This window comes from Ptychodera flava, chromosome 9 (assembly GCF_041260155.1).
Source record: "Ptychodera flava strain L36383 chromosome 9, AS_Pfla_20210202, whole genome shotgun sequence".
NCBI lineage: Eukaryota > Metazoa > Hemichordata > Enteropneusta > Ptychoderidae > Ptychodera > Ptychodera flava.
Genome location: NC_091936.1, coordinates 33,187,878 through 33,259,966, shown reverse-complemented (window position 1 = coordinate 33,259,966; position 72,089 = coordinate 33,187,878). Strand labels below are relative to the sequence as shown.

Genomic DNA, 72,089 nt, shown 5'->3' with positions numbered 1-72,089 from the left:
CCATGTGAATACCTACAAATGATGTCACTTCAACCTCATTGATAACTGTATTATTGATGTGTAGAGTACCATTCAAGAAAATATGTTTGTTATGATTTCTGAAGACAATGTAATTTGTTTTGAGGTAGTTTACAGTAAGTTTGTTAGCCCTGCACCAGTCCACTACAGTATTGAGGTGAATGTCGACAGTATTTAAATTTATATTAACTTGGTTAGCAGGGAAAGTATGAAATAGATTGGTATCGTCAGCAAACAATCTAAAATTGAAGTATGTGGAGGAACGGGCAATGTCATTGATAAATAGTAAGAATAGGGTAGGTCCAAGGACAGATCCTTGTGGTACTCCACATGTAACATTAAGGAATGATGAGGCATTATTATTGACAGAGACTAGTTGGGATCTATTGTGTAAGTAATTTCTGAACCAAAGTAAAGGAAGACCTCGAATACCATAGTGAGAAAGTTTAGAAAGAAGAATTTCATGATTGATTGTATCAAAAGCTTTAGAGAAGTCAAGGAAAATACCGAGTGTTACTTTGCCATTATCAAGTTGTTTGATAAGATAATTGATTAGATTTACAATTGAAAGTTTTGTGCTGTATTTATGACGAAATCCATATTGATGCTCATATAAAATATTGTTTTTTTCTATGTACTGAATTAAGCGTGCATTGACAATTTTTTCTAGAATCTTACTTAACAGGGGCAATACTGATATAGGTCTATAATTTCCTGGATCATCTTTTGTGCCTTTTTTAAAGATTGGTGTGACTTTGGCTATTTTAGAGATTGGGGGAAAATTCCAGTCTGAAATGAAAGATTAAATATATATGCCAAGGGTGTTTTGATATTATAGCTGCCCCATCAATTATAAGTCTGGCTGGCATTTTGTCATGGCCACATGCCTTTTTTGGATTCAGGGTGCAGATGATGTTATGAACTTCAGATTGTGTAGTGGAGGACATAAAAAAGGAATGTGTTTTGGGTTCAGTGAGGTAACTATTAAAGTTTTTATGAGGAGAATCGATGTTGTTGGCAAGGTCAGGTCCAATGTTGACGAAATAATTATTGAATGCATTTACTATGTCAGGTTTTGCTGACAATGTATTATGCACTCCATTTGTCAGTACTCGTAGGCTGTCTGGCAAGGTATTTTTAGCCTTTTCCTCATGACTTCCGAGGACTTGCTTGATAGTTTTCCAAATTACATTGGTATTACCCTTGTTTTCCATAAAAATGCTGTTGTAATACATTTGTTTAGCTTTCCTGAGAACAGTAGACAACACATTTCTAAATTTCTTATATCTATCAACAACAATGACATCAAAGTTTGATTTGAGCACTTTACTATACAATTTGTGTTTTGTATTAATTGATTTTTTAATTGCATTAGTGACCCATGGTTTCCGGTTTTCTTTGTACTGCGAATTTGTACATTAATGGGAGCATGTCTATTGCACAACTCATCGAAAACACTCTGAAAATCATTATATGCTTCATTTGCATCCTTACAGTTATAAACTCGATCCCACGGAGCATGAGTTAGATCTTCACAGAAGCGAGTAGAATTGTAGAATTTGTAATTTCTATATGAGACTTTATACTGTTTGAGAGATTGTTGTCATATTTTCTATGACAATAAAAACTGGAAAATGATCAGAAATATCTGTAATTAAAGTACCGGCATGAATTGGATACTGTATAATATTAGTGTAGATATGGTCAATTAATGTTTCAGATGAGCTGGTCACTCTGGTAGGTGTAGAAATCAACTGGTGAAAACCAAGGCATTCAAGAGATGTAAAATAGGAATTAACATTAGTTGTATGTGTTCTGGCATCTATATTAAAATCTCCCATTAAAATACATTTAGTTTTATCAAGTTTGAACGTATTTAGCACATCAAGCAGACTAATCTGAAACTCAGAGATATCGGTATTTGGCTTTCTATAGATGATTCCTATTATTATTTTAGTATTATTGACTGATACCTCCAACCAAAGAGACTCTGAATGTATCACATTCTTTTAATCAATTTATAAACTAATGATGAGTGAATGTACGCCCCAACCCCACCACCCCTACCTGATTCTCGTGAACTGACTTCTAGTGTGTAGCCTTGTATACTATATAGGCTTAGATTATCTGTGTCCCAAACCTCTGAAATGCCTGTTATTGCAAATTGAGAGTGAATGATGTCTTCATACAGTAGCTTTAAGCTGTCAACATTTTTTTGTAGAGATCTGATATTGACATGGGATAAGCAGAATGACTTTTGAAATATTGAATTAAAACAATCATCAAAATCATGCGGTGGCATGGAGTAGTGGCTTACATTTACTATTTCACTGTCATTTACATCAATATCTTCAAACATGGTTTAAAAAAGTAGTAGTTAGATGTTAGCCATACCAAATAGAGAAAAGGAGTAGATTTTTTGAATGGCTGTCTCTTAAGTGTCTTACTTGTACTAAATAATGCGGCTGAGGTCAGCTTCTCTTGATATGATGAGTGGTCTTGAATTGATGTCTTTCTTGATATAGATTTTCTCATTGTAAGTCCACATGAACTGGTATCTGGCTTCCTTTCTGGATATGTTTACTTTGTATAGTAGTTGACGTGTGTTGCTGGTAGTAGATTTTCATTGATGAAAATTTTTGACGTACTATCAAGTCCGAAATCTCTGGCAGTGGTACCCTTTAATTTTCTTCTGTTGTCGTATATGGAGTTTCTGGCTTTCCTGGTTGTGAATCTAACGATGATAGGTCTAGGTCGAGCGCGGGAAGACGTGGCACTGGATTGGTCAGCAGCTTTCGTACGGTGGGCTATGTCAATGTCGCTATCAGAAATTGACGGGTTTATCTTCTTAAAATTGACAGCACTTTGGCGGTAACGTCCTCGTTGTCACTTTCTGGGACACAAGAGACTTCCGCTGCCCTTATTCGACGAACGTAGAGGTCAGCAGCATAGTAACGAATTCGTTGCAGGACTTTAATCAGAGAATTTGACAAAGCAATAAAAAGAAGGAAATGAGAAAATTATAATGCATAAGTGGATCAATTACATTTAATCATGACTAGTTATAAATAAGTATAAGGGATTTAATACTGCTTTGATCAAAACCATACTACTATTGTAAGAAAAGAGCAAACTTTAGTTGACTGGCTCGATATGTGTCGGTGACAAGGCTAGACTTATCCTTTACAATATTCGTTGAAGCAATGTGTTATATTCAATGCGACATCTCACAACAAAGATGTTCACTGCTTTAAGAGTATTGATTTGAGCATAGACCCTCGAGAATGATTTGAGTCATATCTGAGTTGTCAGTGTTTATTAGAAACGATAACTCATTACACTAATTTGATGGGCACTTTTCAATCAGCTATACCGACAAAGTAGAACGATATGTTTGATCGGAGCTTTAAAACACATCTATTTTAAAGAATGTGAAGTTAATAGTCGCGCCAGCGGCTTACTGACTACGCATACACATATTCATTATATACTATGCGAGTAACCGGAAGTGTACCCTACTTTCATGCGCGCAGCCATGTTTTTTTGAGTGCTCGTAAATAAACAAGTACGAAACGTGCAAATTATTATTTTATAACATACCATTTATAAAATATATCTCTCTTATTAGCTAGTAAGTATTATTATCCACCTTGTCGCTGATACAAAATATCGTTAATATCACGCATAAAAAGTAGAAAAAGGGAGAAAACTTGTGCGTATGAACGGGGCATACACAAAGAATGCTGGGATTGAATTTTAGAAAAGCGCCCCCTGAGTCAATAACTAGATTCAAAAATTGCCAGTTTTTAGACGGAACGCTATAGATTTCAGCTTGCAAGTGGAAGGTGGGCAGTGAAGGTGGTGTACGTGAACTGCTTTCATCAGAGGGAAACTGGGCATAGTTGTCATACAAACGTAAATGGAGTAACAATTAATCTATTTTGTCATGAATCAATACAATAACATTGCCAATATTAACCCCTTGCGCGACACCAAGGGCTGAGCCCTATATAATATTAAGTGATAAGTGGACCGAACTCAAATATCAGGGAGAGTGGCCTTGGGGAGGTGGTAGCATTAATGTGATAAATTGACCGAACACAATATCGGGGTGGTTAGCATCTCTAATCTTAAATATGAAACTTTCGCCAAATTTCCTCAAGGAAACGTTTTAGTTGAAATCATTCCCTTTAGAAATCAGGAATAAAGACATTGGGTCACCTTGCAAATTTTGATGCCAAAGAAACAAATTCCCCAATATTTACTGACACTCAAAAATCAAAATGGCCGCCATTCCTGTGTTAACTCCATGGGGCAAATTAAATTTTCAAGGGTTGTCCGCAGCTCACGATCACGACATTGTACGATTTTAGTACCCGTCTATCTTCCGTTTCTATATTAGTGAATATATGTGACGCAGAGTTTACTTTTTGCACATACGAACCCTGTCTAATATCTGCTGTCGTATTGGCATTTTAAATCTAACATCATACTTGTATGGTGCTGAAATGAAACACAATGGAATTAAACACATGTATCTCAAGAATGAATTGTAGTCACTTATTATTCGTTCTGATGTGGCTATTTGTCTTGAGAGTGATAACTCATGGCGCGAAACTGACTGACAGTTTCCACTTTTGGCATCAAATTCAGTTCGAAAACTGCATTAATTCATTTGACCTTCTCGGAATGAGAACTGAAAATATTTGAATATATGGTTGGTTTGTTTATCACCATGAAAAGTAGTAGTACACTTCACAAGTCATAACTGGCAAATACAAAATTTACATTTCAGTGGTAATGTGGAGCCAGATAATATAGCTGTTCGCTAGTCGAGCCTGGCCCATTTACAAAATTTAAATTAGTTAGGTTAACACGTACGCTGTTATACAAAGTTCTACAAGCATTATTTTATATTTATATGATACAAGTTCGGTATCAGAGCGAGGTATTCCTGAAAATTCTTACTCAGACATTTGACATTTTATGCCAATGTTGATATTACAAAGTAGAAGAGCCAAAGAATGGAAATCGGACATAAACGACATATGAATTTTAACTTTCCATCATCAATGATAAAGAACAATAATGCCAGAACATTTATTTCCTTGAGTGAGCACCGAGCCCTCTTCTTTGACACTGTTTGTCGAATGTCGCCCTCTGCGACGAAAACGGAAACGATACTTACCTGTCCGATATAGTTGCGCTGATATTGTAAGAGTTTCCGAAAGCGCAATAACAAAATATAACGACATGAATGTTCACTAAGATTCTCGAGGCTTCTCCATCGTCGCTGTGCGCAGCAGTATGAAGTGGAAAGGAGCAGTCCTTTTGAGCTCAATATCAGACAACTTGCTGCAAAAATGTTATCTTAGTGGATGCTTCGATATACGTCTTTCAAAGACGCCTGCCGAAAACCCCTTGATATGATTTTCAAAACCTTTATCATTTGATATTTCCCATTCCAATATAAGCTTATTATCGATAAAATCATTGACGAGATACACAAATACTCAAGCATGTCTAGACACATCAAGGCGACATTGGTACAATAGAAGTAATAGAATAGAAGAGGGGGCACTGATTCTTCTTCTGGTATCGTTTCACATATACGTGTATCTAAACTATGCTAATTTAGAAATTTACAAAGAAATTAAAAATTGTATTAATTCAACTTTACCTGAAACGTTACAAGCTGTAAAGATATTAACTCATAAACATATTCAATGAAAGATTACGAAATTGACGATGATGCTTAATAATATCAACAATCCAACACTACCTGAGTTGATTTACAGGCTGAAATAGCTGAAAATGTGACAATAAACGGGCGAAGAACAAGATTAAGAATATTGCATAATGTTAGCAAAGGAGAAATCATAACATTTGTCCTCATATTAAACGCTCAGTGTAAAAGTCGCATTAAGAATTCTTGGTTAAATCATCTCTGTGAATAATCATATTCGTGCTACAGACACACATCATAAGTTAATTGATAGCTTGCGCGTCCGCATACGAACATACACCTAAGGGAGATCATGGCAGCTTCTAATTAACTGATGATGTGTTACTGATACGTTTTTGCGATGATCCTCTTTGAATACCGTAAATAAAAAAGTGACATCCCGTCGACGGCAATGAAATTCTCAAAAGGAGGGACTGAAAGCAGAAGAGCCTTAAAAGAATATTCAGAAGTGAATAAATGCATGCTAGAACGAGAATTAAATACTAAAGCTAATTTACGCCAAACCAAATCATTTTCACACGGTTTCACACCGGAAAAACGTAGTAACTTATTGTTTATGAAATCGACTTTTTTTTAAAAAAACCATCACAAACAGGATACATTGATTCGGCAATTATACGTTACGGATAAACAGAGATGTATGGGCGAAAAGATTTTAAGTGAATCTGCCTGTCGATATACATCCCGCCTCTTCACAGCTACTAAAATTTCAGTGCGCTATATACGGCGGAAAATTGAGAAGCAGGTGACCCCTTTCTTGTATTACGCGAACAAAAACGAACAAAAGGTGAACTAAACAGTTTCCTTTTAAAATGGAATTTATTACGAAAATCAAAACAAATCACTAAGTCAAGGGATAGAATACAAACTGTAAAAGTGTACAGACTACTTATCTCAGCTGAGACGGTAAAGCTCCAGTTTCAGAGTTGTATCAGTCAGTCGGATGAATGAACAGCCCTTCGGCTTGCAGGCTTGAAGCTGCACATAGTCCACAGTATAAACCCAGCGTTGCAGTGAAAGTCTTGAAAAGTCTTGGAATTAATTCTGCTGGAGTTTCCAAAAACTTGAAGTAACACGCAAGAGTCATGATCCCAAAAGTGTGACTGCAAGCAGTGCCGTCCCCTATTTATACTCAAGTGGTTATATAAGAGCATATAAGAAGAATCTAGAACTTCTATTGATATGCTAATTGCTGCACTTAAATTATCCCCCTTACACGACTTATTAAATTTCAAGAACATTCCAAATGACTATTTGAATTCAAGGTCGTGAGGTCGTGAAGGACAGTGATCTTGAGAATGTTCTAGACTAATTAAACTCAGGTAATAAATCTGGGGGAAACTGACCAATATAACACTTGTGACTATTGAAATGTGCGTTCGACTCTTCCGCACTTCGGACTTGGCTATCAATGTCATGGTTGGGCTGCCTGGGAGTTTAGACGATGCGAGTAACAAAGTCAATACCATAATAGTGTGCATCGGAAGATTCAGAGTCGTCTCCACTTTTAATCAATGTAAACTTTTTGGCATTTGTTGTATGGTGATGAGCATTTGTGATATTGTGATGCACATTTGTTGTATGGCGATGGGCATTTATTATATAGTGATGGGCATTTGATATATAGTGATGGGCATTTGTTATATGGTGATGGGTATTTGTTATGATAGTGATGGTCATTTTTATTGGTGATGCATATTGTTATATGGTGATGCATATTTGTTGCTGATATGTTATGTTATGTTATGTTGTGATGGGCATTTGCTTTATAGTGATGGCCATTTGTTATGCAGTGATGAGCATTTGTTATATAGTGATGGGCATTTGTCATATGGTGATGTGCATTTTTCATATGGTGATGAGCATTTGTTATATGGTGATGAGCATTTGTTATATAGTGATGGGCATTTGTCATATGGTGATGTGCATTTGTCATACGGTGATGGCCATTTGTTATGTAGTGATGAGCATTTGTTATATAGTGATGGGCATTTGTCATATGGTGATGAGCATTTATAGTGATGGGCATTTTTTATACAGTGATGATGTGCATTTGTCATATGGTGATGAGCATTTGTTGTATAGTGATGGGCATTTGTTATATAGTGATGTGCATTTGTCATATGGTGATGAGCATTTGTTATATGGTGATGAGCATTTGTTATATAGTGATGGGCATTTGTTATATAGTGATGTGCATTTGTTATATGGTGATGAGCATTTGTTATATGGTGATGGGCATTTGTTATATAGTGATGTGCATTTGTCATATGGTGATGAGCATTTGTTATATGGTGATGAGCATTTGTTATATAGTGATGGGCATTTGCTTTACTGAGATGTTAATTCATCATCTTATGATGTAGATTTTTATATGGTGATTTGCCATCGTTATATTGAGATGTGGATATGTTATGTTGTGATGTGAGATTGTCATTTTCCCATGTTGGTTCTTTATATTGTGTTATGGAATCTTCGTGATAATGGTAACTGTAAACTTTCGATTCATAAGTTTCAAAGTATTTAGTTGCATTTTTATGGTAAGTTTTTAATCATGACACCTTATTTTCAAATGTCAAACTAAGAACTTGGTTTTTCAGCACTTAGTACGTTTATTGGTTGAAAATACCAGCATTCTATAGTACTGTAGGCCTAGTATACATATTTTGCAGTATCTTCTGTGAGGCCATTGGTCTATTAATCCCGAGGAATGAATGACTGTCTAGGGAAGTTGTGTGTCGGATTTCCTGCCTGATCAGCGATAATTACCTAAGAATTTGAACCATTGGAACTGGGCAGACATGGACTCTGAACTGTGAAAAACCCTGGACGATTGCTGTCGACGCCAGTTCAATGATATGAACTTGGAGAGAGAGTGAGAGACGTGTTTGGAGTTTTCTTTTTCCATCGTTAGAATTGCCGGGTGGTCATTGTAACCCCTTTTACTTAATTAGTCACCTCCCCTCTCACACTATTTAAAACAAGTCATGCCATTCTAAGAACATGAACAAATTATAGAAAAGCTCGCAGCGTGACTGAATATCTTTGTCGGACGAATTATCTCCCCTCTCAACCAGAGTCTAACAGTTTAGCCCGCCCTGTTGCCATAGTGACTATTGTCTTTCCATTCAGAAAATCCGTATAAAACAAAGACTGACACTTCACAGAAAATTTGCACTGGAACATTGACGACTTTGTGTGGGGTTCGTCCACCCATGAGCCAAAAACTGCATTTGTTTTTTTCTCGGCCAAACCACTGTCTTGGCGGCGAAAAACTTTGGCCTAAATTATCGTAAATATATTGATGTCAATAGACCGGTGCAATGGTTACGCTACAAGTAACTTGATCTTCAGCGTAAACGTCGGCCAATGGAGCGAAATAGTGTGGCGGTTCAGTATACGTACACAGCAACAACTTCCAATTCTCTTCCGTCTGATCAAAAATTGAGAGCATTGTCGCATACCGTGAGATCCAAAACATTGATATAAAACACCTCACCGTGACTGCTACTACTCAAAATGATGATAATGATTGGGTTCACGATGATTTGCGGCAAGTCTGTTTAATGAAGACGCTGAATCTTCTGTGTTCTGAACCTTCTAATTCAAAGATGATGTTATAAATATCATTGACTAAATTTGAAGTTTTACTGAGTACAACTTACCTTTATATTAAATCACGCTACCATGTGCAATTCTGACCGGACGAGAGCTCATTCCACGATGCTAAAGTACTGTTTTAGCAGCGCTATAATAAGCCCCTAATCCAGCATAGAGGGTTAATGTGGAAACCAATAAAAGGGAGGGCATTTAGCTTGTAGGGAAATTTTGGAGTTAATAAATATATTAAAAATAAATAAAGAAATGGTCAATTTAATAATTATAATTTTGTGAACACAGGTAAAGTTTTTTTCATTCTCGTTTTAGAAATGCCTCGCTGTACTTTTGGAACTTTGCCATACTTGCTTTTTGTCGTCTGCATGTGTAACCGTTGGATGTTGCCGTCACGTTTACCGACTCAAGACAGCGGGAGGAAGCATGAAAACTCATTTGCGAGACGAATTCCAGTCTTAGCGATAGTTTGACTATATATCTGAAGACAGAGGTGGAAGGGTCTTTTCCAAAGTGGGAGTGGTCGATATATCTACAGATGTTAAGGTGGCTAAGTATTCGCCAGAAACAATTTCAATGTAATCACGCGTTAAAGCTTCACTTCTACGGGGGATAGTGCATGGACTAGACATCATCAGTCATTCCACATCGTTGAAAAATACATGAATTTCTTAGCAGTAAAATTTGCTATTAAGTTATTAAATGTGGAATATCAAATTTTATCAAATGTTAAATATAATGTGACTAAGATTTAAAACTTGTCAAATGCACATGTTAGCATAATTTTTCGATTCATTATTTGCTTTGATCATCGCTCATTTCCTCAATGGTTATAAGTGCTAGGCGCAAGGCGCCATTATCCAATTACATAAATAAAGTATAACACTAACAGTCTATTCTAGCTCGCAGTATAGGTATTTGAACTGTCTCGGGAACAAAATGTTACCTTTTTCATTGATATTTTCAACAGTTTTAATGATGGTCTTCACAGCGAACAATTTAATGAAACTCAATACTTAATCTCCCTTTCCTACATGCATGTTGATTCATAAAAAAACAAAATATGCCAGAAAGAACTGTAATGTTGATTAGTTCCAATATTGTCACAATGAAAAATATGTAATACTATGACTCTTGATCCTGAAATGTTACAATTTTGGTGCAGACAAATGGTTATTCGTCAGTGCAGACAATTGGTCATTCGTTCCTCATATTGCCAGAGATGTACTTACGTGCCGTACCCCCCTTTTGCGCCTATAGACAAATCCTATGAATCCTGAATTCACTTTAAGCAAGGAAAGTTTCCAAACCTCCCTTTGCAGAAAACAATACTATTCATGATCATGAGTACATCGCACCGTGTGCGTATTTTTGGTCCTGCATGCATCATCGACATGTTACGGTTAGGTATCCATGCTGCTTTTTTGTAAACGTAGGCATCCCTATACTGAATTACTCAAACCCAGATATGCTTTATGGCAACATGCCCCTTACCTGCACGAGGTGTCTGCAGCTAACTGAAATGGAAAACGATATCCCTGACAAGTTAACAAAGTCTCTCGCTAATTACAAAGGGAAATAGTGATATGCCTTGCAATACAGCTGGGTAATTTGCAAATTAGGTGTCCCATTTCCAGTCGTCACCGCTGTAAAGGTACAATGTAGTAGGTAAATTACCAAATAGTAAAACTTCCCCGTGAATACAGGAGCATATTTAGTTCATGTCTTGTTAAGTTATCGTATTGCTTGTGGTCATTTTGGGTGTACACTGAGAAGGAATATACAATTAAGTTAAGCTTGTTTGTACGTCCACCGTTCCTTTTAGGTCCATTATTCAGATATACCTCAGCCGGTTTTAAATCTAACTTTAAATTCACAACGATGAGAATAATTTCAATCAAACTTTCAATTTACCACGCTGAGGATTGGATCGTTATATTTTTCATGTTTCGTTCCCTTCCGCTGAATGTTGCAATATTACAAATTACTCATAAAACCAAGTGCATTGCTTACAGATCAAAAGTAGATGAACTTTACATTTGCTGATTAAACCGACATTAGTTCACCATCCAATAATCCCAACTAGTTCCAAGAGAGTTAATCTTAAAAGCTGCTACTTAAGCATTGCCTTTTCCACAGTAAAATATTCAAATCTTCCCTGTTTTTGATTTCATTTAATCACAACTAAGCCATATTACTTTCTTTTACATCCATATGTCTCCTATTCGCGACGGATTAGTCGAATAATGTTTTGGGATTTTCGCGGTATGTCAAGGCCGATTACACCCCGGTTGAAAAAATATATACATGTACACACAGCTAGATGACAGCCGTACCGTATGATATATCTGTTAATCGTTATTGTAGAAGCATTCTCTTTACTCTGATCAATCGCAGAAATGTTCTTAGACATTGCAACTAACATTCTCATCCAACTAGTGGTCAAAACTCAATGGACAAGCAACGCTGTTGTTCCCCTACACGTATATGTATCGTGCCATTGTGAACGCATCTCATTTCCCCCGTTTCAAATCCTTACGCGATATTGTTAAAAGTAGTTTGCTTTCAAGCAGATTTAAAATGGAAACTCTCGCGCCACAACATGATAATTGCCCCTCTAGTGTTTGACATTCCCTATGATCTTTCTCCCCTGTATGAAAAGCCCTTGCTCGCTTTCCCTCTCCCCATTACAATTTCCCCCCTCTCTTCCCCATCTGTAACGAGATTTGCGCTTCCAATCGATAAAAAACAGAATCATTTATGCCCACTAGGCTTTTCAAAGTTGTCCAGCGGCTGTTCATCAACATTGTTTGCCCGCTGTGCGAGAATAAAAAGCAAGTCATCTGCCCAGAAACCGCTTTTACACAAACACCTTTATTAGTGTTCCCATAGTTTTACTCTATGAAATTGGTTTGATGAAGTGTCAACTCAAGAGCGTCTGACTGTATTTTTCACATTCATTGCCGACTCCTCATGCCAAGACATGTCTTCCCTAAATCGACGTCCTCTTCATATAATTGATTTTATCACTTTAGGAGATTGATATTGGCTTCTGTTTGAATGATTTCCCCTCCATCCGATTGCTTATAGTGTGCTCTTGTAGGGCTATTCAGGAATAGTATAGAAAGTCTAAAACCCTATCTCACGCAGTCTGATCTAAGCTTATCGAGGTTAGACCCTTAACACTGAATCACATCATTTAGGTAAAGCATACCTTTATGTTGGAACAGTTTTATCTTCTCTTCAACTTGTAAAAATATCTCAGTTACATACCCAATTTAAGCAGAAGCAATATCACCAAACTTGCGAAGAGCTTTTATGATGATATGACAATGAATATGAACATCTCAAGATATGTAGATAAAAAGTCTAAGTTTAAAGTGGTATTACACGCTGACCTTCATTGAATAGTTCCAAGAATATCAACGGCATCCATACAGCCGCGGAGAACTTGAACTTTTGACTCTTTATTCGCACTGTTTCATCGGCATTTGTGCTGTCTCTCAAGATATTATTATGCCTGCTGTCGGGTTTTCTGGTTGGTTTTTGTACTATTCCGGGGTTTGAAGAAGACTGACTCGTGAATAACCGCTTTGCCTTTATCTTGAAGTTGATGGTGTCGATTTATATCTAAGAATTGAAACTTTTGTCCAGCTTTACCTCACTGCAATGTAAGAGGAACCATTAACAGTATCACTAGTACTAAGCTGCCATGTCTTCAAGCACTCTTGGGAGACGGGATTGATAGTATTTTTATGCAAGAATATCATCTTTTATTCACCCACTGTCATCCTATTTTTCACATAAAAAGAGAATATGACGTATGACGACCAAATATCGTTATCCGTGACTTAGTTCAAAAAGAAAATAATAAATTGCAAACAAATGTATCTCACATACTGGATATAGAAAGAGTTATCTCTTTAAGAGTGTGCTTAGTCGCCGCATGACATATATGTATTTGCGCTTATCAGGTGCCTGCTTTTTCATTTTTTGGTACATTTTTGCTAAATAGCAGCAAGATCCAATGTCTTGTTTTCCCAGCTGTTCCACAGCTGCCTCGACATGTCTGAAGTTTACCTATTTTACTTACCAATACTGCTTAGCGTGTTCGCCCCTTTACCACCTTCTTCCCGATAAATAAGTTGACACTCACCATAGACAACTATGGTAGTTTGTACAAAACCATGGTGAAGGGGTAAGCGGTCTGAGAGGGCGAAATATAGCGTATTCTCCTTGATACTTGTAGTAGTTGATTGTTTTGAAAACATATGTCGAAGAAATCCTTGTCCTGCCATAGCAAGGTTTTCTTTCTGAATATCGAATGTGCTCGCACGCTGTCAGGAAATATTCGGTTTAATACACCGGACCAGCAGATAAGCGTCCTCCCACAAGCTAGATGATTTATTATGGGACAAAGGTCTTTTTCGCTGATTTACGGAGCGCCAAATGTTTCAAAACAATTCATTATGCCATATAATGGCACACGTTCTCTGGCTAGTTTATGAGCAACACCAATTCAATCATAGGCCAATCATGAGAGGAACATTTTGACTGATTGACTTTCAAAGGGACGTAGGTGACCATTCACTTTCAAATGAGCTGTGTTTTTTTTCTACGGCGCTAAAAAGATTTCGAGGCCAGACGGTTTGTAGACAAAGGCCAAAATCAAAGAATGGGGTCCAGGCTAGCGTATAGAAGGCGCCGTTGAAGTCCTAATAGTGATTTATCGGTGTACATTATCGATAAAGTAAATCTGAGTGAAAATGCATCTGTTTCTAGCTTAAACTGCAGAACGTAACATGAATCGTAAATCGTGGCACGTGAATCGTGGCGCTTGAATTCGGCCTACCCAGAATTTTGCCTTCGCTACAGACTGAACCAATGTCCTTTATACCCAGCCTTGACATCTGCAAAACTGTATGGAGCTATCTCTTGGCACTGCCATGTTCAAAACTTAATACTGATATTTATTTTATTATGGTATGGTGAGTTAGATGATGTCTGAGGAACTGTGGGATTAGCCGTCAAATTCTACGATCACACAAATTTAATTCTGCTGCCACAGAAAATAAATTCGAGGTACAAGTAAAATTAATTCGAGGCTACATAAAATGATTTAAGCATTATTTTAGTTCAATAGAAATGATAAAATATTTTGATATACTGATAAAATCACATCTGGATTACGCAAAATTAATTCCAACGCATAAAATCAACTTTAACAGATTAAATTAGTCACAAGAAAATAGAAAAATAATTCAAGATAGCTATAAAAATTAATCCTTTGCTTCATAATATTATTTCCAGCATGTAAGATTAATTCAAATATGTTTAATTAATTTAAGGAATATACAAAATTAATTACCAGTATGAGTAAAATTAATTCAAGACTACACAAAATTAATTTCAACACATTAAAGCCACAATAGCTGCGAATGTGTTATAAAGTGATCTCAAAATATCCTCAGTTTTCCAAAAGTTTTCCTTAAATAAGACCCATTAAAGACTCAAAAAGTGTAAAACACTTTCATAACCGTCGAAAGTGGCATGTAAATTCAAATATTTTACAATCGTTTTAGATTTCCCGCCGTTTTCAAAAACTAATCATGTGACAGAGAAACAAAGATTACAACAACAAAATGCTGGCCATTGCATGTTGTCCATTCAGGTAAATGGCATCATGCTTGTTTCTGGTATGATCATGATGTGTATGAGTAGGAAATACTGTTTTTGTACGTTTCCGTGAGGGCCCCATTTTATGGGTGCGGCGCCCGTTTATTATAAAGCCTGTTAAAACATGTAGGCATGGTCCTAAACAGCGAGCACTGATACTTCTATACACATCCATCAGTCAGCACATCTACACAAACCAACTTTGGTTTGAAAACGAAATCATGAAAATAATACATAAAACTCACAGCAATTGGGGCTTTAAAATTAATGTAACATGATTTTGACCAGAACGAGCCTCCATGGCGAGGGGAACATTTGCCACCGGCACACCAACAGGAGTGTTAGGCGGCCCAATACTGTACATCGCGGTACGCTGTGAGCGAGGAGACCAGCGGCCGGTGGCCGACGAACCACCGCGAGTGTTTTGTTCACTTGTAAACTGTTTAATATGGAATCGGACGTCTATTCAACTTGGACGTACCTGAGATGATATCGAATTTCCACAAGTCGAAAATCATCGCTGTAATACTCCAAATATTTTTCTCCTACATCGGAGTATGATGATCCAATTCTCTTGCATCATGTTGTAAAGTATTCATCAACTGACAAACTACGTACGTGAACCTTGACATTGAGAATAATTTAATTTTGCATATTGGGCTTTTTCTGCGGGGTGTCCCACTCTGTTTTCTTTTCTCGCACGGGCCTCTTCTTTTTCTGTTCATGTTTTCTTTTTGTTTCTTCTACGTCTTCTTTTTTGAGTCATGGTCACATGTTTTAGTACATGATGCTCAGTGAAACTTTTATAGAGCGCCATCATCGTCGCCTTTTCAATTCTGATTTTCTCTCTTTTTCACTAACAGTGAAAACGCACGTGGTTTCACATTTGAATTATTTTTAGTATATTTTTCGAGTGGTAGTAGTGTTTGTTTTCATTTTTAATGGTGTTTACCGTGTTTTGTGTATGTAGTGTTGTTTTATAAAGATAATCTACTCTTTTGTAAAATAAGCACTCATCACATGTGTGTATGATTTTTTCCAAGTTTTCAAAGTTGTTGCAAACTTAGGCTTTATTTTTTTATGCTTTTCTATTTATTTCCTTAGTCACTTCAAAGAATGACCTACATTGTACTATATTATACCATTGTCTGTATTTTTGGATTAGATATTTATTTCTCTTTTTTTGCACGCAATCTTTATCTGTACCAATATTTAATTATACATTTCCGTATATTTAAAGATAAATGCTATTTTTATGAAAAGTTACATAAATGATATGTTATCTTATAGGCAAAATATACGCATTTAATAATTTATTTATTTAGAAAGAAAAACAGACAGTTTATATTTATACTTCAACCTTAAATATTTTGGAAACATTTGGCGCGCCGTAGATCAACACATTCAAAGGGCGTAGTCTACGAAAATGGAATTAATCGCGTTTATATCACCAACAGACATGCATCCTCTTCTCATGATTTTAATGGTTCGTCTTTGATAAGTAACACTCAATTTGTCCTTGTTTCTTTACGGCGCTGAAAGGGACGCCGACATGTAGTAACATCTTGACGTCGCTGACTTGCCAGACGCTTAGTAAAAGTGATGAAACTGATCTTAAAATCCGAATACAGAGGACGCGTAGTTGATTTCCTTAGAGGGAAAAGTCTAAGATGTTTTTTTTTCCAAAACGCGAGTGCGATGACCTTATACTTGGTCCTCACTCGACTTTGTTTTTCTTTGTTGAAACTCTGTCTGTGCCGTGCTTTTTAGATAGTGGAGTTAATGGAACGAAGCTTGCAGTGTTTAATAGTTTATGACATCAGTCACATGGGCATGCACAGGGATGAGTACTATTTAATCAGAGGACCGGGAGATGAAGTGCTTGGCTAGTGCACTCTATAAATGAATTAATCGTGAGATGAAACCAGGCAGGCATCCTTGAAGATGAGAAGAGTGAAATGCATGCACGGCTTTCGAAGTGAGCACGTGACTTTCAGTGAGAAGGTTTGTCACATCCGGTTGCGATTTCTAGCGATAGCTTATTCCTTGATACGGCACGCTGATTGCTCTATTGTGGTTTTCAATTAACTCCGTTGAAACTATTGGCGTTTGTTAAGTGTGATTGGGTTTGTTTGGCAAAATGTCATTTTTATTGAGATAAAGTAATGAGGTATTGTATACGATGAAGACATAAATTTAATGAGCATAAACGAATCGTTATGAATATTAGAATGTCACATTTGAAATCAATTAAAAAATAAATCAAGTTTGTTTTACCCACGAGATTTACACCTAGGTGTAATGACTTGTGATTAACAATTACAAAATAATTCAAACCAATAACATTTCGGACAAATATTTCCCCTCAGATATGGCCGATTGAAATTACATATCGCGTTCTGTGATTGGCTCGAGCAAATCATTGAATGACGACCCCTTTCTAGAGTAGCTATCGCTTACAAGAGTTAATTTACGGAAAATGGTATTTTAGGGACAACAAACAATACCTTTCAACCTCGTACGTTCGGCGTTTTTAAATCTTAATCGTTGTCCGCAAAGTTAATAAAAACAAGATTCATTGTTTACATGAAAAGTAACTAATTTCCCGATCGATTTCTACAGAAAATGACAATTTTCGAACCCATTGGCTGACTTTCGCTGAAGGGTGTTTATTATTTCCTCCTCACGTGGAGACGATGTAGATTTGATGAATCGACGAAGGTGTTCCTTTATCAATTAAATCGCTTCAAATCACAGCGGAAAATAACCTTAGATACGAGCTTCCTGTTTTTCACACACCGTCCCGTCTTCGTCCCTCGGGTATTTGCATACAATGCAAGGTCGCGGAAAAAATAACTCACAAATCTTGGTCTACGGATAAAAGAGGCATGTCGAAATTGTGACCACACTAATGGTGCATCCCTTATGAGCAACAGTCTTGATGATATAGGTACTACATGACCTAATGAAACCTGAAGTAAGGCTGCTAATCAAGGCTGTTGTATTTTGCCCCATACATGTAGATCATGTCTGAACAAGCCCTTTTACTCTAAATATTTGTTAAAATTCAAATCGATTAAATAGTGGAAACGACGCTGAATATTCCGATATACGCCAGTGTGGTATTGGCTCTAACCAAATGTTCCTCGTGTCAACTAAACTTCAAGGCAGCCCCACTGTTACATAGAAAGCCACATCCAAAACGTGGAAGAGTCGACCGCACACATCAATAGTCACAAGAAAGGATATTCACCTGCATGGTTCTATTAACTAAAAAATATTAATTTTCTATCGTTTATGGGGCACCGTGATTGATTTCGGTTGGAGCGGGGGGGGGGGGGGTTTGAATATCGACAGACGGCAGTATTTAAGCTGATTCACGTAAATATCTTTTCGCCATTATACATCTCTGTTCATCCGTAACGTATAATTACCGAATCGATATATCCTGTTTGTTAGGGTTTTAAAAACGTCATTTTCAGAAACAATAAGTTACTACGTTACGAAAGGGACCATGAAACAGTGTGAAAATGATTTGTGTTTGTGTATTAGATGTAGTATTCAATTATCGTTCTAGCAACTATTCACATCTTAAAATTCTATAAAGGCTCCTTTGCTTTAGTCCCTCCTTCTAAGAAATCCGTTGCCATAGACTTGACGTCACTTCTTTCATTTACGGCATTCAAAGAGGATTATCGCAAAAACGTCACAGTAACACACCATCATCACTTAATTTGCATCTTAGGTCTACCCAGGTGTATGTCAAAATGCCGACAATGCAAGCTATAAATTAACTTATGTGTGTCTGTAGCACAAATATAGTTATTCGAATTTTAATGTGAATTTTACACTGAGCGTTTAATATGAGGATGACTGCTTTGATTTCTGCTTTGCAAACGTTATGCAATATTCCTAACCTTGCTCTTCGCCCCATCGTTGTCACATTTTCATCTGTTTCAGCATGCAAAATCAACGTACCACGTACGAAATGTCGGATTTATTGACATTATCTGGCATCATCATGCAGTTTCGTGGTCTCTCATTGAATATGTTTGTGAGTTAATACCTTTTATAAACAGCTTATAACATTTCATTGACAGTTGAATATATTAATTTTTTTCAATTGCTTTCTCAAATTTCTAATTTTATTCAGACAAACGAATACGTCAAACAGTCCGAGAAAAGGAATCAGTCCTCCCTTCTTCAATGCTACTATTTCATACTATTTAAGCGTGAAATATCGTATAAGATATTGTATTCACGGTCGTCTTGATGTGTCTAGACATATTTGAGTAGTTGTGTATCTGATTACAATAATTCTATTGGTAATATATTGTCATCAAATGATACTGATTTTGAAAATCATATCAAGGGAATGTTGGAAGGTTTCTCTGCAAGACATGTCATCGACGCACCCACCAAGATGACATTTTTTGTAGCTAGTTATCTGATATTGAGCCTCAAAAGGACAGCTCCTTTTCATTCCATAATGCTGCGCACAGCAACGATGAAGAAGCCTCTAGCGAACTTTCATGTCGTTGTTGTTTGCTATTGCGACTTCGGAAACATATACAATATCAGCTCAACGATATTGGACAGGCACATTATCGTTTTCGTATTCATCGCAGAGGGCGACATTCAACAGACAGTGTCAAAGAAGAGGGCTCGGTGCTCCATAAAACATTGTTCTGGCATATTGTTATATTCCAATGATGATGAAACGTTAAAATTCAAAGTATTTAATATATATATATATATATATATATATATATATATATATTATTATATATATATAATATATATATATATATATATACATATACATATATATAGGGCACATTGTATACATTTTGCGTATATATTTTATATATATATATATATATATATATATATATATATATATATATAAGTATTAATATTTTAGTAGCTGTAACAGTTTACAATCGTTTCAGTGTTCCGTACAAAGTATTGCTCTACGTCATACAGAATGTTTTGAAATATTTAGCATTTGGTTCGTCAATGAGTAGTGTATGACGTGGATTGTTCATAACTCTAGGTTACTGTTCTTGTAATATTGAAGCACATATTTATTTCATAATCTCGTTGGTAACATAAAGTTGAGTTATTTTTGAATTGATTTCAAATCATCACAACTGAATGTTATGAACCATCTCATTGAAAGTCACGTGCTTACTTCGAAAGCCATGCACGTATGTCACCCTACTCCTCTTCAAGGATGCCTGCCCGGTTTCACCTCAAGATTAATTTACTGATAGCGTGCACTAGCCAAGCACTTCATCTCCGGGTTCTGTGATTAAATAGTAGTCATCCCTGTGCATGCCCATGAGACTGGTAATATTTACTATTAAATACTGCAAGCTTCATTCCATTAAATCCAATATCTGGAAAGCGCAGAGTTTTAACAAAGGAAAACATAATCGAGTAAGAACCAAATATAAGGTCATCACACTCGCGTTTTGGAACAAACATCTTAGATTTTTGCCCGCTGAGGAAATAAATGACGCGTGTATTACTAAGTTCAGTTTTCACAATCATTCCTTTTACTGAGCGACTGGCAAGTCAATGATGTCAAGATGTTACTACATGTCGGCGCTCCTTTTTCGAATCGGCGCCGTGTAAAGAAACAAGAACAAATTGAGAGTTATTTATCAAAGACGAACCATTAAAAATCACGAGAAGAGGATGCATTTCTGTTGGTGATATAGAGGTGATTAATTACACTTTTGAAGGCTACGCCATTTGAATTTGTGGCTGGTGATCAGCTCAAAAGGCATTTTTACGTGTCCCACAATAAATTATCTGGCTTCAGGGAGCAATCTTATCTGTTGGTCTGATGTATGGACGAATATTTCCTGACAGCGTGCACGCACGTTCAATACAGAGAAAGTAAAACTTGCTACAGCAGGACACGCATGACTTCGACATATGTTTTCAAAACAATTAACTACCACAAGTATAAAGGAAAATACGCTAATTTTCTCCCTTTCAGACCACTTACCTTTTCACCACAATTTTTTTACAAACCTATAGTTAAAACGGAGATTGTGGTCCCTTATATAAGGAATGGGGAGGGGAGGCGAACACGTAAAGCGATATGGGTCAAGAAGAATATTCTGAATAGGCAAACTAAGGGCATGTTGAGGCAGCTTTGGAAAATAGTTGGTAAAAAAGACATTGGATCTTGCCTGTATTTAGCAAAAATGTAGCAGAAATGAGACGCAGGCGCCAAATAAGTGCAAATAGTACTATGTCATGCGATGACTAAACACAAAATTGGGAGATAACGCTTTCGATATTCAGTAAGTAAGATAGATTAGTTTCCATTTCTTCCGTTATTTTCTTATTTGAACGAATCACGGTTGATGATACTTGCTCGTCATAAGTCATATTCCATTTTTGTATGTGGTTGAATAAAAGCTGATATTCTCGCATACAAATACCACAAGTCATGTCTCCCAACAGTATTAGAAGGAATGGCGGCGTAAGAGTAAGGAATACGCTTAATAAAAGGTCAGGCTGGACAAGGATCTTAATTTTGATAAAGACAAAGCAGTTATTTTACGGGTTATTCTTCTTTAAAAGGGAGCGGTAAAACACCGACCAGAAAACCCGACAGCAGATACAGTAATGTCTTGAGAGACAGAACAAAGGCCAATGAAACAGTGTGTATACCTTTGTGAATTTAGAGTCACAAGTTCAAGTTCTCCTTGGCTGTATGAAACGCTCTTCGAGCTATTCTCTAAGGGCTGCCGTGTAATACAACCTTAAGTTTTGTGCTTTATAATCTTAAAATGTTTATAGTCATCGTCATATCATCGTCAAAGAGCTTCTCAAGTTTAATGATATTGCTTCTGTGCTTCTGCTTAGATTGAGTGTGCAAATGAGATGTTTTTCACAAGTTGACGAGAGGATGATACTGTTCCAATATAAAGGAATGCTTTATCAAAATGATGTGAATCAATGTTAAGGGGCTGACCTCGATAAGCTTAGATCAGACCGCTTGAGATAGGGTTTTATTATGCCTATAATTTTTCTGAATAGCCCTACTACATATACAGTACACTACAAGTAATAAGCTTGAGGGGGAAACATGTGAATAAAAGCAAATATCAATCTCCTGAAGTGATAAAATCAATTATATGGAGAGGGGGTCAATTCAGGAAAGAGATGTCTTGGCATGAGGAATCGGGAATAAATGCGAAACATACATTCAGTGAGACGCTATTGAGTGAAAACGTCTTCAATCGAATGTCATAGAGTAGAACTATTGGAAAACGAATAAGGCTGTTCGTGTAAAAGATGTACACATGTAGTTTCTTATCTGATGGCTGGTTTTTATTCTCGCACAGAGGGCAGGCAATGTTGCCCATCAGCCGCCGGACAACTTTAAAAAGCCTAGCGGCCATCAATGATTTGTTTTTTGTCGATCGGAAGAGAAATTTCTTTTTACAGGGAGGGAGCAGTATGGAGCTATTGTAATGGCGAGAGGGGAAGCGAGCGAGGGCTTTTGATATAGAAGAGAAAGGTCAGGGGAAAAGAAGTACACTTGAGGGGCAATTGTCAAGTTGTGTCGAAAGTTATAGCTGTAATTCTAATTTTGATAAATAGCTGCGAGCAAATAACTTTTTGATAAATAGCTGCAAGCAAATATCTTAATCAACTATGGAAAGAATTTCTCCCTGAAAACTTTAACGTCAATCGATTCGATGTTGCTATGGAGCTCAAACACTCGGCAAAATCTTCATGGGAACAAACTACTTTTACCATTTAAGGATTTCAAGGATTTGAACCGTCTAACTGGGAGATATTGAGATGCATTTAGAATAACGCTATAGGTGTAGCTGAACAACTGTCGCTTATTCAATTGATTTTAGACCACCGATTGGATAACAATGTTAGTTAGAGTGTCGAAGAACATTTCGACGATTGATCAGAGTAAAGAAAATGCTTCTTCTATAACGGTCAACAGATGCATGACATGGTAGGCTGTCATCTGGCTCTCTCTCTCTCTCTCTCTCTCTCTCTCTCTCTCTCTCTCTCTCTCTCTCTCTCTCTGTCTCTCTCTCTCTCTCTCTCTCTCTCTCTTCCTTCATCCTACAGTGTGACTGCAGTATGTCGACATTGTATGTGTATCTGAAGCTGACTGAAATATAATCAGGTCGAACACATCACGGTGAACGTTGATACAATATCTAATACAATATTTCATGGTTAAATAGTATGGTAGAAGGGAAGGGCTGGCTCTTGTTCTGGACAAAGTTCATGTAATCTTTTACCTCACTTGAATTAGGAATCTGACAAAATATTATTATATTAGCTGAAACGTCACAAGCTTTTCATAATAGGTAAAAACTCACAAAAAACCACAAAACTGAATGATGATGCCAGATAATATTAATAAATCCGACACTACTTACGTTGGTTCAAAAGGGCTTTAACGGCTGAAAATGTGACAACGACCGGGCGAAGAACGAGATTAAGAATACTGCATTATGTTTACAAAACAGAAATCAAAACATTCTCTCTCATATCAAACCCTCAGTGTGTAACATTTCCATAGCAAATTCGTAATTTAGTTTGTGCGGATAACCATATTATTTTGTGTGCTACTGAGTGACGCATATCATCGGTTAATTTACAGCTTCCATGTCTGCTTGTGGACATACACCAGGAGGAGATGTAATCTACTAATTGATTGATGATGTGTTACAACCATGCTTTTTCGATAATCATCTTTGAACACTACAAATTAAAGAAGTGAAGTCCAGCCGACGGCAATGGATTTCTCAAAATGAGGGACTAGAATCAGAAGATCCATGAATTTTCAGACGTTAGTAATTGCCAAACTAAATTATTTTCTAAGGCTTTGAAGACCACTTTAGAAACATTGTAATCATTGTTTCTGAAATGAGTTTTCGTCAAAACCATCACAAACGGGATACAGTGATTAGACATATATACGTTATCGATATTAAGAGACAAAAATAAGGTGAAAAGATATTTACGTGAATCTGCTCCAGTCTGTCGATATTTGACAACAACTACTTACATCACAATGCGCCATATAAGAGGTAAAATTGATATGTTATAATGAACAGAATGAACAATTTCTTGTGAATATTGAAATGTGCGGTCGACTCTTCCGCACTTCGTTGGCCTTCGATGTTGGGCTGCCTTGAAGTTAAGTCCACACGAGGAAGATTTGGTTAGAACCAATACCACACTGTTGTATATCGGAATATTCAGCGTCGTTTCCACTTTTAATCGATTTGAATTTTCACAAATGTTCAGATTAAAAGGGCTTGTTCAGGCATAGTCATGTATGGGATAAAGTATTACAACCTTGATTTATAGCAGCCTTACCCGAGTTTTCATAAGGTCATGTAGTACCTATGTCAATCACGACTGTTGCACATAAGGGATGTACAGTTCAGGATGGCCACAATTTCGACATGCCCCTTTTCTCCGTGGCTATTTTATCTTTAAATAGCATGCAAATACCCGAGGGACGAAGACGCGACGATAAAAACAGGGTTTTTCCACTGTGGTTTGAAGTGATTTGATTATCGATTCATCAAATCTACATCGTCTTCACATGTTGAAGAAGGCAATAAGCAGCCTTCTGCAAAGTCAGCCAATAGGTTGGATAATTGTCGTCTTCTAAGATACGTATCGGGAAATTCGTTACTTTTCATGTTAACAATGAATCGAGCTTTTATTAACTTTGCGGACTGCAATTAAACTTTTTCTGAGGCCGAACGTAAAAATTGAAAGGTATTGATTGTTGTCCCAAAAGACCATTTTTCGTAAATTAACCCTTCATAAGCCATAGCTACTCCTGAAAATTCGATTCGATGATTTGCTCGAGCCAATCACAGTAAGCGATATGTATTTTTAATCGACCATATTAGAAAGGAATGTTTGTTAGAAATGTTATTGGTATGAATTACGTTGTAATTGCTAATTACATGTCATTTTACATGTGGGTATCAATGCTGCTTTTTGCAAACGTCCGCGCTGATTTATTTTATAATGTCGTTGGTAAAACAAAGTTGAACTGTTTTTGAATTCATTTCAAATGTTACATTGTAATATTCATAACGATTCGTTTATGGTCATTAAATTTATGTCTTCATTGTATACAATACCTCATTATTTTATGTCAACAAGAATTACATTTTGCCAATCAAACCCAATCAGACTTAATAAACGCCGATAGTTTCAACGGAATCAATTGAAAAGCACAATTTAGCAATCGGTGTGCCGTATCAAGAAAGAAGCTATCACTAGAAATATCATCGCGACAGAATGTGACAAAACCTCTCACTGAAATTCACGTGTTTTACTTCGACAGCCATGCATGTATTTCACTCTACTCATCTTCAAGGATGCCTGCCTGGTTTCACCTTAAGATTAATTCATTCATAGAGTGCACTAGCCAAGCACTTCATCTCGGGGGCCTGTTATTAAATAGTAGTCATCCCTGTTTGTATGCCAATGTGACTGATGTCATAAACTATTAAACACTGCAAGCTTCGTTCCATTAACTTCACTATCTAGAAAGCACGGCACAGACTGAGTTTCAACAAAGGAAAATTTAATCAAGTAAGAACCAAATATAAGGTCATCACACTCGATTTTTGCAGTAAACATCTCTGGCTTTTGCCCTCCGAGGAAATAAATTACTCGTCCTAAATGTTGAATTGTTGAGTCCAGTTTTCAAATCATCACTTTTAGTAAGCGACTTGCAAGTCAGCGATGTCAAGATGCTTCTTCATGTCGGCGCCCCTTTTTAGACTCGGCTCCGTAATGGAACAAGGACAAATTGAGTGTTACTTATCAAAGGTGAACCATTAAAATCACGAGAAGAGGATGCATTTCTGTTAGTGATATAAACGCGATTATTTCCACTTTCACTATAGACTCCGCCCTTTGAATGTGTGGCTGATGATCAGGACAAAAGACATTTTTATGTTTCCCATAATAAATTATGAAGCCTGTGAGAGCAAGCTTATCGGCTGATCTGGTGTATTAGTTGGAATATTTCCTGAGAGCGTGCAAGCACGTTCGATACAGAGAAAAAACTTGCTACATCAGGGCACGAATGTCTTTGACATATGTTTTCAAAACAATAAACTACAACAAGAATAAAGGTAAATACGCTATTTTGTCTCCCTCTCAGACCACCTTCCCTTTCACCATCATTTTGAACGTGCCCATATAGTGAGTGTGGACCAATGGTGACTGTGAGTTCACCTATTTAAAAGGAATTAGGAGGCAAACACGTAAAGCTGTATGGACCAAAAATATTCTGAATAGGTAAACATCAGAAATGTTGAGAAAGCTATTGAATAGTTTGGAAAATAAGACAATCGATCTTGCCTCTATTTGGCAAAAAGTTATCGAAGACTAGGTACCCGATGAGCGCAAATACATATATGTCATGCGGTGACTAAGCACACTCTTGAGAAATAACTCGTTTGATATTCAGTATGTGAGATACATTTGATTGCAATTTATTCCATTAGTTTCTTTTTGAACTAAATCACGGATGACGATGCTTGCTCGTCATGAGTCTTACTCTATTATTAAATGTGAAAAATATGATCACTGGGTGAATAAAAGCTGATATTCGTGCATACAAATACAACATATCCTTCACCCAACAGCATTAGAAGACATGGCGGCGTAGGAGTAGTGATACACTTAATGGTCCAGCTTACGTTGCAGTGAAGTCATGCTGGACAAAGGTTTCAATATTCACATACAAATCGACAGTATCAACTTCAAGATAAAGACAAAGCAGGTATCCATGTATCAGTCTTTATCAAATCCGGAATAGTACAAAACCAACCAGAAAACCCGACAGCAGGTACAATAATATCCTAAGAGACGGCACAGAGGCCGATAAAACAGTGCGAATTACGAGTCAAAAGTTCAAGTTCTCCTCGGCTGTATGCATGCTTTCGAAAAGCTCTTGGAACTATTCACTGAAGGCCAGAGTGTAACAAAGCCTTAAGCTTGGGCTTTTTAGCTACACATCTTAAGATGTTCATAGACATTGTCATACCATCGTCAAAGCTCTTCTCAAGTTTAGTGATATTGCTTCTGCTTAAATTGGGTGCGCAAATGAGATATTTTTCACGAGTTGAAGAGAAGATAAAACCTTTCCAACATAAAGGTATGCTTTATCTAAATGATGTGATTCAATGTTAAGGATCTGACGTCGATAAGATTAGGTCAGACAGCACGAGATAGGGTTTTATACTTTCTATACTATATACCTGAAGAGCCCTACCAGAGCGTACTGTAAGCAATTGGCTGGAGGGGAAAACATTCGAATAGAAGCCAATATCAATCTTCCTAAAGTGATAAAATCCATCATATAGACAGAAGGTCAATTCGGGGAAGAGACGTGTTGGCATAAGGAGTCGGGAATGAATGTGAAGCATACATTCAGGCGCTCTTGATTGAACACTTCATCAAAACCAATTTCATGGAGTAGAACTATGGGAACACGAATAAGGTGTTCGTGTAAAAAGATGTTCGCAAGCGGTTTCAAGGCAGATGGATGTTTCTTTTATTCTCGCACAGTTGGCAGGCAATGTTTATCATCAGCCGCTGGACAACTTTAAAAATCCTAGTAGGCATAAATGATTCGGTTTTTGTCAATGGGAAGAGCAAAATCTTGTTACAGATAGGGAAGAGAGGGGATCAATGGTAATGGGGAGAGGGGAAGCGAACAAGGACTTTTCATACGGGAGAGAAAGATCGTGGATAATTTGGTAAACTAGAGGGGCAATAATCAAGTTGTAGCGCACAAGTTTTAATTTTAAATCTGTCTGAAAGCATACTACTTTTGACATCATCGTGTCACTTGGGAAGATTTGAACCGCGAGGAAATGAGATGCGTTTAGAATGGCACACTACGTGTATAGGTGAACAATATTGATTTCTGGCCACTGATTGGTGTTAGCTGTATGTCTAAGGACATTTCGGCGATAGATCAGAATAAAGAGAATGCTTCTACTTTAACGATTAACAGATGCATGATATGGTACTGCTGTCATCTGGATATAGTCATGAAACCATGGTGCGTAAAAATAGTCGAAGTAAAAAAAAAACGCCAAGCGAGGGTATCTGATACCGCATTTGCGATCTCAGTAGGAAAACCAGATATGAACTGAATATGCTCACGTGTTTTACAACAGGTTCATTAATAGTAGTACGCTTCACAGAACAATAAGATATATGTTATCACTTAATGAAGCAGGTTTTTTCAACATCGCACAGTACTCTCAGATTTTAATCACTAATTACAAAACTTTATTTAATATGCAAATGAGCTGTTAATTAACTTGACACTGCTCAATGCTTCATGGGACAAATAGATATCCATCAGATCAACATTTGTAGCACGTTTTATTTAATTTAATGCAGTAATTTTAGAGTAATGTCACTAATTACAAAGTTCATTAAATATGCAAATAATCCCTATATTAACTTCGCACTGTTCAATGATTCATAGCAAAATCAAATATTTATCAAATCAATATCTGTAGCACGTTTCACAAAATTTGGTGCCGTAATTTCAGAGCTATATACCTAATTACAAGGTTTATTAAATATGCAAATGAACCCTTAATAAACTTTACAGTACTAAATGCTTTACAACACAGTTAGATATCTGTCAGATCAGTATATGCAGCAGTTTTCATCACATTTGATGCAGTTATTTCGGAGTTATATGACTAATTATAAAACTTCATGAAATATGCAAATGAGCTAATTATTAACTTCACACTGTTCAATGCTTCTCAGTACAATTTGATATTTATCAGATCAACATCTGTAGCGAGTTTCATCAAATTTAATGCTGTAATTTTGGAGTAATATCACTAATTACAAAGTTCATTAAATGTGCAAATAAACCCTAAATTAACTTCACACAAGTAAATGCTCTACACCACAATTAGATATCTGTCGGATCAGTATCTGCAATAGATTTCATCACATTTGGTGCAGTTATTTTGGAGTTATATCACTAATTACAAAACTTCATAAAATATGCAAATGACTATTTGTTAACTTGACACTGCCAAATGCTTCTCAGTACAATTAGATATTTATCAAAACAATATCTGTACCCAATTTCAAAGACTTAAGAGCCATAATTTCAGAGTTATATACCTAATTACAAAGTTCATTAAATATGCAAATGAACCCTTAATTAATTTCACACTACTGAATGCTTTACACTACAGTTAGATATCAGTCGGATCAGTATCTGCAGCAGATTTCATCACATTTGGTGAAGTTATATCGGAGTTATATGACTAATTACAAAACTTCATAAAATATGCAAATGACCTATTTATTAACTTGACACTGCCCAATGCTTCTAAGTGTAATTAGATATATATCAGATCAATATTTGTTGCAAGTATCATCAAGTTTGGTGCAGTAATTTCAGAGTTATCTCACTAATAACAAAAGTTCATTAAATATGCAAATGAGAAGGTAATTGACATGACACTCACAGTATCATCATAATGTTCTGAGATTGTCATCTGTGAAAAGTTTCATGAAATTTTGTGCAGTATTCCTTGATATCTGTCTACACTGTCATTACCGTCTCCATAGGGAAACCATTGTACGGAAAAAAGCGATATTGCATAACTTCATTAATATGCAAGCCACTCTAACAAAAAACTAATCAGTTCTTGCAAGTAGCATATGGTACCTGTGTACCAGATCTGACTTGAATCCGTTCAGGCGTTTTTGAGTGTAAACAGACAGACAGACAGACACACACACACACACAAACACACACACACACACACACACACACACACGGACAGACAGACAGACATCGCTATGACAATAGCCCACGTGTTTACACACGTGAGCTAATAACATACGTGGAGGAGAAAATTACCGGGTGAAGCCACGCGCGAGGGCCATATTTGTTTGTACAAGAGAACAAATTATTATACTTGCGTTATGTGAAGGTAGATCGGATTTGCACAAAAATTAAACATCAATCATTTTCCTTTCTGAGCAATGGCTTCTGAAATGTAAAAAAATAAAAACAAAACTACAAGAAAATGGTTTTCATGTAGCCATATTGGATGGTAGCATGAAGAAAATCAATGATAATAGCTATTACGTTGTACAACATTGTCTTTCTGAATGAAATTTCGCTGTGGCATATCTGAATAATGCCTCTAAAAGGAACGATGGATGTACAAACTGAGTTTTCCTTAACTGTATATTCCTTCTCGGTGAACACCAAAATGACCAACAAGCAATATGATAAATTAACAAAAAATGAACTAAATATTTCCTATATTCAAGGAGGAAAGTATAGCATTTGGCTATTTATACCTATACTACCTTTAATTGCCTGGCATAGAGATGCCCTGGTGCTCCTTCCTTTCGTAAAGGCCAAAAGAAAGTTGATGAGGTTTATTTGACGTCTCCAGAGTTAAAATAAGTCTCAAAATGTCCGCTTTGTACCTATATTAGGTCATTTGTATCTAACAATGTCATTCACACGTATATCATGGTTTTTTGTCCATGCACTAAGTTTGAAACTGAGCAGCGTAAGCACTGTCTTAAGGTAGAACACGCCTCGGGGACAGATATGTGGACCCTCAAACTTTGACAATTCTTTTCTGATCTACCACTTTTGGAGGTTCATTTTAAAGCTGTTGGTGTAAGAAAACTTTTTCGAAAAACGAAAATGTCATTTTTCTCCATAGAGTTAACACAGGGATGGCGGCCATTTTGACTTTCAGATCTCGGTAAATCTGAGTAATTTGTGTCCGTAGTACCAAAGTTTGCACGGTGACCCCCGATTTTTATCCTTGATTTTGAAAGAGAATAGTTGTAATATTCCTGGAGGACATTTTGGGCAAAAGTTTAAGTCTTTCACTTTCGAAGCGCAAAAACACGCAAAAAAGGTAACATACAGCTATTTTACAACCATATTGGAATGCATCGCAAAACACATGATCGTGCTGTTGTCAAGTATGTTTATACCTATTTAAGTATGACCATGAACGTCAGCTTGTTGGTGAGATGAGGTCAACAACGGGCAGTTGCAGAGATTCCGGAAATTCCATGCTTGTAATACGGTACAGCGTTTTACATGACGCGTGTATTTTAACGATGGCGGCTGATCTCACCTCGACATTTACCAAGAATATATCGTGTTGAAGTGTTAACACAATAAATAGTACGCATGGTATATTCCTAAAGGTCGACATTACTCCTAAGGGTGGGGTACTTTACAAACGCTTGATAAGAGAGGTGGATTAAATTTTTCTCTTTTCATCGTAAGCAAGCTATATATCTCTTGTACCATACCCAATAGGTTACAACGAACTTGGAGAATCATACCTAAGTAATTGCTTTAAGCATGAAAATGCAACAAAATGGCCACACGAAAGCCATTTTTGGATCATATTCCAAACATATTGATGAACACAATATGTATGTCATTGATATGATTTCACCATACTTGCTTTTAGCAAAATGAGTACAGCCACAATGATCGAAATAGTACAGTAGTGCAGAGATATCTGCGTACTGAACAAATATAAAACAAGGCAGTATTGCTGAAGGCAATGAGTACTTGGGCCGTGATAGAGTAGTTTTATGGACAATATATACTACTATTCAAATATGGTCTTGAATTTCCTCCTGTCAATTAGGCATTTGATTAACTGGTTATTAAACGAAGCAATGGCATGACAACAGCAAAATATGTCTAGCAACTTTTGTGGAGTTTGAGGCAGGGGTTCTTTACTTATAGTGGAAATTGCTTAAACTCCTTAAATATTCAAATTACAGCAATTTTTTTTTGTTCTCGATGGTAGATGTCTAATATTTAGATGGGCATATTTAGATTTCTACCCTATAGTTATCCCTATATACCAAAAATCGGACATCCAGCTCTATTGGCTTGCTCAGAATTAGACATGCGCATAATTAATGAGGTACAATATGTGGTGTCATAAGGTGTCCCATCATACCAAATATGAAGGGTGTAGCACTTGTGGTTACTGAGTTGTGGACAAATATATATATTTGAGGTCAAAGGTCATTGAGGTCACGTGACATTTTGTCAAAATAATTGTATTGCTTAGTTATTCCTATACACCAAAAATCAGACCTCTAGCTCTATTGGCTCGCTCAAAATTAGATATGCGCATAATTAATGAGGTACAATATGTGGTGTCATAAGGTGTCTTATCATACCAAATATGAAGGATGTAGCACTTGTGGTTACTGAGTTGTGGACAAATATGTATATTTGAGGTCAAAGGTCATTGAGGTCACGTGACGTTTTGTCAAACAAATCATATCCCTATATACCAAAAATCAGACCTCTAGCTCTATTGGCTCGCTAAAAATTAGATATGCGCATAATTAATGAGGTACAATATGTGGCGTCATAAGGTGTCCCATCACACCAAATATGAAAGGTTTAGCACTTGTGGTTACTGAGTTATGGACAATAATGTATATTTGAGGTCAAAGGTCACCAAGGTCACATGATATTTTGTCAAAGAGGTCTGAGATATCTGCGTGAACCGATGGACTCACTGATGGACTCACGGACGGATATGACCCCATCTATAAGCCCCCTGGACTTTATCCGTGGGGACAAAAAACTGTGTCACTGCATCCTTTAGGCAATATGAATACGATGAGAAACTAAATTTTTATTTTTCTTGGCCTTATACATGGGAATCTATGGAGAACTGCCTTATACATGGGAGTCTATGGAGGTGTAAACTAAAAAGTCCTCTAACACGGCCAAATTCGATCGCATTGTCAAACAAATCGACGTGCATCTGTATGGGGTCGGGTAGGCTACTATTCTTGTGCAAAGTTTGAAAGAAATTGACCAGGGCATGTCTGAGATATCTGCGTGAACGGACGGACGGACGGACTGACATGACCAAACCTATAACTCCCCCAGGACTTCGTCCGTGGGCACTAAAAACAACGCAACAGTTATTACACTGCACAGCTACACCGGCGGTAGGTTCATATCCAGAGCCCCGTACGGTCTGCCGCCGTCGCTTGAAAACAATCTCATAAACCTGGCAACTGTGTATGGGCAGCTGGATGCTTGACTTCCCGGAGAAGGCGAGCTGTCACGTTCAAGCTCAGGATTATTTGTCGATCAAATTTCAGTAAATTTACCTAATACCTAGATGAAATTTTGTCTATAGGCTGAAATTTCGCCGAAGTTTGACAAAATTGCATAGATTTTTCAGGTTCATATCCGACATTTTTGAGTTTAGAGTGCAGACAGAAATAAGTTTTGAGGCAACATGGCTGCGACCCCATGTTGACCCTAGCCCTGCTTACGATGCTATGTGCTACAGCTAACACACAGCATCGTACGCAGGGCCAGCGAGAGAGTTGCCGACCGGAGTTGCCGACATCGACGGTTATTTACGAGAAGTGAATAAAAGACTGTCATTTTTGGAAGCGATCGAGTAGCTGAGGTAGGCTGGGATACGACTTGGGCCCAAGAACGCTGAATTTCGGCAGTAATTTGGCTTTTTACGTCAAGTCCCAAAATGGATTTGAAGTCACCGACCCTACGTACGGGTCACGGTCTTTGCAGGGCTGTGGTGAGCGGGGCGATTAGCTGTAGCGGAACACACAGCATCGTACGCAGGGCTAGTTGACCCCAAGTGAAAATGTGTTCCCGATCAAATCTTCCTATATTTTTTTCAGAATTTTCGACAAAATCATTGCTTCTTAAATCTTTTGTAAAATATAAAATACTAAAATAAAAATGCGATGTGCCATGTCTCCAGATTTCTAAAATATCGTTCGTTGACCGTTCGACGGAATATTCATTTCGCAAACTTGTGACGCTGTTGAAATTCAATACTGACCGCCAAATAATCTTAATGAGACGAGATCATTCTAGACATCCTCCAAATTATCCAACCATTCGCGTTAGAGTTCAGCTCGCTTAGAGTATCATAACATTCTTCGGCCTTTGTTTAGATCGACCCTAATCTCTCCCATTTAGAAAATAAATACACAAGCTACCTTGACAAAACTTCGTGCACCATCCAGGACCAAACGCACTACAAATCTGTCTTGACGTCATCATCTCCTTACATGGTAATCGGAATACCGTATTTTTTAGCAAAGGAGACACAGAATACGTCGGAGTATTCAGTTTCAAAACGTATTACATTGTGTGATGTTGTCCAAAAAAGGTAATGTTACTGCAGTGGTATAAATTACAAAACACAAAAGTTCAAATCAGTTTATTTTGGACTGGCTTTACCCAACATTTCATATTGTTTCTTATGCCAGATTTGACCACGTGCTTACTGGCGACCCCTTTACATGCAAATTTTGTGTCAAATGGTGTGTTCTCCTGGAAAAACAAACGTACGATTTCTATATGAAGGAGGCGAAATTTGCCCTCAAAACTCGAAACCACCCCTTTATGGGGTGTACCTAGCTATTTTGAACGAGCTTCTCGAATCTGCAGCTCTATTTCGAAATGATGGTCTGGTTTTCTCAGCTCAAGGATAAGTGTTCTCCATCGCTGTGGGCATTACTATTCTCAACTGTGGGTGCAGTTTCCAGTCGTAATGTTTTTCATTGTGTCCGGGATATAAAACCTTTCCTTTTTACACTTTTGCTTTGATTAACACTGGTCCATATCTTGTCAGCGATTAAACATGTTTCAAGTTTAAATGTTAAATTCTGGTCTCGAGCCCTCTTGTTCGACCAAACTGAAATTACCCCGCCCACTTTGGCTGGTCCAGTGGGTGTAGCAAGGGTCGTGCCATCGCCTAGGAAACGGAGGGTGCAATAATTGTTGCATTTCGATGCACACTTTGATTATATTCAGAAGATTTTGTGGCAAAAACTCAGATAGAGAAGCATTAATATTCAGATCTCACTTATTCAAGACTGGCTGAGAGCAGCACTTCCATTCAGTTAACATCATTACGCCATTTATTATGCCAAGAAAGATGAAGCCAAGACATTTTGCCCTCCCTGGTCTCAGCCAGAAATGGTTATACCTTACAGAGTTTTTTCCCACGGAATGAAAACAAATGTACTTGGGCTGAGGCCCAAGTACAATAACACTGTACGGAGCCTGGTGGTTATGGTATCGTAAAAAGACGTGAAGAACTAGAATATATTTCAGTTGGCTATGTACATCAGGTTCCTTATAGTACACTTAAACTGTCTACAATCATGTTTCTATTGGATATCATCGTCAATAGGATGTAAACTTCCTCTTTAAGTAGCATTATTATCACGCCAACATTAAGTGACAGAATCTGGCCAATACTGGCCATTACCAAGGCTTCATAAAAATCAAAGCAGCCGTCCTCGAGATATGAAGCAATACACAGGCAGACAAATAAGCACACATACAGCCAGATGTTGGGATGACATTTCACGGGAGCTAAAAATCGAAAGGCTCAATTCAGTTTACGGCGCTGAAGATATCGCAAATCAGTGTGGACGGAAGGAGCATGGATAAAAAAGTGTATGACATGTAATTGGCAGTTACAAAATAAATCATACCAAAAACATTTATGACAAGCAGTTTCCCTCCAATGTAGCCGATGAAAAATACATATCCCCTACTGTGATGGGCTCGAGCAAATCATTGAATGACAACCCTTTAATAGAGTAGCTATAGCTTAGAAAGGATTAATTTACGAGAAATGGTCTTTTGGGGGACAGCAAACAATACTTTTGAATTTCGTTCGTTCGGCCTCGGTAAATTTTTAATCGTTATTCGCAAAGTTAATAAAGGCATCATTCATCATAATATGAGAAGTAACGAATTTCCCGATACATATCTACAGAAAACTACAATTATCCAACCCAGTGGCTGACGTTTGTCGAAGGGTGCTTATTACCTTCCTTCAATTGTGGAGACGATGTAGATTTGATGAATCGACGAAGGTGTTCCCTTGACAAGTACTTCAAATCATAGCGGAAAATACCGTTAGACACGAGCTTCCTGTTTTTCAAGTACTGAAGCGTCATCTTTCCTCGGCTATTTGCAAAGACGGAAACAGAGAGGACAAAGAAAAAGGTTAGTGAATTAGACCACTAAGGGGTCAATTCAACATATACCATGACGTATGATCTTGAAATATTGCAATTTCAGTGCAGACAATTGGTCATTCGTTCCTCGTATTGACAGAGATGTACTTACGTGCCTTACACCCCCTCTGCGCCAATAGACAATTCCTATGAATTCTGAATTCACTATAAGCAAGGAAAGTTTGCAAACGTACTGTTGCTTGAAATAATTCAATTTATGATTAGGCCAAAGTAATTAAATTCTTTGTTTTGCGTCCCCACCCGCGTAGGTTTTTAAGGTTTCCATGAAAAACACACACAGTGTATTTGAATAGGAAATTTTAGGACATGACCGCTTAGCTTTTCTGAACTAAAATTTTGTTACAATTTTTTATTTGCTGCAATCAAATTACATTGTGTTAATTTTCTTGTGTGTGTTTTTCAGCCGCTTAGACGCGTACCTTTTCCAATTTAGAGTGGACGCAAAACAAAGAATTTAATTACTTTGGCCTTATTGCATCGAGTTAATGCTTTTCGTGCATGCATCATCGACATGTTCTGGTGTAATCACATTTCTTAGTTAATTGTGAGAGGGCCGTATTTTCATTTCTTGTCATGAAATTTACCACTCATTGTTTAGAGCAAAGGTTACTCTCTGTAGGCATGTTATGTTTCAATGGTATTGGTTGAACGTTGATGACATTAAGGATTACTGTCAGTTTGGTGAAGTACCTGTTTATGAATATCCGATGATAAACTCCACATGTTAACAAGGAAACTGAAATTATCTTTTAATCTTTATCCAAACAAGTTACCTACTTTTTACCCCATTTTTTAAAATGTTAATAGATTAACGTTAATAGAAAACTGTTCAGATCTACTGCTATGAATTACCATCTAGCTTTGAACTTCGGTTTGAAGTGATCACACCTTACAAATGACCTTGATTTCTAAGAGATGACGTCAGCGTCGTTGTCTGTATTTCTGAATTATCATTCCCCAACCTCAAATAGAATTAACATATATATTCCTGTCTTCCACCCCCGAATATAAGGCAGTACCCGACATCAAAGCGTTTTCAGACGAAAGCCAACAGCGATGTATTATTCCGGACGAAGTGTGTTTCCGTTGCTAATAGTTTTGTTATTTTTTGTAGAAAACATATTTGCGAATAAAACGGTTTTGTACATCGGTGGACTCTACCAATCAGTGACTATCGCTGGTGTAAACGAAGAGATGCAGTATGGAACGAAGCAGGCGTTAGAATTCGTCAACAAGAATCCAGACATCCTCCCTGAGTATCAGTTGATGATGATTGAAAACTTTACCAGTGTTGACGAGGTATGTAGCTCTGTTAAAATAATTTTCTTGATCATGAAATTCTTGTATCTAAATATTTCATTTATTATGCTGAGGAATCTATTTTGAAAATATTGGAACTAATCGACATTGCTATTCTTTCTGGTAAAATCGTGTTTGTTGTAAATAACATGAATGTAGAAAAGGGAGATTATATTTGGTATCGAGTTTCGTTCAATTATTCATTGTAAATACCATCATCAAACCTATTGAAAATATTAAATTAAAAAGACAATGTTATGTTCATGAGACAGTCTTAATACCTATATTGCGAGCTGGAATGGACTATTAGTGTTTTATTTTATTTATTTATTTGACTTACGGCGTCATGCGGGCGCCATGTGGCTGGCACTTATTACTTTCGAGGGAAAGAGCAACGATCAGGCAAACAATAAATCGAAAATAAATCATGCTAGGAAATGTGCGGTTGACAGCTGTTATAAGTCAGTCACATTGAATCTCGAAATCGATTCCATATATGATAACGTAATAGAAAATTTTGCTTCTAAAGAGTTCATGTATTTCACAGCGTCATGATGTGGACTGATTGGGCAATGCGTAATTCACACAATATTCCCGGTAGGAGTGATTCCCAGTAAACGCGTGATTACATTGAAATTGTTTCAGGCGAGTAGGTAGCCACCCTATCTACATATATATCGACCACTCCGGCTTTGGAAAGGTCCCCGCCACCTCTGTCTGTAGATAAAGTTCATAAACTTGTCTTGGTACAGTCAACCTATGGCTAAGACGAGAACTCATCTTGCTTCCTCCCGCTTCCTTGCGTCGGTCAACATGAGAAAAACTGCAAGTAGATTTTTTTCAGTAAATGATAAGGTAAGGAATGACATAACAATGCTAGGTATTTGTTGTGTAGGGATGTCCTCAGGGGCCAAGACAGCTTATTTTGGAAGACCCTCATCGATTTGTTATAAGAAAGAAATATTTGCATAATGGCATTCTAATAAACCTTTTTTCGGACAAAGTTTAACGGCCGCAAGGAAGATTGATGGAGACATAAGAGATTTGTAAGTAAATAAAAAGGGTATTAAAGGTGTAGTAAACGCTATTCTGTATGACACAAGTTAAACTTCATGTTCAAGAAGGATGACCTCAGGACCTCCAGATTTAAGGACTCTCAAATCTTTCAGCTTTCAAATTTACCAGTTTTCCAGAGTTTTTTATGAGACAAGCCGACACTCTGTTTATCCCACTCGGCTTAAACTAATTGATGGAAGCCATTTCATTACCCTACCATTAAAACTTAAGTTGACTTCCTTCAGAATCTTTAAGCCAAATTTTGCACGCTGACTTCTATACTTAGCAGTGATGTCATGAAATATTCACAGGTAAAACAGACAAAGTGTGAGCAATAGTAGAAAACTTCCATATTTCACTACTAAGACTGAGAATGCTAAAACTATAAAGAAGTTTTCATTAAGCCCCAGGGATTCTCTGTATTCCTTTTGACTTGAAAATGTCATTTTGCCTTGAGTATGGTTCAACAATGACGTTTCATCTCTTACTGAAAGGTTCCTAAGCATGCCATTATGTAGAACAATTCCAACACAGGAAATACCTGGCATTTGGATACTGTATTATATCTCTAGCATTTGCTGAACAAAAGTTATAAGAAATGATTCTGTACATTTTCGTCATGCCAGACCACCATGACAGGCGACGGCCTCAGTATACTCTATGACTTCATCTACGAGAAACCCCAACTTCTGATGTTAATTGTCTCTTCAAATTCTCTGGTGGCACAGCCCGTGTGCGAAGCTGCTTCTCATTACAACCTCATACAGGTAAGAATACCATTGACGAAGTGGACCTATACTGCCTCTTTCGAATGGAAGTTAAACTTTCCCATTACCGTTGAAAATGCATATGGAAAGGTAGTGGGAGACGTACTTTATGCAGGTGGGACAACTGAGAAAGATAACAAAAACGATTAATATTTAACATTTCTGTTACTGTGGTATTGACATCATAGCTCTCAAGTAAATTTATTAGGGAACGTTCGATTATTAAGGCCAGCAATGGGCCGACAAAATGAAGGGGTGCATAGCACTACTGTTGATATCTGACCAGTTTTCAGCAAAGAGATGTAACACAAAGGCTGGACAATAAATGAAACATTTGGAGGACTTTGTTTTTTGTGTCGATTGGCAATAAGGAAGAACTACATAAATATACCTTGTTGTAATATAACTCTTAAAATAAATATAAAATGTGTACATACAGATTACTATATACGTGTAGTAAAGTATCCCTCAGGTAGCATTATGGTACAGTGACATGTCAGACTTAGAGCTTTTTGCCGAGAATGGCGATGATGATGTTGCAATCCATGAACTTGGCAGCAACACAAGTGATGAAGAGCTTTTTCAACCTTTCGAAACACAGTGTACAGCGTATACGACATCTCGAAGAAGAGCTGGATCTTGGAAAAATCTCTTTTCCACCGATCTTGTATTCTATCTATTCATCGGTAATGGTCATTGGTATCTTTTAAAATTGGATCAATACTTATTCAAGCAAAATTGGGGCGGGGGTCATGAAATTTTTGTCATCTTAAAAGGGGGCTTATCAATTGAGGGGGTAAAAGGGTGGGGTTCACTTATTTTGACTGATGCACAAGAATATGCCGACCCACCCCCAGCCATAATAACTGAATGATCTCTTGGTAAATAGTAGCTACATAAAAAAGAGCAATTGCAAATTTTTGAATGAGATTCGTAGCAAGTTCGGTGCAGATGTGCTCTATATTCTTCCCCCACGCCATATCAGAATTTTATTCTTCGACTGTTTTTGTTTTGCAGTTACATATACTTAATCTGTAGATTCATATTTAGGTACGCAGTTTATTTTCATGTTGTACTCTCGGGAACAGTCTGACATTTAAAACGATGCCGACAAGGCTAAACAATGTGCTATGGCAATATAGTGCGTACTTTAATAATTACTGTACTAAGCCTTGTAGATAAGCAATTGAGATCCGACAGGCCATTGCTTATTCATTGCACCATAACGCTCCGACAACGAAAACACGCGTTTTCGAGTTAAATTATTTAATATATTTTTATTATGGATAGAGGGAATCTGAACAGTGGAGCCTTTTGTAAATGTTGGTCCCGAAAAACCATGGTGTGTGTGACTAGCTCAACGAACATTTCTTTTATCAATGTTAAAAAATCATTTGTCATTGAAAAAACCTAAAAATCCAGTTTTCATCTGTTTTCGAGATATCTGCAAGAATTAGGTCAATAAGTCCCTGATACAAGCTAACACAGGAATCTGGAATATTGAAATTTGCGTTCAATTAAGGAGACGTTCCTTGTTGCACTTCAGTATTTTGAGTCCCTGCAAGGAGTTTTGAATGAGCTTTAAGAATGCGAAAGACGAGCCGACACTTTTGCCACAAGCATATGCAACCAGGAATATACAAGTACATGAACGTTTCAACAGACGCAGAGTATAAAATACCGATGGCATTTTAACAAAACTGACAAATTTTTAATGCCATCGGAATATACCGTTAAGAAGCTATTTGGAGAGGTATCAATCCGGCGTCCGACTCTCTGTCTGTATGTCTGTCTGTATATCTGTATGTCTGTCAGTCTGTCTGTCTGTCTGTCTGTCTGTCTGTCTGTCTGTCTGTCTGTCTGTCTGTCTGTCTGTCTGTCTGTCTGTATGTATGTATGTATGTATGTATGTATGTATGTATGTATGTATGTATGTATGTATGTATGTATGTATGTATGTATGTATGTATGTATGTATGTATGTATGTGTGTGTGTGTGTGTTTCTGCTACAGCGGGTGAACTTTAAATGTAATGGAAACAGATATTGATTATATAAATAAAGTAATCTTACCGTAAAAGCTAATTAAGACAGAATGATAATCAAATCTTCAACAGAAAAATAGCACGGTATAGAATGTATACGTCTCGCGATTCTTTGTTTGTCGGATGGAGATGGCGTACTGATATAATCTGAACGTTCAAGAAATTTTGGAATGTACGCCTCACTAAAAACAGGTGTCCTTCACTTCAATGTTCTGATTTGTTGAGTCCGTGGTCATTCAACCTTCAGCTGGAAATAATAAAGCGGTTAATCAATGATTATCCTGTATCCTGGTATGTGGCTTTCTTGTTAGTGCCATACTCTTTTACTAAATTCAGTGTCAAGTCAGACCGAAGTTTCAGCGAAGCTGGAGTTCTAATTCCTATTTTGTTGAAACTGACGCACATCGAGAAATGTTGCTCTATAAATTGCCTCGCCTATTCATAAATTACTATTAACGTTACAAGCTTACCTCCAATTTGCAAGGTGAGCAGTCACAATAATCCGTGACACTTCAACATCTTTCATTATATTTGAAACCAGATACAAAGTGGTTACTATTGTTTTACGACGTACATAAGTCGGAGCTAAGTTTTAAAAAGACAAACATATCAATCCCATTTAACACCAAACAGCTAAAGTGATATTACCTTTTTATTGCAGGAGATATGTTTAACTCTGGCAAACTTTTTTATTGTCTGTTCCCATGTCTAAAGCCAGGATCCAAAGTATAATTTCGCGGCATTTCTTGCTAATTTTTTTTATCATTCTCAAATTTGGAATGGCCATTTGCAGAGAGCAGACCATAACATTCCAAGGCAAGTCTATTCAGTTGAGACTTGCTCATTGCATTGTACAAAGTGTGAAACAATATCACTCAGGCGGCGAACGTCTTAAAACTTTTAAGTGGTGTAAAGAGTCTAGAATTCAGATGAAGCTAGGTGCAACATTACATGACATTTTAGTGCCACAGGGTAAAGGAAAAGCATTTCTCCATGAAAATACCGATCGTTCACATTTATTATTAAACATGACCTTCAATTTAATGTCGGGAGTGCGGCAGTACATCATTGTCTAGATAACGCTGTATGATCAAAGTAAAACCCTATACAGTGAAAGGTACAAAGTCTGCCAACACACTCTCGAAATCCCCGATTGCGCTTCAATATAATTAATGCAGATCGACTTCTTGCTTTCAGTATAAATGCATTTCGGAAGACACCATTTCGTAAAACCGCTCTCAAAAGCAAAATGAGCGTAAAAAAAGTTTCATTTCACCAGTTGTTTTCATCAGTTGTGATGTCAATCTTGAGGAAAGGGCTGTTCCATTCTATGTGTGAAGTAAAGTGTTTAAACTAAGATCATTCAAGTCCGCACTTTTCAGGCTTTACTCACATGCAGGCACTCATGGCGGATACTTAGGAAGAGTATTGTTTCTACTGCAGAGATTTACAAAGCACGCGCCACCGGGTACATTCTTCGATATCATAAAACATTAACTCGCAGGCATTTTCATCAAAGCTGAATCCAATACCTCCGGGGTTGCATGTAACCTTTGTTCACAAAATCCATTACTTCGGCGTTATGAAAGTAAACTATTTCATCTTTTATTAAAAGTGTCGATAGTGATTTCGCAGTAGGCAGAATCGCTATAGCTTCTCGTGTTCAAAATTTTATTCATATCACATCCCCTTGTCGCCTCTTCAAAGTAACAATGACGTAGGTGAAGACAAAATAGCTTTTGTCAGAAACGGTGAGCATTCCGTACATGGTATGGATTTGGATGTGTAAAGCATTATGAGCAAAACGTCTAATAATAATTCATTTCAAAGGCACATATAACTCAGCAGCTATACTTTTAGCGCATTCTCACGTTACTGTCGGTTTAGACTCAAAAGGGATATCAGAGTGGCGGAAAACACAATATTTTGTCTTTTTGACGAACAAGTACATGAAGAAAACAATTGCGTTGATGTCAGATTCAAGGAGCATATTTACCAATGGCCATAGACAAAGAGGTAGTACGCTGATATTGCACATTGCATCGTTAAGAGTACATGAAACCAATCTGATTCTGTGTAAGGTTCTAAATGACGTCTGATTTCTGTGATCCATGACTAAAATATTTGCCGTGGGAAAAATAAATCTAGATAATTAATTCGGTGCTTTGCCTCTGTTGTACCTCTATTATCTCTTTAGCAATATACCATTTCCTTAAGTAATATGGCATGGCGCCACCTAGTCCAGAGTTCTCGTCTGGGGACAACTTAAGCGAGCATGATGATAGTAATTTGGGTGAACCTATCCTTTAACACTGCATATATACTACCCTTGGCGACGCACATCGAAGATAATCTAGAAAATTGTGCATATCATTACAGGATGTGTAAATGCTATATTGACAAATAACTGTCATCTGACCTCCCTTCACAGATGTCTGGTATGGCATCATCTCCGGACCTTTCTGATCGAGAAAGATATCCTCTGTTTACCCGATTATATCCGAGTGACACCATTCTAGTCAATGGCTGGGAGGCCTTGCTTCGTACTTTTCAGTGGAAGAGAGTGGCAATTATACTTGAAAACGTGGAAACGTTTTCTCGGGTGAGAATCAGCTCGTTTTCCGTATACTTTTATTGTGGTGTAAACAACGCGCTCTTTCCTGTTTCTGAGTGGTCACGGATAGTGTGCTAAACTTCTTGAACATTAAACATGTCGAACTCAACGCCTATTGTAAAATTCAATCAAAGTCGTTTCTTCGGAAATCAGTACTTCAAATGTTAGCTTATAGAGAGAAACCTACTTGGAACCGTGGCAGGAACCTTGGCAGGAAATCATAATTAATATTAAATATAATATTATAATATTATATATAATATTAATATTAAATTTAATATAGATCATATTGTCCTTCGCGACTAAATCTCCAATTTAAAATTGATCCCTTGACGACAACTTGCCTGAAAGTATTAATGTAACGCACCAACAATGATGCGACATTGAAATTTTGCCTGGGTCTCGTCGGCCGACATTTTCAATAAAGACCGGCACTAATGATAAGCAACATAACTGATTGACTTCATATCTCTTCTACGTAACTTTGTAACTAGGCACATTTGATATTAACCACGTATTACAATAAAATCTCGTAGAAGGTCGGTATTTTTGAGGTCATGAAGTGTCGTTTTGAATTCATAGAAGGAATAAGGCAGTACTCACCATTCCAATTATGTTAATGATATGGTCAAAGACTGCCAGGCCATTCTTACCCATGAATGAATATGTACGACCATGCGGGAGAATTTTGCATGTCCCATCTTAAAGAATGGTCAGTAATCTTGTTTTAAGCCTGGAGGGCATTGTGTCAGATACATAACGATAACTATTGAAGTGAACTGAGGTATCGTCTTTCTATTTTCGACATTTTCTCTAGTAATCTTAGCGTTCGCAAACAGTTTTTTGCACCCGTAGATTACCTCCTTTAAAATACGGATAAATAATTTTTTGTTTGTTTTGTATAGCTTCTGAAAGAACTGATCCTTTTGTTCGAAGAATATGGCGGACATGACATACTGACTGTAGAGCAAGTGCAGCATGGACAAGATCCCAGTGTGCAGATAGAGAGCTTAAAGGTGCATATGAAACATATATTCCCACTTGATCGAACTTGTGTATAACATCTATGGAGGATTTCATAAACAACAGTTAGTGTCGTTCTGTTGTCAGTAGAGTTACATCTCTTAAATGTAAAACAATCTAAATGAACTGACTTTATTTTCCCATTGTCCTGAGAAGTTCTTTATTATTGAGCATTGAGACAACTTTTTATTCAGAGGGTAACACGTGGTTTATATTTTTGTTTGTATAGGAACAAGACGCAAGAATTATTATACTCCTAGCTCACGAGGAAATGGCGAGGCAAATAACGTGCCAGGTAGTAGGCTCACTTAAAATTGATTCAGTCATGTACTGTAAAATATATTTATTAGCATAACTTAAAGTATTACGTAATATGCGAGTACCCATCAAGCCAGAGTTAATGATTGGGGCCTGTCCTTATATTGATATTCTCTTTGTTTAATTAAACTCATATTTTTAGTGTTATGTTAACATAAATAAAAATTCGTCTATTGATTGCCAGAGGACGATGCTTATGCTCTGCTTTTCAACTAGCCATTCATTTTAACATCTATGTATGTATTTTATTCAGAGAGAGGTTGCTTGTTGCTATGTGCAGCGCCATAAGGGTAAATAAAAAGGTTCACGGAAATGTTTCTTGTTTAAGGATTCCACAATGACATTTAATCGTTTAAGGTGAACACGATTGGAAATATTTTGGGTTTATAGGATTTTGAAAAGTTTGTCAAAAACTATTGAAAAATAAGGTACCAGACCATAATTTGTTGTTACAGAATAAAGGTAAATTTCTTAATTTTGTTCAATCTACTTGGCAACAAAGTTAAGTTAACTGCTTTTTACTAAATCTAGTCAAATTTGCTTTTTTTGCAAATGTAAATACAGTGAAATAAACAAAACATTTGCAAACTGTACTTATCATATAATTCTGCAGAATGTTTTGAATCTTACAAATTTTGATCCTTTACCTGTTTTTGATATATCACGGTTGTCAAATTGCGATTTTTCGAACAGTTATAACAACTACTTTGTTTGACTGCCGATAGAACATTGTAAACTCTCCTATTTTGCTAAACTGTCATTTTTATTGTGTGGTAGATGTTCAGAAAACTAAGGTATTTCATACTTTTGATGTTAGTACCTCAATAAGGCAAAGTAAAATAGTTAAAATTGTATTTTTTTATTATATCTACTTAAAAAATACAAGGAGTTCAAGTAGCTGGTGAAATATTTGTATTAAAAAGATATTTTGAAATTGACAAAGTTGAAAATGTCTAAAAATTGTTCATGACAACACTACCTTATATTTTCAAGGGCACCTTGAAAATGACCCTCTATTTTTCAAGGCCACCTTGGACATGACCCTCTATTTTTCAGGGCCACCTTGGACATGACCCTCTATTTTTCAAGGCCACCTTGAACATGACCCTCTATTTTTCAAGGCCACCTTGGACATGACCCTCTGTTTTTCAGGGCCACCTTGGACATGACCCTCTATATTTCAGGGCCACCTTGGACATGACTCTCTATTGTTCAAGGCCACCTTGGACACGACCCTCTATTTTCTCAAATTACCAAAACTTGGGGAATGGACAAAAATACTGACAATTTCAAAGAAAACAATGGGATCTGTCATTTTGAAATGGTAGAAATCTATGTATTGTGCAAATTTATCAGAAGTGTCGGGTACCCTATAGCTGAAAGTTACAATATTACAGATTACCCTTAAAAACATGTGAATTGCAAAAACAGAAGAGTAGATGAGCTTAAATTTACTGAATAAACCAATATTACTACAATATCCTATTATCCCAAAATATTTCCAATCGTGTTGGTTGTAATGTACATACTGAAAAGTAATATGAGTAGATATGAGTAGTACAAAACCACGGCAGAATATGCAGTGAAGCCAATCAGTAGACTGACTAGTTTTTTTGTAAATCTTTAGGCTTATCGAGCAAACTTGTACGGACCGAAATATGTGTGGATGCTTACTGGTTGGCTTAAGGCTGATTGGCATCTGCAACGCACCGGCCAGAACGACGTCACCTGTAGCGACACAGAAATGACATCTGTTCTGAATGGCTACTTCAGTATCAAAGTTTTATCATATAGCCAAGAATTTAAAAAAGTTGACTTCAACGGAGTGGTAAGTATCGTTGTGATAATCACGATAAATCATTCCTTAAAATAAATAAACAAATCGATTCTCGTTAAGAACAAGCTAACACCGACTAAGCACTCCTTTATCGCGTGATATAATCTCGCACGCGAACTCATCATTGAATTATTAGAATTTGGTCTATTATATCCCTGGTATTCAGTCATTGATTCTCACATTCAGCCAATGTGAATGTGTTTGAGAAAAATGTTTAGGGCTACTTATACATTCCGTCGATAACATTGCCAAGCCTCTTTTTTAATGTACAAAAAATGTCAATTGGGACTTGTTGTGACAATTAAGCTTAAGTTGCAAAACGAAAAGAAATCATCGGGCGATCTGATTTGTCGTTCGAGCTTATCTTTTAAGTACGTGGGCTTGAGAATACATTTAGGAAAGAACTGCAGACAGGTTTGAGAAGATAGCATGTTATCTTTGTTGTATTGAATTCATCGCTCGAATATGTTTCAGTTGTGTTTATCATGGGACGTTCGACATCAATGATAGGAGGTTGAATGTACTGATTAAACTTTAATGCAAAGGTACATTATATCATTTTTAAAGTGCATTCCGTGCCCTTTTCTTTCAGAAACCAAGTCAAGAGGACCTTGATTTTTACTCAAACATTAAATCCACTTACCTCTTTGCCGGCTATGGCTATGATACAATAGTGTATGCAGCGCTGGCTTTGAATCAGTCAGAGAAAGTGTTGTCACGCCTTGATCCCCCACGACAATTAATGGACTTTACATACGAGGATGCCGTGATGGCGAATTATTTGAAAGAATCCGCCCAGAGATTGGAAATGCACGGCCTGACCGTTAGCATGACTTTTTTTTATAAATTTAGACTTTCAAAAATATTTCACAAAACTGATTTATAAGTACGAGAAGTTCGAAGTATATTTCACAGTGAAAACACATAATACATATACGACCAATATGACACATATAGTGTACTTGTCGAGTATGTCTTTTACGTTTGTTTCAGCATAATTATCCGTATTATGTTGAACAAAACAAGTTGGTGAAAATGGTACTGATGATGACGTCGTTCGCGTTTCATACGTTTAAGACTTTTATTCTAAATAATAGTTCATGATGATAATGATGATGATGAAGTTGTTGTTGTTGTTGTTGTTGTTCATTATGATGATGATGATGATGCTGGTGATGATGTTTTGTACCTCCAGGGCAAAATAGAATTCACTGAAACTGGAGACAGAATAACTGACTTAATAATAGAACAGATGCAAGGTATGGTATGGTATATCAATATAATGCACACATGTACTAGGTTTATAACTATGACATACAAAAGGGAAATGAATGTTCATTTATAGAGAATAGCAAGACGCATGTAACTTGGTTACACAGAGACACATGAGGAAAGTTCGAGAAACGCTTAACATCAAATATTGAAATTCAAAATGAACTTGTAACTCTCTGAAATTACATTATGCGAGTTCATCTGTACATTCAAACTGCAAAATCAAATTTATTGTTATTTTTTTCAACTACATTGCGCAGATAGTCAGATGGTTCAGGTTGGAATTTATGACGTCGGGAATGACACTTTCAGATGGAGCGAAGACACTCCTTTGCGTTGGCAAGGTAAATAAATTTATCCATGTTATGTTTTAAGTGAGTTCAATATATTTCGATGGATTAAAAAGCATTTCATAAATTGTTGATATTTAAATGGAAATTTAGATAATAAAACCAAAATACAGTGCACTTTTTGTTGCAAGTCAAACTATTTAAAAATTGTGTTTATCAAAAGGAAGACGGTTGAAGGTGAGTGATGTTACATAGACAAAAATTGATGAAATTCTGCTACCCAATAAGCAACCCAAAACAACAATTGGACAATAACGTAATTTCTTCTCAACCTTCTCCTTGAATTGCTACCAAACAGTACCTCTAAACTGTTGTGTGGGTCTAAACTAAAGCCTTGGTTTAGGAAACGTTTAACAATCAAATGACAAGGGTACATTTATGAATAAAGTGGTTGACTTCAGCCAGCTCAAAGGGAAAGTATGTGGCTTGTTACAATATTGCTGTTGCTAACTGATACATCGCTACCTGATATATGTACAATAGAGGTTCCCCAAAACACTTATTTCTAGTGTCTTGCCTTCATTCATCATACCGAGAATTAAAGTGGTGGAATATGAAATCCAATTTTATTTATAAATGCGAATTTCGGTAATTCTGATTTGTCAATAACATGAGCTAGAAATCCAATGCGTATTCTTTGCCTTAGCAACAGTGATTAAATATGTGGACCTTGTTTTCAAAATACTACTCAGTGTAGCAGCACGCCCTCCTGTATGTTGGTCTAATGAAAACATACTTCTCTGAAAACACTACTCTGAGAGTGTAAAAGGAAATAATACCAAGGGCGACTGAAGATCGCTTGTGTAACGGAGAGAGAACTATAGATAACGCGTTTGTAAAGAGAGCGCAATGTGATATCGCTACACTTAGTGTCGAAGAGTTTGAAAAGGGTGCACTTACTGTTTTATACATAGGTGCCGCCATTTTGAATGTTTTCTATACATAGGTGCCGCCTTTTTGAATATTGTTTTTGCGCAAAACATGAAACGAGAATCTTTATCAATCACAAAATCTACTTGAAAATAGGGTTTTGAATAATGATGTGCCATCAACTACAATAATTGTGTTGATAAACATACTTGTTAAGCATCTTGCGTATGTCATATTATACACGGTAAAGCTTTGATTTTCACCCGACTCTGTCCATCACTTTCTCATTTAAATATTTTTTTTCACTGTTTCTCATAAACATTTTTCAGGAATATCTAAAAAGCAAGTTATAAATTGAAAATTCTCCGGACCCCTTGTTTTAGTATATACTGGGTTTTTGCCACAAATTTGTCATTTCATTGAAATTGACATTATAAACATCATAAAATATTCAATGGCCCGCTTAACTCCTAAAATTGTTTATAAAAATATGCAATTAGCTGAAATAATAATAGTTAATTTCTTTTACTGCTGTCGTTGTATCACTACTTTACAAAGCGAATGTAATTACATTTGGTCTCGAGTCTTTCAAGTTGTATTTGCCAAACTGTGAAAGCCCATTAAATATGCAAATTATAAAATAGCTGATGCAAAAATGCAAAGTGTCTTTCACTATGTTATATGACTTTATCACCAATTTATACAGCATTTTCACCAATTTTGGTCAATCCCCTCGAGTTATAACTTATTTTGAAAAGTTCAGTAAATATGCAAATTACCAATTAGCTGACACAACAAATTTATCAGCTTTGATTAAATCCTTTCATTTTAATTGCCTAATTTCAAAAGTTTATTGAAAGTGCATTATCAAAACATTTCATGAAAATGCATACGTCTTTCACTAATTAATATAATATCACTCTCTCGTCAATATTAATAGAAAGTTTCCTGAACTCTGGTAAGGTCCTTCTAGTCTTATATCCTTTATTTGGTAAGCTCGTTAAACATAGAAATTATCGACTAGCTGATGACAAAATGCTAAATTACTCTCATTAATATTTTATCATAGCATCCGCAATGTATATTGCAATTAGTGTCATCTTTGATAAAGTTCACTGAGATATACATTTCCAGTAAGAAAATTACATTTCATATGCAAATTAGTAGTTTCTAACTTTTTTATCTAAACGTGCTATAACAACGTTTTAAAATATATCATATCATAATATCTACGATATACATAGCAAGTTTCGTCAACTATGGTTGAGTTGATCCCAATATATATGCCTAATTAGGAAAGTTTATGAATCAAATAAATCTAAATATATATACCTAATTAGGAATATTCATAAAATGTGCAAATTGGCAGTTAGATGAAACGAAAATTCTGAATGACTCTCAATACGATTTTATTATAGTATCTTCAATGAAAACAGCAAATTTCGTCAGCTTCGATGAGGTAAATCCAGATATATAGTCGAAATTGGGAAAGTTTGTTAAGTATGCAAAATAGTAATTAGATGACCTTAAAATGCTAAATGACTTCTCAAAAATGTTGTCTCATAATATCTCCAATGTACATCAACATTTTATCAAGTTACATCAACTTTGATTATATAAATTAAGAAATATTTATCCCTTAATTTGGACAATTTGTTAAGTATCCAAATTAGCAATTGACTTGAACGTCACCCGTTTATATCCTTCAAGGCTGATATATCCTAGTCTGATAAAAGTGTATGGCAAATCTCATCAAGTTTTTTTAGCCGTTCTCATATGTAAAATAGATTTTTCTTAAATCATCATGTATTCAAATAAGCATAAAATATCTAAGCAATATTCGCGAAAAACTAACTAATTCTTGCTTATCCGAACCCCGATCTTATCAGCTGTTCTTGAGATATCACCTCCACAGATAGGCACATAGATATCAGTGCGCCACCAGCCTACGTGTGAGAAGACGTGAACTAAAACCTTTGAAATACTAATATCTATCCTACAAAGTTAACCAAACTATATGCTCGATTATTGCAAAGCCCATAAAATAAGTGAAGCAACGATATACGAGATATTGTAATCGATGAGCATAAAATAAAGTGAAGGATAATCCTATCTGTTATTAATACCTTGTACAGTCTTAAAACCACGTGCACTTTACCTGCCCGCATTCAGCGATATCTGGCCAATGAACTACAGTGAAATACCAGTACAGTGCAGAGCAGCCATGTCAGATCGTGTCATGTGCACTGTTTATCATATGCAATAAATGACGAACATTAGGAATTGCAAGCTGGTCTACAGCGTCAGCAAATATATGCTGTTGGACTTGAAGAGAGTAAACGAAATCATGAACTACGGCGCCATCTAAAGGCTCTACAGAAAAAAATCCGTCCAAGTTGCATGTCAATGTTATCACGTAAACTTTCATAAGGATTTCTGACTTCTTTAATCATCAGGAAACTTGCCACCGACTGACGGAGTACAAACGGTCTATCTACCAGCCCTGCCTTCAAATCCTGTTCGAATTTTGATGTTTACTTTAGCTGGCTTCGGTATCAGTTTTGCTATAGTGTGCCTTGTGTTGAACTTCGTATTCAGGGATAAAAAGTAGGTTACGTTTATTTGCGTTTTCGGTTGAATATGCAGAAATGCTTTTGCTCTTGGATAAACCAAAATTAAACGTGACATAAGACCTTCCCGTTATTATTGTTGTTGTTGTTGTTGTTGTTGCTGTTGTAGTTGTTGTTGTTGTTGTTGTTGTTGTTGTTGTCTTTTTTGCTGCAGGGATAGAATAGCTTACAACATAATGCATGCGTGCACGCTCATTTAAACAACAATGTCTATTTTATAAGAATTAAAAGAGATCAAAACTGTATCTTTGGAGAATTGCATTTTGCAAATTCAACTAAATTTTTCATTTCTCTCACTTTACAGAGTTATTAAGATTTCAAGTCCCCTCCTGAATTACTTTATCGCCATTGGATGTATATTTCTCTACATACTCATCATTATGTTTGGGCTTGATACACCAAAGAGCGAGTCAATTGGTTCATATATATTCTGCCATGTGAGTAAAATATCGGATTTCGTTGGTTCTTCTTTTTGTTTTGAGCATCTAATGTCCAGCTAAATCGGGTGTTCTCTAATAGTGTATAATATCACAGAAGGTGGGACCTATTATGAATTTAAAAAAGTCACTGCAAATGACATAGTCCCAGCTTTAAATCATTGACGAAATTATTATGAAGCGAAATTAGTCAAAGGATGTCCGGGAAAGACTGAGAAACTATTAACTATTAACTGTTGATGTACCGAGTGCTAATGCAATAAGTTGAGCTAAATTATGTTATAGTTGGGTAATAGATGAGGCTATAGGTTATTAGACTGGTTATAAAAAAGAACAAAACAGCCGCCTGGCAGCAATATTAGATGGTATCATGAAGATATTTGACATCCATATGTTAGTCATAATATATTATCTTGTGCCGAATTTGAATAAAATCCGTCTAGAAGTGTGAGTAATTTACCTCTGACAAGGGAAAATCAGAACACTATGGCCGCCTGGCGAAAATTTTGGCTCATAAAGCTTAATACATAAGAAATGCATATATATGTCTTGATGAGTTGCACTTGTGGTAAATCTGAAAGAAAACAGTCATAACATGTCTGTACAATGACTCGAGACATGTAAAATCGTGACAAAATGTCCACCCGGTGGCAACATTGATTGTACCATAAAGTAATTGTATATAAAGTAATTCTTTGTGCACATATAATGTATGTGCACATACATAAGTCAGTGTATTATCTCTGTGCAAAATGTGAAAGAAATCAGTCAAGGCTTGTTTAAGTAATACCTTTAGACATAAAGAATTGAAACAAAATGACTAAGTTGTGGCCATATTAGATCATATCAAAATACAAATTGATGTACGAATGTATGCCATAGTATGCAAGATATCTGTATGGACTGACGGGTGGATGCAAAGACAAACGAACAGAAGGACAGACGCATGGTCGGAACACAATCTATAGGTATCCTACGTCATGGTGTTATCAATGTGGCAAATAGAAAGAAATGAGCCTGACTTGTCATCTAATGGGTCGAGACATGTATAAGTTGGAACAAAATGACCACCTGGCAAACATATTTGATCATACTTATAAAAAATACTAATTGCATAGATAATAAGTCACAGTGTGACGTCCTGTTACCAAGTTTGAAAGTAACCGGTGAAGGCGTGTCTGATATTTCTGCGAGGAAGGACTCATGCATACACGTACGCAATAATGGTGCTATAAACACTCCTGAACTTCGCCCGCGAGGACTGACAAATACATTTGAATGATAGAGCTCATAGAAAAGTACACAAACCTTGCCAATTTAGATTGATGTTTCAAGTCTACAAAATGGAAGCAACGTATAATGTTGTACAGAAATGGGCATTTAGGATTGACATGTATTTGATGGGAAGCACAAGTTTCTATTTAAGTTTGGTTCTAGTTTCATACAAAGTACGTCTGAAGAAATAAATTGTTTCCATTTTATACAATAGTGATCAGATCAGTCAAATAGTATACTTCCTGCTGGAGATGCCTGCTATAGTGGTAATGGTCATAAAAATGAGCTGACTCCCTAAGACAGGATCTGGAACACGAATTGAATTTTATTTGATGACATAATATTTGTATAAAGGGTTTGTTGATGTTTACGCATGTGCAATTGGTAATTTAACAAAGTATTTACCAATTTTTTAAAATCTGCACTGTCTAGGACAAGAGTTGGATTTATCACAAGTAATTTCTGTGCAGAGTCTAGTATGAAAAAATGCTGATTTGTTATCAATGGAACTTCAATGTCACAAGTATTTTAGGCTATGGCACAATAGAAAGTTTAATGGATCGATTCATAATGATTGTTCATGCACTTAGAAATTTTACGATTAAAATACACAACCTTGAAATGCACCTGAGTCATGATTTGCAATATTTGTTTAAACCTCCGAAATCTAAGCACAATTATTTCGTCTTTCTCTGTACTGCACCCTCTACAGTTAGTCACATCAAAATAGTTTTTCAGCAATCATTGTGATTACACAAAGAAAAAAGTGTTATTTGGCATTGTTACATGAATCAGCAGGGAAACATTTCAACAACCTCAGGGATCATTCGGAACTTACAATGTTCAACCACTGAAATGAGGCTAAGCCTCGTACATGCCATCGATAAATCCCCCTGACTTCGTTCGTGCGCACTTAAATCTCCATGCTGGAATATTTGGATTTTTTTTTTTGCAATAAACTACTGATCATGATATGCGTAAATACTCACAACTCACTGTCCGCACCCTTTGTATCGGTCATGTTGAGATGCCGTTTGCATTAAGTGGCGCCGTTAGACTTTTAACATATCTTGAGCCTAGAACTTATGGCTGCTGATCAGCCGTAGTCTTAAGACTATGAGGGAAAATCAGCGACTCAGCACAGGTTCAGTACACACGGAATTATCAGCTGCTGTAACAACACTGACACAGCAGAGTTGTGATGTTTGAGCAACACAGAAAAAAACAGACTTGTGAGGTACATGGCTGCATTAACCTTCTTTGCCAATGCCTCGTTGTAAACATATCTTTCAATCCTATCACTCGATTATGCCATAAATATATAACCGATGATAGTCGATATCCACGCCGATGAACAACAGGTGTTTTATAATTTGCATACAGAATAGAATAAATTCATCCGACTCAATCCCGTACACGCAAGGTGCAGTGAGAGCTCTTTATGCGAGTACTTATACTTAAAATCTCAGTAACAAATTTCACCTTTGTATCAGTCTTCAAAGTACACTCAAGCAAAAAATTCTGGCTCCCCACATAAAGTCTCACACCGACTTGGTACTTAATAACGTCTGGTTGCAATTTCTGGTAACATTTCCATATTTTCATTTTCAGGGTCGACCTCTGTTAGTGTCTGTTGGCGTCAATCTGTCATTCGGAGCGCTCTTTATGAAGACATACAGAGTTTACGCTATATTTAAGATTGCGATGGAAAAGTTTGGAGAAATCGTAAGTATTGTTTTATCCTTGAATAGCTGAGAGCAGGGCAAGGTAATAAAACATAGTAATATGGGCAAGATGTTTGCAACCCTTAAAGCAATGACACTTAAGCCTTTTACAAAAATTTTCCCCGACCTCGTGAAATGATAAATTTACAAGCTTTTTAAGTCGATTGACACTCTTTTTCTGATTGAAGTATCCTGCTTGTTATCGCCTCTCTCCCTTTTTTGCTCTTTTATTGCATAACAGAGAGTTGGAGACACAAGACTTGTAGTCGCCATACTTGTAATGGTTGCCGTAGACATTATTATCATTCTTGGCTGGGTGACATTTGACCCATGTAAGATCATTAGCGTCGTTGTTGAAACACAGGTAAGAGTTGTTCTATAGTCTTGAAGTAAGTAAGGAATAACTTTGTATATTGGATAAAATTGTAACAACGAACCACTGCAATACTTCTATCACCGTGGACTCGTTTTGAAACCCGTGTTGAAAATATTTTCTCCTCTTTCTTGTTAACATCTAAAATGTTTTTCTCACAGCATTAACAAAGAGATCAGAGGATGATATGAGTTATTTCTCAGAGCATACTATGAACATAATAGTTAATTGTGAAGTAAGAAAAAAGAAACATACTTGCGTAATATCATTCTGACACTATTGTTTCAAAATTCCTACACAGGAAGTTACCGATGAGAATGGACACGACTTTCTCTACGTATACCAATCACGTAATTGCGCTTCAAAATATGCTTGGTTTTTCACCAGTGGTCTTTCTCTTTACAAGGCTATCGTAATATTCATGGGTGTGTTCCTCGCATGGCAAATCCGCGATGTACAGGTCACTGTGCTCAATGAGAGTGAGTGCCCCTCCCTTCTTAACTCATCTTTTCTTTCATGTCTTGATATCAGATATTTAGAAGTGTGTATAAAAAGCATTGCCTTGTGATTGATGGAAGATTTAGAATGATAGTTAAAATGGAAGAAATAGCTATATTACCATGAATATTGTCTGACTTTTCAGATATTATAGCAAGCAATTCTCGCATGGAAAATGTCAGTAGATAGAAAAAGAGATGCCTCCAAACCTATGAATCATAGTAGCTATCTGCTGAACATGCTGCTACCATCAAAGTTAAGCAGGGCATATCAAATATTACTTGTTTGGAATTGGTGCCTATTGACAATTGACGTTATGCCTTGCCACTCTACCTCCTCGAAAGGAATTTTGCACCACACCACAATAAATTGAACAGAATTGAACGAACTAGTGGCAGATTAGGATAAGAATCGGCACAGAAATAAGTATGCCGTACGTAGAGTAACGTTCTGTACAAAAGTTTACAATTATGAAAATTATGCCATGGTCTCACTAAAGTAAAACACCTTCAAATCAGCCAGGGAAAACCTTAGTGATGATCATTTGACAATATCTGCATTGTCCAAGTTGTTAAAATGTGAAAACTACAAAATGACTATGCTGTAAGAACCTTTTCAGGATTATTTGCCTTATTGACGATGAACTCTATGCCTGGCCCTCGTTCCTTCATCGAAAGAAATCATACACAACACTACGATATAGATGAACAGACTTGAACGAATCGGTAATTGAGTTAGGGAAAAATTGGCACAAATTAACTTTCGTGCAATAACTTCCGCCTATGCAAAGGTACGTTGGTTGAGAAAGATGAAATATATGCTGTGATCTCAAGTTGAAAAATATTTGCATCGTTCTAATTTTTGGATTGTAGAAATTCCAAAAAATAACAAATTATGAGATAATAACCTTTAGATTAAATATTTATTACATCTAAATGTTAAAATTAAGCTCATTGCAATAAAGTTAAATTCCTGATTTTGATTGGAGATTAAAGGAATTAATTTTAAATGCTACGCCGACTGCATTAAAGTTTAACAATTTGGACTGTTGGGGTACTCATGAAAAGAAAGCTTTATGGGCTTACGTGAACTATCGAAAGATTTCAAAATATGCTTGACTTTGCTGTATAGCCTAGTCAATCATAATGTGCTCGCACAGAATAACCAGCTTTTATTAGAAAAAACAGGGGCCTTTCAGGACAACTGGAACTACAATATGAAAGACGAGTAGGATTAAATGATCAGATATTTGTTGATTATCGCTTGTGTACTCAAGCTTACTCGTCAGAGTACTGTGATATTCACCATTTGACAGGTCGACAAATAGTGCTGTCAGTGTACGTGGTTGCGTTGATGTTCATCATTAATCCACTGGGGACTTATTTCCTGTCGAAGCTAACGCTAATATACGTCATCAATGGGACCGGAATCTTTACGTCCAATACTTTGGTTTTATCTCTGGCTTTTGTGCCCAAGGTAAGAATTGAAGTTGTGTCGAAAGCCCTATACGCCTGTTGGGAGGCTGTGCCACATTAACGAATGACGAGTTACATGGTACTTGTACATGAAAGGGAACTTTGAAAGAGTGTTCAAGACATGACATAATCGTTTAGTGTTTGTCGAAACACTACAATGCAAATAATTTTGACGGGTCGTAAAAATTCCTTTCGGTGAAAAGGAAACCAGTGCGGGTTGAAAGAGTTTATACGTGACATAATGCAATATCGATTAAAACTAATACGATGGAACTACATCGTGTATAGGTACGCTTGTCATTTTATTAAAATCTCCCTGGTCCATTATTTGGTTTGATAGACACGGTTAGCCGTCACGGTGAGCTCGTAGCAGGTTAACTATGCCAAGAGTCCCACGATTAGCAGGAATATTGGAAAAAAGGCAAATTAGCATTTCAACATCTCCATAATAAAATGCAACAAATGTTTTGTTTACAGATCATTGCACTTATCCGAAATCCACACAATGTGAATACAAGTATGATGCGATCCACGAAGAACGGACGGTCCAAGAGTGATAACTCTGAGAAGTCTGGCACTGTTGGCATACTTAGGAACAAGCTTATTTCTGTAAGATCTGTAATGATACGTTAGTTTTTTTTAGCCGTACTACCTTTATTACGCGTTTTGGTGAAAGTAATATTGGGAAATAGTGTGGCATTTTAACGACCGTTCAAAAGAACGATCGAGGACGCCAAATATGTATTATGACTGTAAAGGTTTTATAACATAGCTTAGAGAACGTAATAAGCTTAATATGTCCAAAGTAACGATGTTCACGTGTTCGGATGACTTTAATTACAATTTCATTTTCTGTGCATTTGTGAGTACGTCATCTAGCAATCTGCGCAGCCGCAGACGCATCGCTAATAGTGTTGATATTCATTTGTATCACATTCAGTGTCTCTTAACTTTATGGACACTCATAATAGCGATGCTGTCTCTCTATTACATCGCAACGGCTTTCGACGCACCACAGTATTCATTGCAGCACAACTAATGTAACATTAGATATTAAATATAAATAATAATAGGTCGTCAAAACAATCGTTGGAAAACATTTCCTCGGCCACAATTGCCAAAAATGTCGACTGTCTCTTTCAAGTGGCAACGAGTGTGTAGAACTACGTGTGTTGGCAAAGTGTAATCATTTGATCACGGTCCCACTGGACCATGATTTGGTCTTTTCATGTGTTTGTAAAATTATTATTAATCTTGATACGGGTTTTGCGGACCGAAGACATACGGCGGAACACGCTTGGGCTTGTACGCCGAACTACCAAGTCCGAAAAAACCCGTATCAGGGCCGTAAAGGTTTTCTCGTATACCTTATGGAATGATAATATATTTTCGGCCCTGATACGGTTTTTGCGGGCTGAGTGAGGTTGTACGGAAGGACACAAGCGTGCGAGGGCCCACACGCCTCATCTAGGTATATGATAGTATATAAGTTTGACGTGAAAGTGTACATGAATGTAACGAATAAGTTAACTTTTAACGCAACATAACACAACATTTTAAGGGACACCAAATCAAGCATATCTCGCAAGGAGTTGACTCTGATAACAACAGGAGAGTAAATATCAGTTTTTAAAAGTCCAAAACAAGAAAGACATTTCGATTTTAAAAAAATAAAATCACAATAAAATAAAATTATAACAAATACTCTATTCATTATCCCTGAGTATTTGTCATATCTTGTGCTTGTAACATTCATTTTCTTATTCCGAATTACATTTTGTTTTTGCTACAATGCAGAAATTGCAGGACCTAGCCTTCTTGAAGAAATCGTACTGTCGACTACGTAATGAACTCAAGCCAGGGGACCATCCTAGGACTGCGGCAATAGGCATGTAGATGTACAAATACATCCCGATGAACCTCAGAAACTACAAATTCACGCTGGAACTTATAAGAAATACTGTTCGTGTGAACAGTTTCAGCCTACACAAGGAATTGTTTAGGAAAACACAGCAGAATTTTGTATAATTTGCTTTGAAATCAATCTTACAAAGATTTTTAAAGTTACTTAATACTTTAACTGATCATCTTTCTTTTAGAATTTATGATAGGCCTGTTACAAATTACACATCATTCAGTAAGTTCACTCTGAACCAATATCACGCGTAAAATCGATGCTTAGTTTTTCGAACAATGCATGTTCATAAGTTAGCTATGTTTGAAGAATTATAGAGTGGTATTATTATTATTATTATTATTATTATTATTATTATTGTTTTTGTTATTGTTGTTGTTGTTCTTCTCCTTCTTCCTCCTCCTCCTCCTTCTTCTTCTTAATGCTAGGTAACGTTTACGTTATAATGTTGGTAGTACATAATTGCTATAATAAAGTGAAATGTATATCAGGGACATCGTTGAGCCATGATAACTATTTTAACGTACTATTTATGTTTCACTCCAATATGTTATTGTAGGTTTCGAAATGTGAAATGATATGATTGTTAGACGAATAGAATCTTTTAAACAACTCCGAGTAAAAACGCAAACCGTTTGTTTCGTTGATCAAGGTCAATAATTAATAGTTCCTATGCTTTCTTAGAATTACAGTATATATAACGTTTAAGTTTACTTGATGATCGACATCCATGGAGTGTTTCATCGTGACGAACGTATTGCCAAGTGATAATATCGATTTAAGACTTTGTAAATGAAAACTTACTGTTTTCGGACGTTTTGCACGAAATTATGTCAAGCAACTTTGTTTTAGACTTTGAAGTGAATCGTTTTTACGCATTTTGATACATTGTATCGTGAATTTCTCATGAATATCAGTCCAGTCGTTACATCGTTTTAGAATACATAAAATAGTTGTATAGCCATTATATTGTTTACATATTTTTGAACAGAATGGTAACATTTTTTTCAGACTTAGTGTAGGAACATTTTCGATCGGTACGTTGCTTTCTGACATCGCCAAGGAATAACTGATCCATTCTTCAAAACTTTTCTCACCCCCTAATATATCCAGCAGTCACACTGTATTAAGACGAGGTCATCGTCATTTGTTTAATCAATTATGTCATTGTATTAACTTTCAATAGTTTCTCTTAAATCATTACTGATTGATCAACGACTTTATCGGATAAATTCTTCAATATTCAGACAAGTTGGGATATAGGACAATTAACAATCGATTGCCCAGGGCAAGAAGGTCGCAAACGATTATGATACCTGACGTATTGAAATGTTTGGCGTTAATTTCTCACATATCTTTCATGTCATGTAGTTAAAGCTTATCAAAGCCCATGAAATTACACATTTATAAATAACCATGTTAATGAGTAATCTCAACGTTGTTTACATTCGTACATAATAAATATACTAAACGTTCATATTTATTTCTGAAATCTCTTCGTCATAATTTATGGAAGAGCCTAAAGAGAGTATAAAAAGGTCTGGACATAACGACTTTATTATCGCTCCAGTAAAGTTATAACAGCAGCATAGTGCTAATTCTGAGAGCTGCGTTAGAGTATTGCCATGGCGTTTGGTTTGAGTGAACGGGGCAAAACAATCTAATATGAAAGTGTTCCGCCCATTGTAAAGCTTATAGCAAAACGCTTCGAAAGCGGGTAAGTGTACAACTACGACATAGATGTGCAAAACGACGTAAAACTTCTCTAAGAAGAGGTAATTGGTCACGTCAGTGACCATACTAATGCTGTTGCCTCGTTGCAACGGCGATTAGGATTCACCAGACCATTACAATGACCTTTGACTAATACGGTTACCCTTGAAAAAATAATTTATCACCAGTTTTCCATTATTTTGCTTGAACTACAATCTGCAAACTAGTCTTATTTCGGCCACTGACCTTTACGTATTGTTTAGGACGAGAGTTCCTGTGTATAGAAAAAGGAAATCAGCATTAAACATACACTGCTGGTACATCCACATCCCTCAGCTCATTGACAGGAAGATTGTTAAGACTACGTATGAAGAGTCGCATGGTAGCAATTTAACAATCCTATCCTATGAGCCACACAATAGCGGTCATAACATGGGCAGGAAGACAATAACAGAATGCAGATTGACGTTGGCGGCGCTGACTTTATGACGACGTTTTAAAGTTTACTGTTACCATGGCCTATTCGTGGTGTAAGGCCACTGAAAATTTGCATCAACTATGGTGACAACATTATTTGTCGGTAAGTACTATAACCATGCCAGTTGGCAGGGTTACGGAATTCTACCCTCGGAAATTTTGCAGACCTACATTTTTAGAAAACCTACATATCTGGCTTTCAAAATAATTTTGCAAGCATTATAACTAACGATAGGTGTGACCATTAGAAGCTGTCGTCATGGCAACCATTGCGTATTTCAGGCGTGGTCTTGCAATAAGAAAATAACATCTCGGCCTTCAAGAAAGGTGTATTGGTGTACAGGTAAACAAAGGTACAGGTAAAGTGAACTCAAACGGTGATCAAAGACGCTTACCTACACGTCCTACCTCCTACCTATTTCTCGTCTAGTTTCTAGTGTTCCGTGAATAAATGTTCTGATGAATATATATATATATATATATATATATATATATATATATATATATATATATATATATATATATATATATATATTCATCAGAACATTACATTATATATATATATATATATATATATATATATATATATATATATATATATATATATATATATATATATATATATATATATATATATATATATATTGTTTGTAATTACAAACGCTTTGCTAACATAGAAAATCGTTCCTTTACGAAAAATATAAGATACTATTGAACTATCAAATTTGTTTTTTCTCCCAAGGACAAAGACCACGACTTTGATATATCATGGTCGTCAATAATTGACAGCGCATCGACTTACTCTAACATAAGCAAGCGATGTACTCTTTGTCTATCAGAAGTCTTCAAAACAGTATTTATCGAACAAATTATTTCAAGAACAAAGTAACAATATCCTATATTAAAGTTTTATGCTACCTTCAATCATCATACATAAAACTGCATTTATCATCGAGCTCTGTAATTTCCAACGAGGACATCTGTTTACACACACTCACTCTCTCTCTCTCTCTCTCTCTCTCTCTCTCTCTCTCTCTCTCTCTCTCTCTCTCTCTCTCTGGAACTTTCTCTTACTGTAACAGTTACTCCTTTAGCATCACTCACGCACACACACAGTACTCGTGATGGACTTACCATTTTCCAGCACCTGACATTTCTTTGTTGCTGTTTTTCCACATGTCCATATATCTTTCTTCCATCTCTCTTCCTTGAATTTTTCTTTGTCGCGTCAACCCCCTGTCAAGTAAAATCAACAAGACATCTTGACACACTTTACTTATATTGCCTAAAATTGAGACAGCTCAAGTGTCCTTGCAAGGACTCTCAAGTTTGAAAGCATGGGGACAAGCGATGGACAAGAAGTATTTCTACGGAGATAAGACAACTATTAAAGAGGTTCGAAATATACGGAAAAGTAGTATCTACGAGAGTTTTCTTTCATATTTGAAGATGTAGACATCGAAAAAGGAACTTGTCCTGGACAGGAGTGTCTCGATGCCAGACAGGCTGGCGGCGCGTGCGAAATGCGTACAGAATGATAAGCTGAGTATTCAAGTCAAAACTTGCTCGTAATGAATTGATGAAGAGGTTCCCTGAGAAATATGTGGGCATATATGCTGTTATAAAAACACAATTTTCAATCGAGCTTTGAATTTTATGAACTTTTCCAGCAATCCTTCTTTTAATTTAAATATTGTACCACCAATTTGTCGACCTTTATGACTGTGTCTGTAGGCATAGTAATTGTTAACAATGAATTTTGGTAAGAATTCAGCCATTTTTTTATCTTTACAAAAAGTCCAAACTAAACCGATTATATCATACTGTGAAATGAAATTAAATTCTGGATTCTTCACTTTCGATTTTAATCCTCTAATACTGAAGAACAACATGGACAGTATTGAATAACTAGGGCCTTGTCCACACCCCTACCTTGAAGATTGGATTACTTTGTTCACTGGTCCAGTACTTTCATCTTAATCATCGATAATGAACAAATTAAGTGTCATTGCTTTCTTTATCTTCAGCGTAACTCTTTTAAAGTAGCATTTTGCTTAATTCGAACAACTTGGAATGGTGCATCTTACGCAATATTCTTGAGAAGTCTTCGCCGATACTCTTTACGTGTGCTTGCATTCTCGAGGGCACGGCTACTATCTTTGAAATTTGTGTACCAGCGGTGCGTTTTATATTCGATGTATACGCTCTAATTCTATCTTGTCCACTATCTGGAGCTGATCTTTCTATAACATGTTCACCTTTTTTCTCCAGAGGTGTTCCAGTTGTCGCTCGTTTCGTTTTGTTTAATTCCATAAAGCACAAGATTATTTCTTCTATTTGCATTTTCTTTGACGTCATTGTCTTGTTTAAGTTTAGCTTTTTCGATTTTAGATTATCTACTAATATTTTATTCTCCCCAATAACTCATTATTTAATTCTAGCTAACCGACTTTGTGGAGTTTTCCTTTACTTGTGCATGGAGGAAAGACATATCATCTACAGTGTATTCCGTTCTCGTTTGCAGAGAATCGAGTTTTTCATGAATATATATCCTATTCAACAATTATCTTATCAAGCTTCTCGCTCGTGACTAAACTATCGTCTTTGGGTGCTAGATCAACCCAAAGTGCACTAGGTGCACTTGTTGAACTTAAATTTGGATGACCCGGGTTGTGCTCGACAGATCTAAATGTCACACATAGTGATACGAAATATAGGTTTACTGACACATAGCTTTAATTGGTAGTTGATCAAAGGTATACAAGGGAGGCCATCTCAGGTAACTATGCATGCTGGGTTGGATCCCCGCCAGCAAATCTTCCAAAAGAAAGTCACAAACCAAAATAAAAAAACATACTAAACCTATCCAGATTAATGCTCATTACATGTAGTAGTAAGTTGTTGCACTGGTTGAAAAGGAAATTCAGTGTGATGACAAAGACAAGGTACAATGTATCCTTGACTTAGAGACTGTTTTCTGTTGAGTTTTTTTGCAGAGCTCAACATTCGTAAGTGTTACCGGTCTCATATCACGTAGAACCCACTCCCCTTAATTTACTTTAGCCTAAATAAATAGTTTTATACCGATGGCACTCATAATTCATGCAATTTCCTACGTGCTTCTTTGGGACATAGTCGTCTCGCACACTTAATATAAAAACATTCTTTATCAGCCTTCTTCGTTTATTTTCTTGTTCATTGTGTTATGCCCATTGACGACATACATATAAATAACCATATCACATTAGCTTTCATTATGCCTGTACAAGTTAATAATGTTGTGCCCTTTGGGGACACATTAATCGAAAACTATATCATATGGGTACTTTTTAATATTTTCATAAATTTGTACGATGTGTAGATAGTTCTGCTAGTAGGCATCATGAATGTAGCATGAATGACAGCATAACTGTATGATGGCCTCAACTTTACGACTTGTGAAGTGGTCACGGTAACAAAAATTGTAAAGATTTAGCTCTGTAATTGAACCATTGTTTGTCAGAGCAGGGATTTAACTGCGCGGCTTTGACTGTGATGTCTTCGCCAGGTAACTAGACCTGGCAGTGGTGATCGAGGATTTACAGAATCACTTACCAGTTAATATTTATGCAAAGCAAATTGTGTGCTGTCTTTGGAATTAAAAGGTTGTTGTAACCGATACAATGGCCTACAAATGTACAAATACTTCTGACCCATAAGCACCTTGATAAGATGACTTTTGACAAACTGTCCAGCCCAGTTTGCCCAGTGAAATAATCCCAACATTATAGGTACCGCGCATCGTCATGCTAACTTTCTACCTTAAAGGTATGGAAATCGATCCCAGGGCCTAGGAGTGGTACATGTAAAACAGTGTGTATCTTTGCGTCAGAGGTGGAATAAACGATGAGTGTACCTATTTATCCAGGAAATCTTAATCCCGACTGCTATGTTTGTACGCACATACAGCCAGTCGACGTTAGGGACACAAAAAATAACACGAGGAACAAACAGACAGGGGTTTTGAACAAAATGTAGCCGGTACTTCACCGATGTCTGTAACTCCATACATGAAAATATTCGTAGCTTGACGCACTTTGAACATAGCTCGTAACAAGGGACAGTGGAAAGCTCATCGAACTACGTGTACAACTATAACAGCCACTCATGTAGTTTGTGAACAGTGAAGATTTTTCCGATCAACAACTTTGACAGATGGTGGACTGACCTTTCCTATCGCAATTGTTGCTATTGAACCACTCTTTTTTGGGAGTGGAGATTTAGCCGACTGGTTCTGTCTCAGGCCTCTCAGCTAGGCGACTGATGCCGTATGTTGTGGGTTTGAATCCGATTGAAAACTATCCGTATAATCTCCCTCGATTCAGCACAAAATTTTCGTATGGACTGTTGATGCGGTGTTTACAGTTGTTACGTGGTGGTAAATCCTAGTCGTATTTACGACTGCTGCGTAAACAGTCACTGAATAAATTTTGCACGCATTTACGAGCACTGGATATTTTTACCATTTTTAATCGAAAACCGTCCGTATACGCGTATGACAGTGACAAAAACAACACAAGGAATCTGGCGTATATTCAGTGTTACTGAATTACTTTGACCAAAAAAATCACCCAAATACACAACGTGTAAAAATTGATTATTCCTGCTGAGAAATACGACAGCAAATATTGCAACGTGAATTTCTTACTATTTTCCTCGCAATGGTTTTACATCTGTGTCTATTTTAACACGGTCACTGGACCATTTCTGACGATTTTTACAAACAAAGAATCAGCTCACACTCATCGTGGGAACACATTGCAAAGACGTTCAAAAAATGTTCATCACATGAAAGATTACCGTAATCCCCGTTTCAAAGATGTAGGAAATGTATAATGTGTTGTTCATCTTGAAAAATCCCTAACTGCAACCTCTAAATACAACTTCCCGACAACTTGCCGACAACTTTACAAGCACACTCCGGTCATCACATGACGGTTGTAACCGTACATGTACTGCCGCCAATGGAGAATCAAAAGACTTCAAATCAAATTTAAAGTAAAAAAGTATAGAAAAATATCAATATCCAAGCACTGTAAAACAGAGTAATTTTGATACGGTCAATTTATTGTATATTATAAAAAATCTCCAGGCCACTCGGAACAGCGTAAGATTATGATCTAACCCGTTCGAATACTACACTCACACGGTAGGGTAAAAATGTGAACTCAGAGCGTTTTATACTGCTTCCGCAAAGCGAGTCCGCTTAGCTAAAGACGGTAAAATGACCATAATTATTATTGCTAGTCTCTGTAAATTTTACCGAACATTCCTTAGTAGTTGTCGAATTTCTTGAGTTTGTCCGAAAACTATTTCAGTGAATGACGTAAGTTTCAAGACATGTGAGTGCGAACGCAATATCGATATCGGGAAAGCAAATTCAGTCACAGACAATCGAGGAAGAACACAAGAGTCTATTAATCTGCGAATTAAATGAATCCTAAGTTACTATGAAAGTAAAAAGGTAATGTTGTGTCCTGGTTGGGAAAGAAAAGTTGATTAAGATTTCAAAAAAACGTCAGATAATATTAGAGCAATTTAGTAAAAAAAACAAGCTCAGAAAAACGTATAGAGAACGACATCACGGCGATCTTCAAACCTTTTATCATGTTTTAGTCTGAACGGTCAACATTTGATGCTATAATCTATGTCAAGTATCTCTTTTTTTGTCAAATCTGACAGAGATGAAGCAATCGCGATTTAGTTTCATCGCCCCGACCCCCGACAGAAAATAATACAGCTCATGGGCACCTGTATAATCGTGGCGTGAACGTATCCAATGGCCGTCCATGGGGCATTGACCGTGCATCGCCAGCAAATTAATAACAGTTTTGGACGTCACGAGAGCATTTTTTCGCAGTCTGTGAGCGGTTGAGTGATTTGGGTTGGCTGCATAGATCGGAATCGAGTTGATTTCGGCCGAAAACAGTTCGAAAAGTAGTTTTTCGTGTTCCGTCCGAATTGGATCCGCATATTGCCGGTTTTGTCCATGGCAATCAGCAGAGCTGTGGTGGGAGGCCGTATAAACGCCGGGAACACACGGCATCGTACGCAGGGCTAGGCGACAACATACTTCCTAAAGAGATCGATCGTAAAATATCGTACCGCAGGTCAACATACACATCACCCATTCATAGGCCTAGAGGTACACAGATCAACAAACAAACAGGGAGAGGCTATCTGTTTGAAACCATGAAATAGTCCGTTTGTGTCTGAACTCATCTGAGACTCGTGTTCAGTAACCGTTGGTCAAGTATTTTGCATAGTTGTACGAATCGTTTATTCATTGTTGACATCGTACTCGATCGGATGTACACAACAAATGTTTGATCGTTTTGCACCTTTGCGCGTCCCCTCGTGATTGGCAGCTGTTTGAATGCTTTCATCTATTGTTTGTTGGACGCTTGGAAAACAGCATGGAAGCAGTTTTGGCATCAAAAATCAACTTAAAATGGAAAAATGAGAGAATTTCGCCAACAAGGTGATGCCACAAGTATTCACAAAACGTAATATGTTGGAACAATGCTTTAATTTACACCATGGTTGTTGAAAGCTCCAGATTTTCGGGAGCATTCGTTGACACTGTTATCATGTGCCACTCATGTTGGATTATGAATGCCCAGGGAGATAGGGGGTATTTATAGGCTCCCCCTGCCTTTAAGCGAAAACTAGACTCAATTACAGAGAGAGAGAGAGAGAGAGAGAGAGAGAGAGAGAGAGAGAGAGAGAGAGAGAGTCAATTAGAGAGAGAGAGAGAGAGAGAGAGAGTCAAGTGATAACACATGCAAGCTTCTTATCTACCCACCTTACACAACCTTGAATAAAAGCAAACTACACAATGCAAGGTTTGCCAAAGCAACGAGCATAGAAAACAGAGTGATGCAATGTAATGATGGTGGCAGACGAAAATGGGGCATATCTTATCTATAATCTATATTGAGCGCCTTACATAAACGAGAAATGGAGAACCTACGAACACTCATAAATCTTCCCCAAGGGTGCGGGCAACTTTGTCTTCTTTGATGACCTACTCTGCTTATGTTCATGACGCCAACGTTGGATGAAAACCAGCAGCGTTGAAACCAGTGGTGCAGCTGTTTTTTGTCTCAAAATATCGTTCATCTCAGCTAGCCTCAGCCGTAAGGGAGTGGTTTTTTTCAACTTGGTGTAACAGACTGAACACAATAATGTAATCAATGGCAAAAGCTACTTTCCTTCCGGACAAGCTCAGCAACCACAGTGCTTTGAGAGTGTCTTCAACACTGGCAAGATGCAGGTGTCATACCCCAGCCTATCCTAATACAGTGTCCTAGTAAAAAAGTATAAAAAATGCGGTATCCACTCACGGTGTGATGTATCATGCTGTGCATGCACTCGCAGAAGCACTGGCGCACTATAGACTGGTAATGAAAAAAGTTCTGGTCCCAAACAAATGCTATGATGATATTATAGAGTTCTTATAAACTGGTGTTCTTGATTGTTCGGTAAAATTGCCGTAATATTGGGTAGCTTCCTTTCGTCTTCAAAGGGAATCTCGACATGGTCGAAGAGATTTATATTCCAGGGTAATAAACTGTCTAAAAAGCGATCGGAGAGAATGGTTGTATCCCTCGCTCCTATTGTCCATATTTGATTCGCCTATTTGGATTTAGCGCAAGAAAGCTATTCTTGTGATCGATTGAATCCCAAAGCTTTGGCATACTTGACACCTTATCTGTGCAGTACTATACTTTAAAATTTAAAAACCCTCTTCCCGACAACTTGCAGATAAAAGTCCAAGCACGGTCCCGTACACAGTCTCAATTTTTGTCACTATTAAAGGGAAATTGTCTTGTGTTGTCATATCAGACATGACGAAGAATCAGAGAGTCTTTTCTTCTCCTATAACTTAACCAACGACTTCTCATTATCCATGTGTAGACGAATTGCTGTTTGTCTTGTAAAATCGTAATGACGAGAGAGAAACATCGATGACCCAAATGCTAAAACCGAGACCAATTGGAAGATTGTCACTAAACATCACTTGAGGGCTGAGTATATTCTGGTTTTACTGCATATAATACAAACAGTATTAATTGACGTCTTCGGCGAATGCTTTTACTTTTCATCGGCTTAGAAACGTATCATGGAAAGCTAAAAACTCAAACTGTTGACAAGCAAACATTACTGGGGACACTATGCTCAGCGTAGTGACCTACAGAGTCAGCGCGTGGAAAACTACACTTAAGCATTCTTGTGCGATTGATGGTAAATGCACATAGCGGAGAGACATTTGCACAAATGCATTTTAACTTACTGTGCATGCTGTTCTTACACATTTCGAAAATGTTAACTCCTCAAAACATTGACCATCTTGTCTATTGAAATCAAATTTTCTTATTTTATTAAAATTAATGCGAGTTCAGGCGACAATTTTGATATTCAAATAACAGTAAATTTTAGGTCATTTTTTGTCTAATGGTGTATGGTTGTTATTTTTGATCATGTATTAAAATGGTTTTAAGTTTGAATTCTTTTTTGAAAGTTTGAGAACCGGTTTTAACCATTCAATTTTTTGTTGCGCGCGTAAACGTAGGCATTTTACTTAATAAACATCGTCATAGGTTGGTCAAGCGATTATTGGATTATGGGTCTGGTATGATCGCTGCAAACTCCCGTGGCTTAATTCGAGAGAAAGTACTCCTAATTTTTAAAAGCTCCCACTTTTATTTATCAATTTTAATTGTATCTTTAGTTGTTGTTTTGCGTGTTTAGAAAAATGAAATCACTAATTTAATTCTTTTGTGTGGTTACTGCATCTATCTAGGAAGTGTTTATTTCCTACTGGTCACACCAACATGTGCGTGTGCTCTCCGGAGATTTGTGCATATAATACCCATATCCTTGTGTGACATAGAACATACGATACCCATTCTCACATCTGTCTACTGGTGTTAAAATTGCCCTTCATGCATTGTCATTCAGTAGACGTCGGCTGACCCTTTTTGCCCATGTTTTCATTCACACATTGAAGGTGCACTGGCAATATGCATACACGGAGAAGCACACATTTGGGGGTTGGCTTGCCCATATAAGTGAACACACTGTTAATGTAACCCGTGTCTTGACCGTACCAACAAGGTAGCTTTATAAAATTTTTATTGACTTATTGATCATTAAGTTGTCGCTTAAATATCGTCGATCAGTCAAATTTCGATTACTGCCCATCTAAGAGTTTCTTCCACGAGTTAACTTATGTAATCACCACCATCATTACTTCGCATCACTATGACATGCGCGATATACCCCATTTATCTTGCAACATATGGGCGAGACATCAGACTAGAAATTTCTATTCTGTAAATGTCACTGTTTGAAAGAAGTGTAAAGCAAGGCAGACGGAAAAAGCCTATTTTGTTTCCATCAGGCTACAATGGCAGGCGACGCCCTCAGCATAATATATGACTCTATGAGCGAGAAACCTCAGCTTCTAATGTTAATTGTCTGTTTAAGTTATCTGTTAGCACAACTTGTTTGTGAAGTTGCATCTTACTACAAACTTGTTCAGATATGTTGCAATTTACAGACTTGTCATCAGTATGGGCAACATATATCTTTAAAAACCACGGTGGTCATGATTCAATTGAATAATCTATCAATCACTACTCAAAGACTCGCCCTTGTCACTCGTCCTTATCCCTTTCAGTGTGTAAAAAGTAGAAATTTTCCCGATGTTCCGACTCTCTCGATTGCTATATTGAAGCAGATTACACTGCATACAATAGCTCTGCCCATCATTGTAATAATAAGAAGCCATGATGTTATTACATTAAAAACAACTAATACATTTTTCTTAAGTTTCTTTTGCTCGTAGGAGAGTCCTG

At 36.8% G+C, this 72,089-nt stretch overlaps 1 protein-coding gene across 1 annotated transcript; it reads left to right on the top strand.

Moving 5' to 3' along the window:
* Positions 1-37,273: 37,273 nt before the first annotated feature.
* Positions 37,274-61,443, top strand: LOC139140743 (gamma-aminobutyric acid type B receptor subunit 2-like). The gene is made up of 17 exons (XM_070710131.1): positions 37,274-37,519; positions 39,202-39,342; positions 43,818-43,988; positions 44,906-45,016; positions 45,253-45,318; positions 46,969-47,169; positions 47,771-48,001; positions 48,374-48,437; positions 48,711-48,794; positions 52,127-52,277; positions 52,605-52,737; positions 55,624-55,737; positions 55,978-56,100; positions 56,411-56,588; positions 57,923-58,083; positions 58,560-58,691; positions 59,880-61,443. Exons 1-17 carry the CDS (start codon positions 37,277-37,279, stop codon positions 59,976-59,978), a joined length of 2,403 nt encoding a protein of 800 aa, XP_070566232.1. The 5' UTR covers positions 37,274-37,276; the 3' UTR covers positions 59,979-61,443.
* Positions 61,444-72,089: the final 10,646 nt, after the last annotated feature.

Coding starts and splice junctions, on each gene's coding strand:
- LOC139140743 (XM_070710131.1), top strand. CDS start 37,277: ATGTATTATTCCGGACGAAGTGTGTTTCCGTTGCTAATAGTTTTGTTA. Junction 45,319..46,968: donor CGAGGCAAATAACGTGCCAG/GTAGTAGGCTCA, acceptor GTAAATCTTTAG/GCTTATCGAGCAAACTTGTA. Junction 55,738..55,977: donor TGGAAAAGTTTGGAGAAATC/GTAAGTATTGTT, acceptor ATTGCATAACAG/AGAGTTGGAGACACAAGACT.